Below are 64924 nucleotides of genomic sequence, written 5' to 3'. Positions count from 1 at the left end.
GTGACTTGCTGGCTGGCTGCCTGACTGTACAGCTTACTAATTGGCTGGTGTCCTGGCTAGCAGATAGATGGAGTGCCTATATGAAGCTTGTTTACATGCGAGACAAAGTAGAGTACTGTGATAATCATGGCCCGAGCGATACTGGGTTTTTGAGGGTCATTGTTTTAACATAGACCCATAAAATATATATTTTTTTTAAGGTGACCAAGATACAAATTGAGCAGGACATTGAACATACAACAGTTAGCAAACAACTTCTCAGTGCTCTCTGGTGCTCTAGTTTGGCTTTCTAAATTTCAGCTCCAAGTACTGCCTCGCTTTTTCTTCATCATTCTCATGTTTAAAAGCAGCATGTTTCTTTCTAAACATTGCTTTCAGAGATTTTGCAATATTCGTTGTTATAGGATACAATCTAACTCTAACCGAGTGGGTATAACTGACACCTCACAAAATGAAATGTAACTAAATACAACAACGGCAACGCACAGCAAGATTTGGAGCGTTGTAAGAATCACGTCTGGAGATAAAAGATCAGCGGATGAGAGCAGTGATATAATCTTGGTTAAATGTTACTGTTGAACCAAACGGGATTTATTTACCTGCGACTCAAAAGACAGTTAAGAGACGAGGATGTACCTAAACTACCAAACAGACCAATAATGCAAGTGTTGTGTCTTGGAGGGGTAATTATAATGATCTCTGATTTGTCATTCAATTGCAAGAAACTGTTGGACATCCAGTTCTTAATTTCAGCATGGCAAGACATAATACAGGACGCATATTTGGGATCGGGATTTGTCCTGACATACAGTTGTATGTCGTCTGCATACTTCTTCACAATGGTAGTGAAATTCAATGTTTTTCTTCCATCAGCAGACCTTAATTACTGTTTCTATTTCAAGTAATAACAGGGAGAAGATTGTTGTTTCCTTTTTTAACTGCTAAAGAGAAAGTGAAGTTTGTATGACAGCACTCAATGATCATTTGGAGGTAACAATTCAGCCAGCCCGACATCACAGATTCAAATCTTGGGTTCTTTGTTCATTTTCCACACTACTAATTTCATTGTCCAGCGCCATACATAAACCCCAAGTTCCTTTTTAATTTGACTTAAAAACCAACATAAGAGAGAGTCCGCTTTATAATAACAATGGAAAATGACTTCCTCAGACCCACAGTACCCATTACAAAAACAGACCAGAGCCAGGATCAGCAGTCACATTTTCATGGGTGCCCTTCTCTTTGACTTGAGTTTCCTGGCTATGGATTGCAGTGTCAGCTAAAAAAAAAATAAAAAAACCAAACCCTCGCTATTCTCCAGTAAAGTCTGCCCACCCAGTTCTCTCTTGTCCAAGCCCCCCCATCCCTCCCTCAGTGCCGTCTGGGGAGAGAAGAGTGAGCGGAGACGCCACACTGGCCCAGATGGCTGGCGGCTAACCAACTGCAGCCAAAGGTAATCGGAAGCAGATGGGAAACCTTTTGGTGACGAGAGCAGGGGGAACAAGTTGCCTCCTGAAAAGAGGAGGAAAAAGAACGAGCGCAAAGCCCGAGGGGAATGAAAGAGAGACAGCAGAGTGTAAGCTTCTTTGAGCCAGCTGGGAGAGCCATTCTTGAGTGTTAATACCCTGAACTGAGTGTGCAGGAATGAGTTGAAAAGAGCCCTAATGTGGCTCTTAAATCATTTCAAACGGCAATGGAAAGGTACAGTAAAAGGAAAGCTTGCATGAAAAACACTAAGGGGTCGTAGTACTGTGGCAGCTTCCCTTATACGTGGAACAACTGAAAGTCTTTCTCTCTTCCCCTCCCTCAGGCTTTTTCCCAGTCATTTCCTGCAAGTCAAACTCCCCTCCATTTTCATTACTTCTTCTGCTCCCGCTCTCGATTTATTGTGGGGTTATTAAACCTGTAGCTTGATATCAAGTGCTTTTCATTACCACTAACTCCCCTTTTGTTTATTTAAACAAGAGAAAGGGGGGGGGGGGGGGCGGACCCCCCAGTGCTGTCCCTTGGTGCTTTTTAAGCACAACTGCTTAAAAGGATTTGTAGACAGCCTTCAAAAGATCCCCACAACAACATGCATGCGCTGCTTTCTTGGTAAATTATTGCTCCATTATAAACCGCACAGAAATGCAGTTAAATTAAGGAGAAGAGCTGGGGTGACTGTGTCGTACATCTTCCGTGGGCTGCATCACTTTTGAGTGAAATAAAAAAAAAAAATTATGTTTTGTCAGCAGGACCAAGCAAGCACATACGCCTGACCCTCTCCTTGGTAGTTTTGCTTGGATTAGCTACGAATATCAAGCATATAGCTGCAATCACGGCCGACAGAGAAAGTGGTCTGAGCTGCAGACAGGCCACGCAATTTCCAACGCAATCACAATTTGCAAAAGAGAAAAGAGGGAGGGGAGAAGAAAGGGGTTGTTGTTAACAGGAGAGAGAAAAGTTGGACTGCTCGGGATAATTAGGTGGGAATTTAATGGTGGGCCAAATTTGCATTGTAATCAAGCCAGTGGATCCAGTTTTGACACATCATTTTTTCGTCTTGTCATCCACTATTAAACGGTGTGTTTAATGTAGTGTAACAGATGTACAGTGAGTCGTTTTTTTTTCTTTTTTGAGAAGACTAGAGCTAACTATGCTGTCCTTGTCTTTAACTGTTGCCAGGGAGAGTGGAGCTATCCGAAAACTAGCACACTAATCAAAGCCATATGACCGGCTCAAAGTAAAGTCTGTGTGGAGCGAACAGATGCTAAGTGTCCCTCAGCTTAGCTTCAAGTCTAGCACTCCCCCCCCCCATTCACTCACACTCACACACACTTACACACACACACTTTCCACTTTGATCAGGGAGAAGCTCATGAATCAGCTTTAAGTTCACTTTATTATTTCATTAAACTGGCGGTGCGGCTTCTCTTTTCTAATAAGACCATGAAGTTGTGGGATCAAATGAGACGAATGTCACCAGTCAGATGCAGCGTTACAGTCGGCTTCGGCAGCAATTACTCCCTCTAGAAGTCCAGCTTCACACAGATCTCCACGTGGAACCCTGAACAGGTGATAGAAATAATACAAAGAACTGGGGGATATTTCTAGACTAAACTCTCATTCTCTCTGTCTGGTATAAAGGCAGAACGAGAAAAGGGCAGGCATTCCTTTCTCAATTTCCCCAAATAAACAGTGTGCAGATGAAAAGTGGGAACATAAACAGGCCAGAGAACCTCGGATGTGCTCCCCTAACTCTGAAAATGTGCCTCTTGAGTCTGAAACAATATTTAGTGAGAGCAAGAGCTGACTCGACACAAAGTGAGTCAGCCAGCAGCACTGGGAACACAGCACATGTGGTAGTGGAAGGTTTTCTCTTTCTGTCTTCTATCATATTGATTTCTGCACAATTTGTATCTTCTTTATGACTCCCAAAAGCCCGAAACACCACAGATATACTCAGCCTACTGTCGTGCAAGACAAAGAAAAGCAGAAAATCCTTGCATTTGTGAAGATGAACCATGAATGCATCAAATTCATTTGCTGAAAAAAATGTCTTAAATCAATGTCAAAATAGCTGTTAATTAGTTTTCAACTAATTGCTTCAGCTCTTGTGTTCTTTATCTGTTCCATCAATACATTGATGTAGATCAAAAGAAGGCTAGTAAATGTGTGTGTGTGATGGTGAAAAGGTGTGGATTACGGATGCAACGATCCAATATGGGGTAATATGACCAAGGTTACAGACTGTATTAAAGGTAGCAGCCATAATGATGTAACCGATATTACTGTTACTACTATCAGTTGTCAGCATTCGTGGTTGGTTGCCAACTCAAGTTGTTGGTGCCACATTACTGCCTGGCCTCATCTTGCCTTACATAAAGATTATCCCAATGAGTTCCACACATATGTCACAGAAGTTAAATTGGGGGGGGGGGGGGGGGGGGGGGGGGGGACACACACATGGTATTGTATCCTTTAGTTAAAGCATCGGAGGAAAAACTTGGATCGTGCATCTCTAGTGTGCATGTATGTGTGTGTTTGCATATGCAAACTAAAATACATACAACTATAGTATTTTAAATAGTTAATTCTACCCCCAAAAAATGAATGATGCTGCACAAAGATCAACAAAGCTACTACGATGACAAATGGACATTTACCTGCAGATTTCTGCAAAGTCAGCTGATCAAATGACTCATTTCTGCTGTTCACTGAGGGACCACAGATTTGCATCCATGTGTAAATCATGCATGTAGCCTGATTACGTTACATTTATCTGTTACATCAGATAATCTAAAAGTGAGCTTGGACATTTTTTAAGGTATAATTCATCAATCCCTATGAAATGTTTCATACATTACAGATTATAGTCCAAAACTTTGCTGCAGAATTACTGCTGTGTTTTCCATTGGGAAGCTACATGCCCCCCACCCCCCTCCCCCTCCCCCCCCTCCAGCCGGTGGGCGACACAAGGCCCCCCTTCACTCATGTCGGCTACCTGGAGATTACAATGAAAACGCTTTAAGACTCAAGAGCGACATTCAAACTCTGCAGAAACAGTTATGGCGAAATGAGCGTATCTAGAGTTGAGAGGAGCCTGCTGCCAGCATCATGTCATGACCGCTTTCCTCCAGAGTTGTGCATGTAAACGCAAAGAGTGCGGCCGGGCTCGCTGACTTACCTTCCCCGTGTCCCCTTGCACAAGTGTCCGCAGTGAGTCTGTCCTCTGTCCTCCGCAGCGGAGCAGAGAAGAGGCAGCGCCGGCGGGTGACTGAGGAGACTCAACTTTTTCCACCTCCAGAACCAGAGAGCCACAGCTTGATGTCGACTAACCCAAACTGTGATTATTTGACTTCCGGTTACAACTTGCAAAAATAAAAGTCGTATCTCCGAGGGGTTTTGGGTAAAATAATGAATTTAACTGCGTTTAGAGTCAGGTTTATTGATATGACTTGATTAAGACCTCTATGGAATCATGAAATACATTCCAACCCTGGTAATTCATCTCTGTTTTGCTGCCCAACTTTGCATGTTTAGCATTACATGTATCTACTTGGTCTATTTAAAAACCTCCATGTGTGTGTCATTGACGTAGACAAAACAAAAACACAGATTAGGAATATGTGTAACACAGCTCTATTTCTAAATTGAACTATCCTGTATCCTCAATTAACAAACTGCGCCATCCGCCATCCGATTGGTTTGGATTATTTTTATTTTCTCCTTGCACGTGCCAGGCCCACCCCCATGCTGGGTCTAGGTGGTAGTCAATGAAGATACAGAATATCTGCAATACTGACCACAGTGTGTATTAGTGATTGATGTTACCAACATGTTTGTGTTAAGTGTGATATTATTTTTCTGAAATAACTTTAAACACTACTGCTTTTATTTTGAAGGTACACTTCTTCCTGTCCGGTGTTCTTTCGTCTGTTGCTGTCAGACTTGATTTAGAGGGAACCTGCTGATTGGCTGCCGGATCCACGACTCCAAGGAAGCAGCTGCAGACTGTGGGGTGGGGGTCTTGAGAGTGTGAGGGTCTTGGGGTTTGGGGGGGGGGTTACTCATAGTATCTCTGCTATTAATACTGTGGTTGTTGCACAGGTGTTGGAGTAGTCTGTGGACGTGGCATAATGGTTATTCTGTGATGAAAAGTACAACACAACATATTTAAAGTAATAGTTTTACATTTGATTTAGGGAAATACACATATTATATATTCACATCAGGATTTGAAGAGCTCAAAAGAAGAACTTGATAGGTGACTGAATTCAGAGGTTTGTGCATCTGTGTGTGTGTGTGTGTGTGTGTGTGTGTGTGTGTGTGTGCACGTCTGTATGTGTGTCATTGTCTCTAACCCCCACATCTTCACAGCGCCTACCTACACTGCTGTCAGATCAACAGATATATCTTTGTCTCTAAAGCAACAACATCGCTCTACTTAGTGGTGAAGCAGTGAAACGTACTGTAAGTAGGTTTTATGTTATATCTGATTTAACAGCAGCCGTGTTTTGTATTTGTACAGATTGTTGTGTTAAAAACAATAAGATGATACAGAAGGTGATAGTTTCCTAAAGTTAAGCCTAGGCCTGAGGCAAAGTTGTATTGAAATAATGCAATATTTCAACAAAAACCTAAAGTACGGGATGATGTACAGGTTGTTAATTATCTTTATTTTTCTCTATTAACTGCCACATACTTGAAACTACACCTTTCAGTATACAGTAGTTTAATAGCAGCAGTTGACTGTAACCAAAGTAACTCACAGTAATTTAATCCAAATTGAGTCTGTAAACCTACAATAATCTGTGATATTTATATTCTTATTTCTCCTTTGAATTTAACCAAAGAAACTGTTTAAATGGGTGTTTTTGTATTTCCACAGCTGTGTCGTAAAAACGAATTGAGGATTGAGGCATTGTTGCGCTGGTTTACAAAAGTTAAGATTATGTGCAAAAATATAAATAGCTGCTTTCATTGTGCCTTGAAATAGAAAACCAAAAATGGGTAAGGAGGTCTGTGCGTGTGTATTTTATCGCCTGTAACTTTTCTTGAAATACTGGATGTATTTTGGGTTCCTGGGCTGAAGCATATCTGCAAAATGTTCCAGCCGCAGTCTGACGATATTGGTCTGGACAGCAGAAAGAGGGATTTCTGCACAAAATGTGCTTGTGAATTAACAGTGTAAGTGTGAGAGAGTTTACAGACAATTTAAACGTAACATTTAGTTTTAGATTTAAAGGGCCTCATTATAATGAGGTCTCATTAGCAGCTTGCTGCAGTGGTTTTGTGTATTGTTTTTGATTAACAGAAATGGAACAACTGTTCGGGTGCTTGTGTATGTAAGATCAATTTAGATTTTAAAATGTTTTTAAAAAATGGCACTTTTCTCAACGATTTAAATTTCAACAGGCTAATTTTAATCATGGCAAAATAACCCATCCAAACTGTTTATTTGAATGTTATTTTCTTTCCATTAATGCAGGAAGTAATGCTTCACTTTGGAGCATTTCGGCCCCTGATCTGTTACGCAGATGAGCCTCTTATCCAAGTCAGCCCACGTCTTTAGCGAGATAATCATCATCGAAACAAAGGGCCGTTGGGGGGAAATCTGTTGATGTATGAGGTTTTAAAGGGCACACTATCTGTATGTGGAGGATGCCTACACAGTCTCAAAGGCTGATGTATGTCAGGAGGAATGCTGTGAGTAACATAAGAACAAGCTTACTTCCTGATAACACAACCAAAAATAATCAGAAACTAAAATTAGTTTAATAGCTGAATCGGTATCACTGGAATGCTCTTGATTCAATATGAACCACGTCATCTACCAAAAAAAAGGCTTTTAGTGGTTAGAAGCAAATTAAATCACTGACGCCATGGTGGTATATACATGTGTGATTAACGAGAGTAAAAGAGTTGAAATGTCTCCGCACGAATGAGCTGCTGAGTCTTGACGCTGTTGGGAGGCTTTGCTTTTTGTGTTTTTAGTCTTTTCAAGCCGACATAAAGGGGTCACTATTTACATGACCCCAGCTTGATCCTGTAACGGCAACGTTAGCGTGCGACTGAAGTCTTGACATTTCTGAGAGGTTTGGGTGTCATGTTACACTGAAAGACAGTGGCGTCATATTCTCTGTAATATTTATAATTGGATGTGGTTAATGATCCTTTACATACATGCCAGACATGTTGTTTTGTAAGGCTGTTTCTGGCATTAGAGGTCATGCTAGCGGCTCTATTGAGGCCAATGTCTGCTGGTCAGTCAGTCCACTATGATTGCCACGAGATTCTGTGCAGACATTTATGATCCCCAGAGGATGAATCCTGTTGACTTTTGGGGATCCCCTGATTTTTCTTCTAGCGCTACCAGCAGGTCAGAGGTTTCAATTATTATCAGTGAAATATCTCTACATCTACATGAGAGATTGGCATCTATTTTGGCTCACACATTCACGTTTCCTTTAGGATGAACTGTGTCACAAGTTTGCCTGAAATTTCCGCTAGCAACAATATTTTATTGTTTAGGACACCTGCAACACTAACGACGTTCTCATCGACCTCAGCTGACGTTTGTGTTTAGTGCTTATTATCAAATGTTTTTCAAACGAACTAAACTAACATGGTAAACATCAACATGTTAGCATTTTGACTGTGAGCATGTTGGCGTGATGATGTTAGCGTTTAGCTCGAAACACAGCTCTGCACCAAAGGGCAGTCTCTCAGAGCTGCTAGCATGGATGTAGAGTTATGGTCTTGTTATACTTTAAGTACATTTAGTTGCTAATACTTTACTTGTAGTTATGTTTACTTGAGTACAAGTTTAAGGTGCTGGACACCCCAATTTTAGCTGAGTTTTATCATAATAACTATTTTACAATGTAAGAAAACTGTGTGCCTGAGCTTTTCATCAAGATTGACCTGGAACAGTCTCAACTTCTCTACAAAAACGGATAAGTTTGACTCGATGACTTTTGGTTGGTTGGTTTTTGTTTTGTATTTAATTATATTTAATCACATTTACTTTGTGAGGGGTCTCAGATTACCTCAAACATGCCAGGAAAACAAACACTGGGGCCTGTAGATTTTGGCGTGTCACTTATCCTCTGCTTGTTGAAAACAGAGTGACTCACATAACTTTTTCCACTGCTCACTGGGTCACCATCTGCTCACTCTGCAACACCTCATTTACAAAAGTATGTTTTTATGCACAATAAAGTTTGTTTTACATTGCATTTAGCTAGTTTCTGTCATTTTAAGCATCTTTTGAGCCGAAACAAAAAGAAAAGATACGACGCAACACTGTCATGTGTCATCTCATCTCTCTCCAACCGTTGCTTTTGTGGTTCATGGTATACAAGTTAAATAGAAAAGCCATAAAAATGACATTTTGAAAAGAACACGGGCTGAGGAAAGACTCGGCTGCTGTCATAAGTGGAAGTTATCTTGTTGGAAAACGATCAATGTTTTGGTTAGTTTGGTCGCGTCGTTTTACAGCAGTGTGGATAATGTTCCTGTCACGTTGTGTGTCGGGGTGGTGTGTTGGTTTTTGTAATTAGATTAACTTTCTCTTTCAGTTTAAGTTTGTTCAGGTAATATTACTGAAGTCTGTGATGAATTTAGAAATTGTATCACTGCTATCGATCTTGCTCAGTGTTAATATAGGTTATATATAAAAAAAGAAGATGGAAAACAGAGTTAAAGAGTATTATTTCCATCTATCTTGGCTGATGTGCCAATCTCAAAATGTAAAATATTGTACAGGATAACACAGTAGACAACAGTAAATATCTTGGAAGTACAGCACAATATGACCTTAACATAACAATGAGTCACCGAAACTGAACTACATTGATTGAAAAATCCTAAAGAAACAAAAAAGGTAATGAGGCACTCGTGCATTCTTGTGATATCCCAGTTTGTCTGGAGACGTTTGGAGTATTCTTTTGTCCACATCGTCGGGTCTGGAGGTCTTTGTTGTGGTGGGTCCTATATGTCTTGCGGCAACTATGTGTTTCTGCTTGGTTGTCCACTGTGGATGTGGGCAGCAACACTGCTTTGTAGCCAGGAAGCTGAGGTTTTACTCTCTTACTTTTTTTTTTCTCTTTACGACTTTAGATAGTGAGACAAAGTCAGGTGTACATAACTCTTTCACTCATCATTTCAGCGCAACAGGAAATATGTTGGACTTTTAACCAAGAAGAAATCCCCCATTAACGCATTTTCCATTCACACCAAGACTGGAAACTGAGAGAGATTGGAAAATCTAACAAAGTCAAATTGGTATAATTGACTGATACATTTCCAACACACTGTGGTAGAAATGGTTTTAGTTTTTATTTGTAGTTGTCTGTATATTTAGATGGTCTCCTCTCTGCGTGGTGTGAGCTGACGTCGAGTTTTGAACTGACAGAGATTGTTGAATTTTCCACCTGCTATCACATAACTGTTCTACACTGCAATCAAAACCACTTGATTTTAATCTTTTCTTGATGTCTTCCCATCTGCTGAAGCCTTATATAAGATTCCTAACAGACACACCATGTTGTAGTTGTTTTAAAGATGTAGGTGGGTTACATTCACCCCATGAAGTTTTCCTCCCATGAAGGAAAACTTACAAACTTGTGTCTCTAAAGCAGAAGGAATCATCTAGAAGCAAAAAGCACCTGTTCAACGGAAGAACAAGATGCTGGAGAAAGGAGGCTGTGAGGGCGGACTGCAACTTCCTGTTGTGGCTTTTGTCACCAGTTTGTTCGTCTGCAACTTTGATGCAGTATCGTAACGTGTGGGTGCTTCTTGCTAAATATCATCCAGATACATGACACCTCACAGCTCGTCTGTGCAGAGCTGAAAGTCCTGACAAAGAGAAAGAAAAGAAGAGGTTCACAGCATGATGATGTTTTTCGCTTTCTGGAAAAACTCTTTGAATGTTGTCCTTTTTCAAACTGTATTTCCATGTCGATCCTATTTTGTAATTTGGTAGATGAGAAATTGTGGTTGCTTTAGCAGACAGTGGAGGGGAGGTTGGGGCTAAAAAGCTGAAAGGTCAGAGGTCACACGCTGTGAGTGTACTGGGCACACATTGTGCTACTGAACCAGCATATAAAACCTTTCAGCTTTTTTGCAATGTGGGTGTTGCTGAACTGCTTTCCCTTTCTATCTCTCTAATTCATTTCCATCGTCTACCTCCAGCTCATCTCGCCCAGGTTTCACCATGTCCATCGACCCGGCGGCCGATCTGCCTTTCTACTACGGCAGCATCAGTCGCTCAGACGCCGAGCAGCACCTGAAGCTGGCCGGGATGGCCGATGGGATCTTCTTGCTGCGACAGTGTCTCCGCAGTCTGGGAGGCTACGTCCTGTCTGTCGTGTGGAACCTGGAGTTTCACCATTACCCCGTGGAAAAGCAGCTCAACGGGACTTACTGCTTTACAGGAGGGAAGCCTCACTGTGGGCCCGCAGAGCTCTGCGAGTTTTACAGCAAAGATGCCGACGGGCTGGTGTGTGCCCTGAAGAAACCCTGTCTGCGCTCCCCGGATACAATGATGCGTCCCGGTGTGTTCGACAGCCTGAGAGAAAACATGCTGAGGGAGTACGTGAAGCTGACCTGGAGCCTGGAGGTGAGGCTCTGCTGAGGCCGATGGGTTTGCAGTCTCTAGGAATTCAAATAAGTGCAGCCATAATCAATAAATGCAAGACATGCATTTAGTAATTAAAGGGACAGTTCTAGTGGTGTAACGTAACTAATTAGATTTTCTCAATTACTATGCTGACTTAAAAGTTTGAATATAAGTTACTTTGTTATGTGTAGTCCACTACAATTCAGAGGGAAATATTGTGGCCTACTTTTTACTCCACTTCATTCATTTGACAGCTATAGTTACTGTGCAAAATAAGATTTTCCATAAAACACATACATATGCTAAACTTTTAAAGTAAAACACATTAAATTAAGTTAAAACCATTTTTCTTTTTCCCAGCCATTTGGCTTGTGACCTCTTACAAAAAGGGCATTTGGGGCCCCTTGTCGTATTTCAGATGAATAATAGTAAATAGAAGTTCCACCAAAGACACATTTCCCCTCTAAATGCCTCACAAAGTTACTATTTAAATGAAGAAAGAGTGAGAAAAAGTCAAAAAATTGTTATCTTATTTATTAATGAATTCATTTTGTTCTTCTTTCCTCTGGCAGCACACTGTTTAACTTGCAAAAATACTTTAATTTGTGACGTTTTGGCGCTAGAGCTTCATCAGACAAAATGCAAGTTAGACAGTGTGCTGAGTTTGTCTGCTACTTTTGATCTACTCGTCCCTCTCCTATACGCACCTGAAGGAGCGTGTTCGTCTGGTTCTTCTTTCCTCTCCTATTAATCATCTCATGACCCCCTCAGATACATCTGGTGACCACTTGGAAGGACCCGTTGGGAACCACTGTACTAAACTACCTGTACTGTAATTAAAGAAGTTCAAACTAGCTCCACTGATAAAGACATATAATATTAAATGGGTCACAGTTCACAGTTTACTGCATAATGACTACTTTTACTTTTACAGAAGTATGATTTTAATGCAGGACTTGTGCTTGTGAAGGAGTATTTTTACATTGTGGTATTAATTCTAATATTAAGTGAAGTATCTGAGTAGTTCTTCCACCGCAGGTCAGTTCACCCAAATATCAGAATATACACACACACACACACACACACAATAGGAAAGAATCTCCAGGTGATTTTGGAAATTGCGCCTTTTGTTTAGTGTTATTGTTTACTCAGTTTGAGGTCTGGCTCTATGAAGTCCAACTTCAATTCAAAATCCTGTAGTTTTAGTATTTGTCTCCTGCTGCAGACAGTCACACACTGAGACCAGTAGCCTTTTATCACTGGTGGGCTTCTGCTTAACAGCCAAACCGGCTCCAGATGTATGTGGACTCCCAGCAGCGATCAAGAGGAGCCAGGGAAATCTTAGTCGTCTCTGTAGTAAGAGCAGTGGTGGAAAGTAACTAAGTAGATTTACTCATGTACTTTTGAGGTTCTTTACTTCTGTTGAACTACAGTTCAAAAGGACTACTTTCTACTCTACAAGTTACTTTGGAAGTTACATTTCTCAAAACCTTTTCTTAAAACTTTTAAAATAGTATTATTTAATTTAAATAACCACAAAAGGTAAAATTATCCAATATTTTACAAAAGATAGAAAGAAGCAAAGTCAGGTTTCTTTTGTGACCCACTGGAGGATGGTTAAACACAAGGTTACCACTGGAGAAAACTATAAAGTAGTAAAAACATACAAATCTACCATTGAACTTATGTCACTTTTATGACTGTCATGGTGCTTCTCCTCCCTCGTAAAATGCTCTTTATGCATCAAAGCATCAGTACTAACGATGTAATTTATCATAGTTCACAGGGGCTATTTCTCTACATACTTACTTTTAGTACATTTTGCTTTAGTACATCTTACATGATGTCTGTGCACCTCTTTAATAGTAAAATATATCTCTGCAGGATATCAGGTGTTCAGAGGCAAACACTTTTACAGCCTTTGCTGAATGGATTTGTGCATATCGGGGTCTTGAACCATGCAGAGTAACTGTCTATTAGTCTCAGTTTGTGAATTTGTCTGTTTCTTTTGCTGGTTTTTGTTCTGCTCAGGGAGAAGCCATGGAGCAGGCCATCATCAGTCAAGCTCCTCAGCTGGAGAAACTGATCGCCACCACGGCCCACGAGAAGATGCCCTGGTATCACGGTAAAGTCACCCGGCAGGAAGGTGAAAGGCGGCTTTACTCTAGAGCACAACCGGACGGCAAGTTTCTGTAAGTTGCTCAAGGTGATGTTTTTGCATCTCTCGTCTTTTTTTCTTTTTTTTGTCAAAGGTCTTTGTGCAGTTTTTAAGCAACACTGTTTTTGCTTTCTCAGAGTGAGAGACAGAGATGAGTCGGGTAGTTTTGCTCTCTCCGTGGTGTACGGGAAAACAGTGTACCATTACCAGATCCTCCAAGACAAATCAGGGAAATACTCCATGCCAGAGGGAACAAAGTTTGACACAGTCTGGCAGGTCGGCCCTCCATCTTCTTCTCTTCTTGCGTTATCTAGTGATTATGTTGAAACTGAAGGAAGGCATTTTTTTTTCTCCTAAAATGTAATGTTATCTCAATCTCTCTAGCTGGTTGAGTACCTGAAGATGAAAGCTGATGGCCTGGTGACTGTTCTTGGGGAGGCGTGTGTTAACGGAAAAAATGCTGAAAGTACTGAACATCTTATTTCTTTTTCTCCGGCATAGCAACATTATGTACTTGCTGCAAAACTCACTGAGTTTCCAGTTCATGTTTCTGCGTTATTTATAACATTCAACCGAGTTGATCATTACACCTATGACTGGAATAGTTTGTAAATGTCTCTTTTTATAATCTTTCAGAGACACCCAGCCTTCCTGCAACGGTGAGTACTGACAACATCCTGCTTTGTTTAAGTCAGAACATTTTTTTTTCTCTGAGATTAATTTGAACGTTTCTCTTTCAGAGGCGGACAAATGGATACACACCGCCACCTCAAGGTCAGACACCGGAAGTACAACCAGCTTATCTCTCACATAGCTGCTCTGTTATATGTACTTGCAGCGAAAATAACTTTAATTTTACAGATGAAGTATATGAACCAATACCACATACCACAGATTGTATAGAACAAGCAAGTGTGCAATGCCTGTCCCTAGATTTGTCTTTAATACACACAAAACTGAACAAGAAAGTACATAACTAAATTATACAATCGGTGGGGGATGAAGTATTCAGATCTTTTACTTAACTAAAAGTAGCAATACAACAGTTTAAAAATACTCAATGACAAGTAGAAGGCCTACATTCAAAATCGTACTCAAGTTAAAGTACAAAAGTCTTAAGTAATTAAAACTACTTATAATTAAGAAGTATACTACTATCGGCAAAAAGTACTTGAAGTGTCAAAAGTAAAAGTACATTATATTATAGCATATTAATACAAAATTATTATTACGCTTGTATGCATGAGCAGCATTTTAATGTTGTAGCTGTTGGTGAAGCTGATTTTAAAGCACTTTATATATTGTTGGCTCGTTCGTAACAATGCAGCGTATTTTGTATACTGTGCGTCAGATTCATGTATTAAAAAAGTATCAAGTAACATAAAATGGAAATGTTCAAGTAAACTACAAAAACCTAAAAACTGTAATCAAGTACTTTACACCACTGTCTGCAATCATTTTACAGTTACTGCAGCAACATTTCCAAACACACTCAAGTACTCACAAGCCTTTGAAAGCAGTGTTTCAAAGAAAACAAAATAAAATCTGTTAAATAATTGAAAAAGAAATCCTATTGTCTACTGAAAACCATGCTGAAAAAGCTGCCAGCTAATAGCATGTATAGCACATACAAACCTGTCAAAGTTGCATTTTACTCTATGTGGTTTGCACCTTCACTTGTCAGCTGTTGCAGCGGCCTCAATGCCGGTCAACACTGTGCCTGAAAACCGCGAGCTTCTGCCAATGGACTGCAATGGATTCAACCCGTACCACAACCCGAATGAAGTGAGGAGGTTTAACATCAAGAGGAGTAACCTGCTGATCGATGAAGTGGAACTCGGCTCTGGGAACTTTGGCTGCGTCAAGAAAGGAGTCCTGAAGACTGAGTCGTGAGGACTGAAACATTATGAAACATAAACTGTACAGAGGTTCTACTAAAGAAGCCTGTGGCCTCCAGCTGCCACATGGTCTTGTTCATTCCAAATGTTTTTTGTTTGTTTTCTCTCAGGGGCCAGATTGATGTGGCCATCAAAGTCCTGAAGAATGACAACGAGAAGCTGGTGAAGGAAGAGATGATGAGGGAGGCAGAGATCATGCACCAGCTGAGCAACCCCTTCATCGTCCGCATGCTGGGTCTGTGCAACGCTGAGAATCTGATGCTGGTCATGGAGATGGCCTCCGCCGGACCTCTCAACAAGTTCCTCTCCTCCAATAAGTGAGTTACCGCCTCTGATGATTTAGAAATAGTCATTAGTATACATTTTGGTACAGATGTTCCTCTTACTTTATCTCATACTTAGTATAGTTTTCATTTGAAGTATTTGTGGATGCTTCATGTGTTGATAGTATCCAGTGTTTCACAAGACAAAATGAAACATGTTTTTATGATGTTAATATTCTTCTTTCGCATCTCTTTAATCATTTTGTGACTCCTCAGATTTATGTAGGACCCCAAGGTTGGGAACACTATCTATCGTCAGACCCTTGATTTCAAACAGCAAAAGTAAAATTTCCAATAGGCAGAGAGAACATATCCTTCACCGTGGTCTGATAAATGTAACGATCTGTGTTTTTGACCCCATAGGGATACTGTAACTGTGGAGAACATTGTCAACCTGATGCACCAAGTGTCGATGGGCATGAAGTATCTGGAGGAGAAGAACTTTGTGCACAGAGACTTAGCAGCTCGTAACGTCCTGCTGGTCAAGCAACAGTTCGCCAAAATCAGTGACTTTGGGCTCTCCAAGGCCCTCGGAGCAGAAGACAACTATTACAAGGTATGTACAGCAGATTTTCTTCAAGTTGTTGTCCTGCAAGACAAAGTGACGCAACCACTAAAGGACGGGGGTGTAGGGATTATCAGCGTTGCAGCTAACGCAAACATGTAAAGCATGTCTTAAATTGATTGCTTTTCGGGTAATTACTGAACTCCCCTGCTCACATACGAACCCAAAGGTGTTACCGGCTCTGTGCAAACTAAAGTAAACACTCAGCGGATTTCCTTTTTACGGGTTTCTTGATCTACATCTGGAGGGAGTGTCGGGATCAGAAAGTCCCAGGAATTCTAGACTCCAAGGAAATAATATACAACTGAACACTACACTGTATCATTTAAAAAGACTTTCATTGTCTGAGAGCTATTCGCTTTGCAGACCCATCCCCCACAATGTCCCCCTCCACCGAACATAAACTTGTGACGTATATTAACTAACAGTTCAGATCAGTATTAAGTGAAATAATATAAGCCTGTTGTCAATCCAAAAAAGAGAGAGGTTTTAGGTGCTTTTGCAGTATGGATCTACAGATAAATATTGAACTTGTTCAAAGTTGTACATCCAATTTGGTATGCTATTTGGCTTAGGTGTTTTTCAAAAGTAAAATTAGCTCACATATAGTGATTACAATATGTATTGCTTATTTCCCCTGTTTCGATATATTTTAAAATGTTATATGTAATAAAATGTAGCTAAGGTAAACACATTTTTTTAATGTGGAGAAGAGATGCATGGAAATTATGGAAATGAACAAATCTTGCAGCATCCTTTGCCCATCCTTTGAAGCACCCTTCCCCCTTTAAATACAGTATGTCGGCTCTAATTATCAATACTGAAGTGGGCTGACATGTTGCTTGTTGTCATACATGTTGTGTTGTACAGGCTCGTACTGCAGGCAAATGGCCTCTGAAGTGGTACGCTCCAGAATGTATCAATTTCCACAAATTCTCCAGTAAAAGTGACGTGTGGAGTTTTGGTGTCACCATGTGGGAGGCCTTTACCTACGGAGGGAAACCTTACAAGGTACCAAGTGTTTCTGCAGAGCACCATCAAAGTCATCTATCAGTTGTACATATTAGCTTGAATTGCAGCTCTTTTTGTGTCCCAATTTTGTCTAGAAAATGAAAGGACCGGAGGTGATGCGCTTCATTGACGGTGGGAACCGCATGGAGTGTCCAACAGCATGTCCAGAGCGAATGTATACAGTGATGAAAGAGTGCTGGACATACAAGTAAGAAACTGATCATCTGACTCTGTTGTAGATTCCTTTCAAAGGCAGACCTGAGTACAAATTACATAAATATAAGATACAACAACAGAATTCAGTCACACAAAGCAGTCATCACACACATACACTCATGAAAACAGTCACAGGTATTATTAAATATATGACACAGTAGACCCTCAAAGTCCCTCAGAAGAATTAATGTCTATAACTTCAGCATAATACTGGAAAACAGTATTGCCCAGTTCAGGAAATGTAACTAATGCATCCTGTGATCTGGTGTCATGGTTATCTGAGGATATACTGTATATTGCTTTTTTGTTTTAAAAAGTGAAACATGCTCTGTTCTGGTACAAGAATCCAGTTTAAATGTTTTTGTTAGTGAGTAAGGTAAGACAATCTGCTATCTACAAATTCCTAAGTACTTACAATGCTGTGTTGTATCTAATAGATTTCCATTAAGGCTATGGCTCAGAACAATAAAGCTCTGTTCTCTTCTATAATGCACACATTATTTTTTTCATTACTCTTTTGAAGATTAATAACAGAGGTTTGGAGGTTGTTAAAAGACTGTAACCTGAAGAAGATTTACATGTTATCGTCAGCATAAGAATGACAACGTAATTCCTAGCTGGAAAATAAATTGTTGATTTGAGTTGATTTGAAAACAGTCTGAAATCTACCAGAGAGATACGATTTGAACCATGGATGGTAAGATTTTTATTGAACCAAAATATTATGATCAGCAGTATAAGAAGGCTTGGGGCAGATCTGATCACGCGAGTTAACAGTGTCAAGCACAACAGCTTGAGCAGCAGCTATCATGTCTGGAGAACATAATTTCCCTCAGTCAGAGATACAGAGATACAGACAAATCACCATGTAATATGTTACAGTTGAGATTCTGTCAGTGTCTGTGACTTCTTAAGATTTTTTGGGATTGCCTTCCTTTAATCATAACCGTTCAAACGACCCTCCTCTCTCTCACCAGGCACGAGGAGCGTCCTGACTTCAAGAAGGTTGAGGAGTCCATGAGGTCTTACCATTACTCCATATCGAACAAGGCCAAGCCTGAGGGAGCTGCAGCCACCAGCGAGCCTATCAAGTAGACAGAAACAAAGCACATTCTGTCCCAGTGCTTCACAAAGCATCCTTTCAACTGCCCATTAAACAACCAAAACAAAGAGCTTTTTATGAACGGCACACACTGACAAGCTTTGACTACAGTTCTCATACAGCTAAACAGGCCTCACTGACAATAAATGTGCATTTGTAAATTGGACTTAAGTGTGTGTGCAATGTAAGGAGGATCTCAATCTGTCTGTCTGTCTGTGGTGGTTTAAATGTTAAGAGTCAACCTCCCTATAATGGGAGTATGTGGTACATGTCAACGATTTTTTTCACTTCACTTCATTGTTTTCATGCCAAACCAATATAAGTAGAAATAAACTGATAACTGTAAACTTTAACTGTGTTCTTTTAACATTCCTTGTGAAGTCAGTGATCAAAGGTAAGATTTTGGTTTACTTCAGCACAAAGTTGACCTGCAACAAGCAGGTTATAAGTTGAGTTCATAATCAGGTAATACTAGTTATTATAGTTATTTATATTTTAGACACCTCGGAGTAAAAACAACAACCCATGTATAATAATGTAACGATATAATCATTACTCTTATTGTTTACAGAGGGATGACCCACACATTTTAAAAGGCCTCAAGATGAATAGATAAAACCAAATCTGTAACTGTATTAATCATGTAAAAGAATATAGGGAATAACCTCCTAGATACACGCCTTGTGTACATGTGCAGAACGCTCCATCTAGACAACCAGCATTGGAAAAGTACAGGGCAGATTTGATGTACTTACTTAAAATATTCTCCCAAAATAAAGGGCACAAGTGGAAAAGTTGACTACATTTTAAGAAGAAATATATCCATTTAAGATGATTTTGTGTAAAACAAATCTGCTGAGTCATTCCAAACAGACTAAAGGAGATCTAAACAGATCACGCCTCCCCTTCTCTGAACTCTTTTAAATAAGCTTTTTCAAGAATGTTTCTGTAGCATATAAAGCCATGACGCTTGTATTTAATGGTGGTGCAACGGTTCAACAAGCAATGTAGGCTTTAACATTAAGGATTTTTGGTGTGTAATGTGTATAGTAGGGTCACTCTGGCTGTGAGACTCTTTATCCTCACCCTCCATATATATACATAGGGTGGATGTTTTCTTTCCTATATAGCTAATGTGGACTACAAACTATATTTTGTTGTGCAACCCTATCGTACAATGACAAATAAAAACCTTGTAACCTTTTTGTAACAAGAAATGAATATTAAATAACAAAACATCAAAAAACAGTACATGCAAAAACATGTATTACTTAAATAATTTACCATGAGGGCTGAAGGGGTGTTGATTGAAGTCTTTCATGATTATTGGCACGGCCTTTCTAAATTGATTATGTTACTTTTTTTCTGAACACTATCACTACATCTATATATTTTCATACAAACGACCACTGTACTATAACATGTTTGATCAAAATGTTTTCGCATGAAACTTCAAAATACTTACCAAGGAGGAACTGCTCCCACCAAAAGGTCTCGCATCATCATTGGCCTCATCAGCTTTGAAGGAGCCCTTGACCCCTGAAGTGCTCTATATCAGTGGTTCTCAACTGGTGTGACTGCGGGACTCACCATCACCCCTTCATGACAATCCGCGACCCAAATCGAGGAACATTTTCAACGTCTCAAATTTATTTAATGAAAATAACCTGTTCTATGCTGTGAAATAGTGGGTGTATATCAGCATTACAAGGCATTAACGCCAAATACTGTTAAGGAGTGTGAATAGACAGCACTCCGCTGCATAAAAAATCCCCTTCAAAATAAAGGCAGCAGACTTTCTTTTTTTGTTCTTTTTTTTTATTTCAGGCAAAGGGAGGGAGGGGGAGAGGGAGGGAGGGAGGGGGAGAGGGAGGGGGGAGAGGGAGGGAGGGAGGGAAGGGGAGAGGGAGGGAGGGAGGGAGGGGGGGAGAGAGAGAGAGAGGGGGGAGAGACAGAGAGAGAGAGAGGGGGGAGAGAGAGAGAGAGAGAGGGGGAGAGAGAGGGGGTGAGAGAGGGGGAGAGAGAGAGAGAGGGGGGGAGGGAGGGAGGGAGGGAAGGGGAGAGGGAGGGAGGGGGGGAGAGAGGGGGGGAGAGAGAGAGAGAGGGGGGGAGAGACAGAGAGACAGAGAGAGAGAGAGAGAGAGAGGGGGAGAGAGAGGGGGTGAGAGAGGGGGGAGAGAGAGAGAGGGGGGGAGAGAGGGGGGAGAGAGAGAGAGAGGGGGGGGAGAGAGAGAGAGAGAGAGGGGGGGAGAGAGAGAGAGAGAGGGGGAGAGAGAGGGGGTGAGAGAGGGGGAGAGAGAGAGAGAGGGGGGAGAGAGGGGGAGAGAGGGGGAGAGAGAGGGGGTGAGAGAGGGGGAGAGAGAGAGAGAGAGGGGAGAGAGAGAGAGAGAGAGGGGGAGAGAGAGAGAGAGGGGGAGAGGGGGAGAGGGGGAGAGGGAGGGAAGGAGAAGGGGGAGACAGACAAAAATACATAACACACATGTGACAACACATTGGTGGGCATCACCAATAACATGTTATCTTTGTCCCCGGAGTACCCGGAGGACTAAAACCTGTTGAAGTTTCTTTTAGGAATTTAGGGAGAGGACTTGTTCTTGGAGGACGTCTTGTTGTCTGCGGTTGTCATCCCTCTTCACCGTCATCGCCTGACATTCTTCCTTCAGAGCCTTTTCTTTGTCCACTTTTTTATTCAGCTTCTGGAGTTCTTTACGAAGGGCGTTTTTCTGACGTTTGAAAGTGTTTTTCTCCGTTCTCAGGGAGTCGCAGATGTCGGTCAACACTTTCTCACCCTGGAGTGTGTTGCTGAGCTCCTCGGCCTTAAGCTGAAGAGTGCTGTTTTCTTGGCTCAGGGCTTCATTCTCTGACATTATCGCAGCGTTTTTGTCCTTGTAGATTTGTTGTTGTGTGAATTTTTTCTCCAGCTGCGCAAGTTCTTTTTTCAGAGAGACATTCTGTCGGGTTAGATACTTTTTCTCTGCCTTCCTTTCAATATAATCTGCCTTAATGGCATCCATAACGACGAGGTTGTTGATTAAACCGCAGATTGTTTCTGTCCATTCATTGTTCTGACTCTTCAAGGCGTCAGTCTGTTCCTTCAGCACGTCATACTTTGTCTTCCAGTTTTCTTCTTTCAGAAGCGTGTTGAAGACCTCAAAGTGGGATTTGATCAGGTCTTTGTTTTGTGCAACCAGGACTTTCTCCTCAGCTTCCAGTTCAACGAGATTGGCCTTGAAAGTTTTTAAGACCGTGAGCTCCTCATTGACGACCTGGATTTGCTGCTTCAAACCGTGGTTTTCTTTCTCCACAGCGTCCATGCGGCCCTGTGTTTCGTTGCACCTGTCACTCCAGACCATCACCACGTCATGTTCTTGGTTAAGGTGCTGGAGTTCCTGCTGCAGGGCCTCATTTTGACAGCTGAGGTCTTCAATTGAGGGTTGCATTGCCTCGTTTGTTACCTGTAAAGCTTTTCCAAACTCGACCTGTTTGTATAACTCTTTGATCTCATGTTGCAGAGCGTCGTTGTTCTGGCTGATCACCTCTTTCTGAGCTTTTACGACTTTGCATGATTCAACCAAGGCTTCGACATGCTGCTGTGTGTCCTTGATCTTCAGGAGTTCCTTTTGCAGCACGTCGTTTTGATCGCTGACAACTTTGTGCAAAGCTGCCTCGTCCTGTAGCTTCATGTGCAACTCCTGAATTTCAGACTGCAGAGTGTCGTTCTCCTGGCTGATCGCCTCTTTCTGAGCTTCTGTGTCGTTGAAGGATTTCTCCAAAGCTCTGACATGCTGGTTCCTATCTTTGAGCAGCTGGAGTTCTTGTCTCATGGCCTTGTTTTCCAGGTTCAATGCATCAGTCTTCTCTTTCAGTGCGGTGCACGCTTCCTCCGAAGTGGTCGCATCTTGCAGTTCTTTCTCCATATCCATAATTTCTTTCTTGAAATTCAGGTTCTCTTGTCTTACGACTTCATAGGCTGCCTTCACATCATCCACTCCCTTCAGCTTTTGCTTCTGGTTCTTCAGTTTTCGTCGCAGACTTTCCTGTTGGAGGGCCAGTGTTGTGTTTGATGCTTTTGCCTCTTCATACATTGCATCAATAGTGCTGTGATTTTGGACCTTGTCGATAAGCACCTTCACCTTTCCTTGTAGATTATCGATATTTTTCCTTGCAGCACTTCTTTCTAAATTGAATTGCTGACATTTCTGATGTTTAGTCTGCAAAGATTCCCAGTCTGCAATCTCTACCTGGCTGCGGTGAATTTTCAGCCGCATGATGCCAAGCACTTCAGAGATTTCCTTTAGGTTCATATTTACCTCTTCATAGTTTTCAAGTGAAGAGGAACTTGAAGGTGTTGCACTTTGTGCCTGGTTGCAATTTATTTGAGCCATGGGGTCGTTTTCAGAGGACTTGATAAAAGGAATGTTGTCTGCTTGCTTGGGAATTATTTCTGTTGAAGCGCGTCGATTCAAATACTTATGTGTTTTACGACAGAAATACAAAATCGAGTTGTATCGTCAGAAACCAAGATATGTAGAACCAATAGGCACCAGAGTGTGTGATGAGTGTGTGTCTATAGAGGTTATAAGATACTGATCAAAGCCAGTGACATCACTTCCTGTTATAAAACACAATCTCTGTGTTGTGTGTAAACAAGTCGTCCGTTGCCTTGGCAACAATGAACTGAGCTGCATTATGGGTAATGTAGGACGGATATCACATATGCATATTTGTTTGGATTATTGCACTTTTTTAAGTGGATATTTTTCTACTTTCATTTTGAGGTACTTCTTAAGAGAAACAAAGAATAAATGTCAGATGTATTTAAGTCTTTCTTTTTTACATTTTTTATTTTGTTTAAGCTGTGTTGCACAGTAGCACCATTGTTTAACCAACCTTTCATCTCATTTAATGGATATAGATATATGATGTGAAATAATTTTGGGGAAAGAAAAGCAGTGAATTCGTTGCTTTGAACACATTTTGCTTGATCATATAATTTCAGTTTGGTGCGTACTAATTATAACTGAATACATGTTGCATTACATTACGCTGGTCAAAGGGGTACCTTATTTTGAAGGTTCCGACCGGAAGTTGACACAAGCATCTCTAACTCGACACTGGTGTACTTTTCGTTTGGTAGGGAGGAGTCAGACGATAGTTTCTTTATTAAAGTGACATGTTTATTAAATTGCCAGTAATTATACAACATGTATCGCTCCACGTGTCCATAATGTAGTCTATGCATGTTGTTGACGTAAAGCTATTGTTTGGTAATCAGATCATTTTTGCCTAAAAAAGAGAAACTGACGGAACAGGAAGGCGGAACAAGTAAGTTCGTGAAAGTGTCTTTCAACCGTTTCATCGTCCGTCTGAGATAGTGAATGATTTTACACGGTTTTTATGTACGATGGGAATTACGTATAAATAACGCGGGTTGCTCCCGTCTGGTTTGTGTTGTTAGCTTCTTTGCAAAGCAACAAGTCCGACGGAGCTAGCTTGTCACGTAACAAATAAACTTAGTACAGTCGTCATGTGCCCTGCTGTTTAATCTCTCGGCTTTTACGTCCCTTAAAGTGTGCTAAACACGACGTAAAGTCCGCAATGTTGGGACGATAAGAGCGCCGATATTTAGATAAAGGTACAAACAAACCCACCGATGCCCTGTTGCATTGGCGGCAGACGGGTTGACTTGGTTTTTATTGTCATTCCGCAGATTCTTGGTTTCACGGCGGAGTTAGAAGGTGAAATAGGAAATGACTCATGTTCACTTTGAGTTGATGTTTCATCTGTGATGCCGCTGTCACTGTTCAGACTTGTTCTTCGTGATGCTCAAGCAAAAGCTCAGTTCACGTTGCCATTAATGAATTTGGCCTTTTCTCACCATGTAGATAATGAGATAGTAACATGTGCTGCATTTAGTGATAATCACCTTTTTATTTATGTTCTTGTACCATACATGTATGGCTTCATCTCTTAGGATTGTAATGGTTTATATTTTAACAGAAGTTAGGTGAGGGGTTTATACATCTCTACAAGCAATTTAAGCTGATGAAAAAAACTGGGACACAGATGCTATTGTTGTGTAATTTCCCATCCAGCTCTGATGTATTACATGTTTAATTAGATCGTAACAGAGCTGAAAGGATGACTTGATACATTTATTATTAGTTCATCTCAACTTTTTTTTTTATCATCAATTAATCAGTTAAGTCATTTTTAAAGTTTAAATGCCAAATATTACCTAGTTGAGACAGATTCACTGCTTTTGTTTAGGTGTTGGACTAGTTATCTCTATTTACTGTCATCTGATAGAACAAATGATTACTTGATAAGATAATCAGAAGACTAATAAATGATGAGAATAGTAGGGATGCACCGATACCAATATCAGCTAATTGGATCCGATATCATTGACAACACTGATAATCTATTTAGATCAATTTATGTTTCTGTGCTATAGACATTAATCATATACGGGGATTTATATTCCCGTTTAAGTTTTGACCGATTGGTCGCTGCATTAAAAAGATTACACTTGAATTGTAATTCTTGTTCAAGTTGCTGAGCACCATTGATTATTTTGATAATCGATAACAATATTTATGTATTCATTTGTTACATTTTGTTTTATAAAGTCAGGAAAGCACTGTTTAAGTTAGGCCTGATGTTGCTTTACACGTAAAATAATGACCACAGTCTCGTCCATATAGTGAGGCATACAGCTTATCAATGTAACACTGGTGTCGGTGTGGGCCGATACCCGAAAAACCCAAAACCCAGGTGTTGTATCAGTACTGAAAGAGTTGGATGGGTGCATTCCTAGAAGCCGTAGATTGTTTGGTAAAACATAAAGAATAAGTTGGTACCCTAAAATCAGGCTTGACAGAAAGTATACACTTAAGAGAAAACATTTTTTTATTAATCAAACTGTCCCTTTCTTTCTCTCCCCTCCTTTCATCATATGCAGCATCACAGACTGAGTCGAAGCAAAGACCAAAAGAGTGTCCATAACACAATTTCTGCACTGGTTGTTTACACAACCTCTTGACTGCTTCTATTCCAACTGTAAATAATTCACCAAAAGCATTCAAACAAATTGCCGGGCGCCACCACGTGCAACCATGTCCATGGCCCTGAAACAAGTCTTCAACAAAGACAGGACATTCCGGCCCAAGCGCAAGTTTGAGCCGGGGACGCAGCGCTTCGACCTCCACAAGAAGGCACAGGCGTCTCTGAACGCGGGGCTGGACCTGAAGCAGGCCGTGTCGCTGCCCCACGGCGAGGACCTCAACGACTGGGTGGCCGTCCACGTCGTCGACTTCTTCAACCGCATCAACCTCATCTACGGCACCATCAGCGACTCCTGCACCGACCAAACCTGCCCCGTCATGTCCGGTGGGCCCAAGTACGAATACCGCTGGCAGGACGAGTACAAGTACAAGAGGCCGACGGCACTGCCGGCCCCCAAGTACATGAGCCTGCTCATGGATTGGATTGAGGTACAAATCAACAATGAGAACATCTTCCCCACCAACGTAGGTAAGTGTCGAGATTAGCTTCGGATGGTGCGTTAAGAATCCGGAATTTTCTAGGTTTTGTGGGTCTTCTAAAAGAGAAGCTGTATCTTAGTTGTCAACTTCCAAAAAATCCTACTGTGAAGGAGGGGTTGGTTCAAATCAGGTGGTGAACTCTGCATTTATAATGTCCACACAAACGTCACAAACACAGCAGTGGAGCGGCCATTACCGTCATTGTTCAATTAAGCTATTTCAGTTCATTATCTGCTCCATAAAATGTCACCATATAATCGCCGTCCATCACAAAAGCTCAATGTCGAGTCCACTTTTTTTATGTAGCACATTTCATACATTATAACATGCAACACAATGTTGCTGATTAACCTGAGTCGAACCCCACAGCGGTGTTCAATTACTAATGATTCAGATTGAGACTGTTGAGATTCTGTAATCCAGTGGTTCCCAACCTGGGTTACAAGGTGATTAAACAAAATAGGAAAGCTGGAAAGAACATATTTATGCCACACAGTTATGCCTATTTGTTTTAGATGTCCTTTTAATGCTTGCTTTTTGTCATGCAAAATACTGAATTATTTAGATTTCCTTCAATGGACGAATCATGTCAGTCACACAAAAACAAAAGCCACTTAAATGAATAACGTGTACGTAAAACAAAGGAAAATGAGTGACGGCATTTCAAATCTGAAGAGAGAAAACAGAAAAAACGTTTTAGATTTAATCTGCGAGGCCACATTCATGAGATTACCGACATTGTTGCACATTACAAACGCTACCAGTTAATCTTCCGATGCCGTGGCATTCTCTCCGTCTCATTATCTTAGTCGGGAGCTCTGTGCATGTGGCCTCGGCATCCGACTAACTGCAGAAACATCCAAGCAATGGGTTTAGAAACGGGTCACACGACGTACAGGAGGCTATGAATAGAAACGACCTCTGCTGCGTGTGTCCTCCGGAACAGATTCCTGAAATGTTATTGAATTAGTCAAAGCAAAACGACTTAATGAATCACTTGGTGAGACCAGAGGCTTATCCCCCAGACCAAGTTGTGTTGGTTTTCCATTCATGTATGAAGTAACACTGGCTGGGTCCTTCTTAGCGTGCTGGCATCAGAGGACAAAGAAACACACAAAGTTAATCTCTGTTCAAATGTTCTGTAGCCGTTGCATGAAATGTATCATTATTTCAAATGTGTTCCTTTCTGTGAAGCAATTGTCATCGGGTCTTCCTGGATTGACCGCGGTGTACTCCCGTCTCCATCTGTTTGACTCGCAGGTACTCCCTTCCCTAAGACCTTCATGCAGGTGGCTAAGAAGATTTTGTCTCGTCTGTTCCGGGTGTTCGTCCACGTCTACATCCACCATTTTGACCGCGTGAGCCAGATGGGGGCCGAGGCTCATGTCAATACCTGCTACAAGCATTTCTATTACTTTGTCACTGAGTTCAACCTCACGGACCACAAAGAGCTGGAGCCTCTGGTGAGTCAAAAGAGGGGAGGGGGATCTAACATGGAGCTGAATGCAGAAAAAAAAAAGTTTTTTAAAAGCTTTGATATGTTTTGAAATAATGGAATTTGAAATGCTCGACCAAAAACTAGTTAAACTATGTGGACGAGTCGTTTTCTCAAAGCAATACAAGGTGTTGGATCTTTTTTTATGAAGAAATAAGTGTCAGACATGCATTAAAGTGCTGAATACAAAAAAATAGATTCTTAATGGGACTATTGAAATGTGAGTGTTTAAAAATCTCAATTGAACCCATTTGTTATGTTGTTGTTTTTTACACACAACACAAAACTTAGCGGTACATCTAACAGTTGATAAATAAACTTGTCAGTATCTTCTGATGGACAAACAATGTGATTGAGACACCGTTTCAAAATGAGTCACCGACCAACATATATGCCAATACTGACACACTCCTGATGAGCTAATATTAGTCTCACATAGCTTCATCTCCTCAGCGCTAAAGAAAGGTCTAGCTCCACACATGATCGTTCTGCTATAGGAGGAAAAAACAACACACCCTGGCTTGTTTTGTTTTTCTTTAAACCAATCACAATCATCTTGTGTGGCGCTAAGCAGCATGAGATAGATGACCAACGGCAGACTTATACTTACAGCCGGTGAGGCAGTCTTAAGTTTATACAGACAGTAAAGTAGTAATACTGGGTAAAGCTCTGTCTTACGTTTAAGTTTACATTTAATAATTTCCTCTCGCATTCATTTTAAGACTTTTATCTCTGATCCAAACCAACACTGGACTTGTGAACCATGCAGGAGCTCTGTAACGGGACCCTGACTGAGGACCTTTTGGTTCAGAGATACAGTTATGTTTGTTTACCAAATGTTACCTATTTAAACAACCCCAATTGTTTTCAGGATCTCTAGAAATCGTTATTTTTACAATAAGCTTTAAATGAGCTTACGAATGCTTAATTACCCTGCTCACTGTGTGTTGACATTTGGAGGAGCTCTAACTCCTCGTTGTGTGCTCATTGTGTCTGCAGAAAGAGATGACCTCTCGAATGTGTCACTGAGGGAACACAACTGGCCGGTCGACACGCGCCAGACGAACGCATCCGTCCACCTAGAAGACTGCAGAACTAAGAGAACAAACAAATTCAAAAAAAAAAAGAGTCTATTTTTATATTTAAGTACTGTAATCTATTTTAGCCACATACTGTAGGTTTTAACCTCATCAGATGAGGCATTCTGTTCCTTTTAAGAAAAGTTTTCAAACATTGTATCACAGTATTAAGACGTGTATGTTTGTGTTGATGTTTTTCTATTTTATTTGAATCTCAATCATTCCAGGATGCTTTTGTCTGAAATTATCTGAAATTAGTATGATTCTTTCTTACTGTCCTTCTAAAAAAAAAATCACTATGTTGTTATTTCAAAATGATCCTCCACTCTGTTATAAATTGAATTTGACAATCAGTATTTAAATGAACTCTGAATGGTTTTCCTTTCTGAAGCTAACAGTACGGGGCTACTGCCCACCTAATCTCTTGATTCTTTGTCCCAGGTTTTACTGACAAACATCTGAACAATCAATGCAGTCTTTTTGTATTTGTATCAGGCAGAGAAAGTATTATGTACAAATGTTACAGTAAGAAAAATACATTTTTTTTCTGTTTCTGTGAGTATTTCTTTTGGAGACTATTTCATAAATTTAAATAAATGTGGGGCTTGGCACCATTCATATAAAAGTTATACACACGTTTATAAATGAACTCAGAGTAGAGTGATGGCCTTCTGGTGACTCAAGACATTATCAAGTCTGAATCATTGCACATGTTGGGCCTCTGGCCACCAGGACGGGTCTCGGATGACAAACCTGCAGGTGTTTGCTGCAGATACTCTCTGCAGCTGAAGGTCACACGAGACTCAAACCTCACACGCCAAAGCTCTGGTGGCAGCACATGTTTAGAAGACTAAATGTTAAACTGTCCACTGGGTGGCGTCAGACACCAAAACCCATTTGTGCTGAGGCAATGACTAGTCCTACAGTTTAATGTCGTAAGCTTTATGCAATCTGCCCAATGCCCCAGTTATTGTCATGAACAGGACAAGTGATTCGAGTTAATCATTCGATTAAACTGGTTGTGCAAGAAACAGGCCAGACTGTACTGTGGTGAATACACAGAGACCTTTTGTTTTGAATGAGCCTGGCTCTGCATGGTTACGTCAACAGTCATGAATATGCTCGAGAACAACATTGTTGTTATAAGCAGTTATCGGTCATAATGGTTTGGATTATGTAAATAAGGTTCAGCAAGAAACACATGTGTAAAAAGTATTCTGACCAAAATAATAATAATAGTCCATTACAAGTAAAAGTCCTGCATTCAAAATACTTGAGTAAAAGGTACAGAAGTATGATCAACAAAATGTACTTAAAGTATTAAAAGTACTCATGGTCTCTTTCAGAGTGCTATATTTCTTTATTCCAACAGCTTTCAGTGACAATACTTACTTTATCACTGAGTTGACTTCATGATTTGGAGCAAATTTTAGTTACTTAAGTTTTTTGATTTACATTTGGAAGACACATTTGATTATTTATATTTGTTATAAAGTGGAAACTGGATTTCTGATGTGACCCAGCCTAACTGACGCATAACAATAGAAGAAGAACTACGCAACTTTTTTACTTCAGTAAATGTACAACAGTGTAAAAATACTAAGTAGAAGTCCTGCATTCAAATATTTATTTGAGCAGATAAGTCGTCGCAGCAAAATGTACTTGAAATACCAAAAGAAGTACTCATGTTGCAGAATAATTTACATCATTATTGAATTATTATCATTAGTGCTTTGATGTATTCATCACTTCAGTGTTGCAGAAGGTGGAGCTCCTTTTAAATACGTTTACTTTGTATGCTGTTTAATCTATGATAATACACCAGAAATTATATATTGATAATACTTTGTATTTATAATCTGAATCTGCAAATTAACTAGTACTTAAGCTTGTCAAATACAAATGAGATGTATTGGGGTAGAAGTATAAATTAGTATAAAAATGGAACTAGTCAAGGGAATTACAAGAACCTCACAATTGTACATAAGAACATATAAATGTATTTAGTTATATCCCATCACTGTCAGTAAATTCACAATGATATTTGACACGTTAATACAAATCTCTATGAACCAACATGATGTGACTATCTGCCCCAATAACATCAACCGCTGAAATGACCTCATTGCCCGCTGAAACCTGATCCTCTTACAGGATTGTCCCTCCTCTCTACATCCTCTCAGAGGAGTCACTTCCTCCGAAACTCCCCCCTCCCTCCCCGCTCCCTCTGCTGTGTTTTTCCTCTTCTGGAATGTACCAGACTGTTCCAGAAGGGGCTGCAAGACAAGAAGGAAAGTAATGAAAAGAGGCCAAGTACAAAGGGGAGGGGTTCCAGGCTGCAGCCAATCGGACGGGAGCTTCTCCAACTCTGTCAGGGTTCACACAGTAATGTCTGCCTGTTGTTTTGATGGTGCAGTGTGATCATTTACACGTAGAGAAAAGGGTTTGGGAGATAATGTGAGTCAGCAGACGTTGGAATGGGCAACACACCCTTAACGGTTTCGTGGCTTGTGAGTCCGTTGCCTCGTGTAGAGGTGCAGCTAGTATGAGGAGGAAGAGTCATCGTGATTCTAGGGGCCCACTGCTGAAGAGGACGCTCAAAAGTCACATTAAGATGAGGACTTATTCAAGTGGGGGACCAGTGGAAAGTATTGGTCCAACCTAAGCCCGTGCCCTCTTTAAATAATTCATCATTAATATAGTTTTCTCATGCAGAAATGCCAAACATTTGCTTATTCCAGCGCTCCATGAATCTGCTGATTTTCTTTGTCTTAAGCTAAATTCAAAATCTGTCATGCACAAAACAAACTAATTAAAGGTGTCAGCTACTGTCTGATGTCTTACAGGCCAAATGACTTTATTGAGTAGAAATAATTAGCAGATTAACAAACACTGAAAAATAACTGTTTAGCTGCAGCTCTGAGTGTCACAGTCCTCCATTAGGCTATAGGGCAATAACATCAACGTGTAACATGATGAAAGCCCCCTCTCTCCCTCTGTAGAGATATTTTTACATGACCATAACATTTCCATCCCTTATGTGTAACTTTAGTTTCTAAAACAGAGTGCACCAGTGATGATTTATTACATATTACATAAACACTAAAACGTTGTGTTAGTTATTCAGAACGCTACAGCCCAGCCTGAGAGGTTCATAGGAATGACCAAACATCTCAGCTGTGTGCGGACTAGAAACAGATTTCAGTTAAAAACATTATTCATTTCAAAATGCTGTGTTTTGTATGGTTACGCAACAAGAGCGCAGTTAAAAAAAAAGGACAAAAGGTTCTCCAGAGCACCACTGGAACAAAGTCGGAATAAAACAAAGGCTGTTGTAAAATCCTTGGTCACTCCTTCTGTGTTAAAGAAGTTATGCTGAATAACGGGTTCATGTCAGTGCTCGTTGTCTTTCTACTGTAATACTTAAAGCAAATACATTTTCACTAGGGGTTAAGTTTAAGTGTTTTCCAGACTGGAGGCTACTTGTTTCTAAGAATTTTGTCCTAGGAATGGTTCCTAGAACAGGTTCGCCTCAGCGCCTTGCGGTGCTGCAGCTTACTGCAGACAACGATGCACCTTATTGTACGCGTATAAGACGGTTGGCTGCTTGTAGCACACTTACCTTTTCGGTCTTTGGGACAGTTTAATTTGGACGGGGCAGACATGTGCCTTTCATGAATACATTCGCAGTTAAGACAACATTCTTCTTCACATGCACAGATGCATGTCGCGTGTATAGCACTGTACTGTTTACAATAGATATACAGGAATGTTTTTTGCAACAAATCCTGCTGGTTCAGGCTGAAGTCCATTTCATCAACACATCAAGCAAAAATGATTTCCAGCCATTAAAGCATGTTTGGTGTAGCTTTTTATGACATGGTCATATAGCTGTAGGTGTCGACTATCACCTTAAACTTATAGTGTTCTACTACTTAATAAGTAGCTTCAAGGTTTCTGACAGTATCACATATATTCTCTAGCTAAAGCTACATGACGATTACGCTGAGAGAAGTATTCAAACGCAAGACTCTTTATTTGTTATGGCTGCACCATTGTATTCAAATGTGAATATTGTACAGTACTTTTTTCATTCATGATTTAGTATCTGAGGAACATTTGGGACCTCAGCTGTAGAGTTTTAAATTATTTGAACAATGTTTGTATGCACCGCATGAACTTATGCTGACTGGCCCAAAGAGGATTGCATGGTGAAACATTTGCAGAGCAATTTTGAAATGTGTTGCATTCAGTTGCAGTACTGTACTGGAATGTGAAACACTAACTGTATGAGAATGCTATTCATAAAACACAGTGGAAATGACTCAGATGCACACATTCACTGAGACAGATAACAACAACACAATAAATTGGTTGAACAAATGTATCTGAGGTTGTTGCCACCTGAAGTTGTTTATGATGGCCTTTCCCTCTTCCTTTTGACCGATAATGACACAGGCCCGCCCCTTGCACTTCGATGTGGGATCTTGTTTTCCTACCAAAGCGACTACACCATGTGCTCCTAGCTGGGGATAGTCAGCCAACAACTTGCGTAATGTTTGCTACCACTGGGCTTATATGTTTTAGGGGTAGAAGGTGAAAGGAGGAGGAGAGGCAGAAAGCCTCCGGTCACAAGACAGTTGAGTCCTGAAAACAACCCGTACATGGTTTTAACTTGGAACACCTTTGATAAACAAAACATCACCGCTATACAGAGCAGGTATAACAGGACAAGGGATTATGTGCAGTGATAAATAGTTAACAATCAAATCAGAGAGAACATGCTGTACAGTTTGACAACAAATCACGTGGTACAATAAAGCATTTACACTTCTTGGTGTGCAACATGTAGTCATTTTCTGATATATGTATCTGGACTTAATTGAGGGGATTCTTGGAAAATAATTATCTAATTAATAAGAGATAACAAAGGGTTTTGCCATCTTACTACAGTGCTTCTGTCAAGTTACCATTGCCTTTTAATCTCTGAAAATACTGTATGGATTTGTCATGTCTGTGGCAATATTGCATTGGCATCTCACAATTAGCCGATGGGTGAAGAGAGCACACGTTTCTCCATCATCAGAGTTCTTGGATTTCTTTCATTATCATAACCATGTGACAACGTCTTCACCCTCGTCTGAACAGCCTCCCCGTGGCTCCAAAACGTGCTTTGTCTGCCTTGTAACTCTTCACAAAAGGTGTGTTTATTGCGCAAATAGATTTAAAATCTATCAAAGTTAGTCTGACATATATAAATATCCAAATATTGGAGATTAATTTCCAGTTGCATCCAATGGTGGAAAGTAATTAATGCACTTGAGAACAGTTTTTAGGTACTTCATTGTTTCACTACATTTCAGAGGGAAATATTGTTCTTTTTACTCCACTACATTTATTTGACAGCTGTAGTTACTGATTATTTTGTATATATTTGTAGGTATAACATAGAAAACAGATGATGATCCTACCAAATCTGATGGTCATCAAACTACCCCACAATATGTAACCCTATAAATGTAACTTCACTTCAAGCAGCCCAAAGAAAAATGCTGCATTCACAGTGATCAGTACAATCCAGTATTATAATATAATTGACAGGATTCATTCTCCCTGCATTGTGAGAACTTTTGATACTGGTTCATGCTACTGGTTCATGCTACCTCATAAAAATGTATAGTGCAAGACTTTTACTTGTAGAGACGTATTTTTCATTGTTTATATATTTAACGCAACAAAAAGCTGTTCTTTCATCATACTAGTTAACGTTAACTTTAGCTCCTATTTAACGTGGCCTTGACGTCCAGTGACAGCAGCACAAAGTTATTATGACTCAATTTAAACTGGTGGAACTGGTCTGTCTCTCTCCACCTTTATTGAGACCTCTGTAGTCGGTACAGCCGTGGGTGCTGATCGTGTTTATGTACACGTACACGCCGTTTCTTTCCTTCCTATGCTGAGGCCCCCAGAACGGAACAGAGCTCACTGGCTGGGTACCATTTCGTGTGTATTACCACCTTTGTTTCCCAGACCTTTTCCTGATTTACGGTCAGATATTCACCCGAGTTGATATTAAACTATTTAAATGACCTACTTCATGAAGTTATTTCTTATTGTATGACTTATGTACCAAGTCGAGCAGCTATTTATGCTTCTTACCTCGAGAATAGGTACAATTATTACAAAAAAACGAAATAGAACGCAGCCGCCATATCCGTTTCCAGTAAGCACGCGATGCTGACAGTCTGTTGATGCGGTCCTGCGGAGGGAGGAGACTAGGAGGAGTCAGCAGGGAGGTTATAAAAACACCTCCGTTGTTGCTTCTTCACCACCTTCCACGCACTCACTATCAGGCCTATCCCCCCTCGACCGTCCTCTGCGGCTTGTGAAGCAGCGGGTCAAACAACGACGCTAACACTGGAGCTATAAAATTAACAACGGGGTGAGAAAACCAAAAATATTTTTGTACAGCAGTTATTGATTGTGTCACTTGTTTTTAAAAATGTCAAATATAACCGTAACAATACAGTGACCTCACAGTATTAATGGTCGCTAACACTTGTTAACTGACGTTCAAGTTAAATCTGTCACTACTTGGCAGTGTCGCGAGCTTGTTAATGTTATCTTAACGGCTGTAGCGCTGCAGCGGCCTTCCTGCGGCTGTTGAAGCAGATGCTACCGTCATTGTTACACTAAAATCAGCGTGGCTTTCCGATATATTTGCTTATCTTACCCACACTGTAGTATTATAATGAGTTGTGTGTTACATCTTCTCAACTTGGCTTATTTAAATGTCTGTAACCAGTTTAACGGTTACGCTAAACATGGGTTGCACTGTAATGGTAGCTAGCTGTTGCTGTTATGCACTCTAATTGTTTGAGTTGTTTTTATTGTGAATATCAGCTGACGTTTGTTTGCCGTGTTCAGGTTTATTATGTTAAGCATGTGTTTAAACTCTTTAAACTCTGTTATCCGAGTGCTCTGTTCTGGCGATGTGGTTGTAACGATGCGGTGTGTTTGTGTGTATCGTCCTCAGGGCTCCCGTATAAAACGCCGCAGCAACCGGACCAGACAGCGCAGTGTGACCACTTGCGACTCTCTCTCTCTACCCTTCTGAAACGACTTTCTGTTTTTGGAGAAGCGTAAATTGGTATAACCAAAAAAACCACTGCCGCTGCATATCTACCAAAAAACACCCCCCCCATCCAAAATCGAAGCAAATATGGTGCAAAATAAGATCGCCGAAGTCACTGGATTCCACCGCTCTTTCAAGGTGAGTTTGAGAATAGTTGAGGATGAAAACGCAGAGCTGCTATCATCTTGCCTTTTGGGAAGTCTCTATAATCGGAGCACATTTGTCAGCATGTATGAGAGGACCTCACCTTGCTATATATAAACTCATCTGATATCTTATGGCCGATGAATATGCTGTGTGGCCTGGTCACATGTTCAGTAAAGTGTGAAATCACTTGGCAATAATAAATAAAACGTTTCGCCTCTTTTCCTGTTTTGAGTCAACTTCCATTTTATGGTTTACGGATGAGAGATAACAAAGGCTCTTATCAGTTATGACTAACGATTGATACGTTTGCGTACTTTAACATGCACATATTTTTGTCATTCTTCTCTAGGGCCAAAATCCCTTTGAATCTGACGACTTCACCAAAAATGGATCCAATCTTATGGATTCATTTAATTTTGATCCAAGACATGGTGAGCATTTTAACTTAAGTGTTTTGTTATCTGTAGCTTGTCTTTTCTTTGAAGAGTGTCAATGTTATATAGACAGTGCTCTAGTTGCAATAATTACCCTGCGCATTCATTGTCTCCTTTTACTTTCAACAGTTACATTTTGTTTTCCCTTTTGGTGCTTTCTTTGAGTCTTTATGTTTGGGTTGTTTTTCACTAGCACATGATAATTTAGGCACTCCTATTTCGACAGACATGCCCTCCAGCCAGCCTATCGACATCCCCGATGCCAAGAAGAGAAACAAGAAGAAAAAGCGTTGCAGGGCAACGGACAGTTTCTCTGGACGATTTGAGGGTAAAAGCTTTTATTTCCAGTATCATTATGCAGAAAAAAACTCTTCATAAAACATTGTATGGCATACATTGAGAGATTCTAATCAGTATTTTCCTAACATGTGACACTCTGCTACAGATGTCTACAGGCTGCATGAAGAGTTACTAGGAGAGGGGGCTTATGCCAGAGTGCAAACATGCTTCAACCTCATCACCAACAAAGAGTATGCTGTCAAGGTAAGAAAGCAGTCATTCTAACACACTTAAATGCATGACCGTGTTGTATTTGAAAAACATTAGCATGATTCATGCCTGCAAGTCGGTGCTTCTGTCTCACGAGTCTGTGAATGTCGTCGTTGCCACATAGCACTCGCCTGTTGTGTGTAAGGGGGTACCATGGCTAGTGATCAATATAGGGACGTTACATTTCTAAGACTGTGCTTGGTTAAATTTGTGACGAGAGTAGAAAGAAGTGCTAAGTGTAGTAAAACCCTACTGCGGGATGCGTGTCATTGTGTCCGGCTACTTGTTTTCTCTGGTCATTCTTTAGAAGTCTTGTTGAGGGTTTGGATATTTGTTTTCCTTCTTTTTTTTTTCTTAGTTCAGCTTTCTAAAGTGGATGTCTGCAGGCTCTCGTCTGTGTTGTGCTACTGCTGCTCTTTCTTTTCTTTTTTTTCCTGACTAGCTGCTGTTAGACACGTCCCCTCAATGTTTTTACAGATGGCCAGCCTATCACAGAGCTGGCAGGGATACACCCACCCCTTTTTTCTCTTTATTCGATTGCCTACAGAGGCCGCTCGTTGTGAGAACATAATGTACTGGTTACTGTGCAAAAACAAAACCCACATAGAGCGGAAGGAGGGGCGCTGAGTGAGGGCTGTGACCCAGGGTGTTTACACGGCTTTGTTCTTTTTGCTCAGTACAGTTTTTTTGCGTCCAAATGGGCTGTGAACTTGTGAATACACGACTTGACTCCTGCGGACTTCCTCTTTTACTGCTCATTTCCTCATTTTTAGGATCAAAACATTGTGAAAGTTTTCTTTGCTGAAAGTAGAACTCTGGCTTGATTTTCATTTGGAAATTCTTGGCCCCTAACCCACTAATCCCAAGCTTTGTTTTTTTTTTTCTTGAAACTTCAAATGAATTCCTATTTGCAGTTAAATTCAGTTGGTTTGAGAAGAGGTGTTGACAGGTCAAGGCTGGTTCCCCATAGGACAAGTGTCCATGTCATACCAATTAATATTTCAGAGGAATCGGAGCGCAGGTTCTGTCATGTGACTATGATCCGTTAGTGTTGTTTACCCGGGGATGGTTTGGTACATCCCTTGGGACTTTGCAGTTCTGGGGGAGGAGGCAGTTATTGGAGGTCATTTAGGAGTCTGAGGGGGCTGCTGCCAGATGTCCCGTCTCTCCCCTCCCCCTCCAGACTGGGGTGAGTTGTATGTGTGGGCTCCCTGTGTTGCAATTGCAACAAAAGCCTCGGAGCACCAAGGGTGAGCCGAGGCCTGTGCAGTGCGTGCCTATCTGAAGCTCTTTTTCGCCCACAAATCCTTCACCTTAAAGGCATTAGTTCCCAACCCTTGGTTGATGATTGAACATGCAGCATGACTTAGTGGGGCCTTGGTTTGCAGCAGCTTGTTGTTGTTCTGATCTTTTATTTGGAAGAACAGCCATAAATCTAGTACTTCTCTAATAACTGACTACCCACTTATCATGTTGATAATTGCATTTGTCAGCTATGTTGTGCAGTTTCTTCTTTATCTGCATGCCATTATCAGCGAGCTGATTGGGGGGGCCGTTTGTGCTGCTGACTCAGACTGGAACAGTGCAGAGGCTTTGGGCAGCTCACAGGCCCCTCGTCTGTCTATTAATCCTAGACACACACACTGCAACTCTGGCCCCACTGGGCTTCAATAGCAGCTGTAATCCAGCTACCAGGAAGAGAAACATGCACAGACTCCCAAGCAGACAATAACCAACTAGGGCTGGAAAATTCAGGCTTTTGCTTTGGTGTCAGCAGTCTATCTTTCTGTGTCTCTTGGCAGGGCATCGTGCAGCTGGTGGCCCCATGGTGGTTTAGTTCAAGGCAGCACAAAGTTATATTTAGTGATCATTTGTTTATCGTAAACAGTTTTGGATTAGCCTATCAGATGTTTCAAAGAACACGCGTGGCTCCTTAAGAGCACTTAAGATTTAAATGTAGGTCACAGATGAAGGGCTAAATATAGAGATGCCGTGGCTTGTTAACGTTCTCATTCTGTTGTCTCTGCTTTGGCAAAGCAGTACTGGAAGTAGGTTAAACTATCTTTAGGACTGTGTCACAGGTTAGGATGAAGGTAGGAAAGCAGTGAAGTGCTGGTGTGGAAGGAAACTAGCTCCAGAGCTCGGTATATGAAATGTATACCCTGTGCTATACAGTAAACACAACCACGGGTCGGGTTTTGTAGTGCAGCACGAGTGGATGGCCTTCACCCAAACACTAACACTCACCGATGGGCTCCGTTTTTAGCCAGCAGAGCATATTTCTAGGGACGCATTGGACTCATTTTTTTCCATGTAGTATATTTGGATAAAATGACTGAACTTATGTTCTGTTACAGATCATAGAGAAGAGACCGGGTCACAGCCGCAGCCGTGTCTTCCGTGAGGTTGAGATGCTCTATCAGTGCCAGGGCCACAGGTAATGTCCTTTAGTCATGACCAGCTAAAGTAATGCCAACTGAATGTATGGAGACAGTACCATGGACCCAATTTGAGCTGAGTCTTATTCAGTTGAAGCCCCGTAGCCCTCTTACTCCATAGTGTCTAAATCAACTTAAATGCTGTCTAGATGGCTGTTGACATTGGCTCATAGTGCGCTCTTCTTTTCTGTAGCAATATCCTGGAGCTGGTGGAGTTCTTTGAAGAGGAAGACAAATTCTACCTGGTGTTTGAAAAGCTTCGAGGAGGTTTGTGAATTCTAGCTGCTGCAGGATGCCTGCATCTGATCTTTGTTCATTTCTAAACATCACCTTAATGCACGTGTCAGTCTCTAGTCTGTAGACGGTTGTTTGTGTGGAAAAGCATTCATTCTATCTTTTTTACTTGCAAACAGAGCTGATATGCTCACTTTATTTTGCCTCCATCAGGGTCGATCTTGGCACATATTCACAGGAGACGACACTTCAGTGAGCAGGAATCCAGTGTGGTTGTGCAGGACATCGCCAGCGCTCTAGATTTCCTGCATAACAAGGGTAAGACCACTTGTACAAAATGGCAAGACTGGTTATTGCCCCTCATGATCACCAAAAAAAGGCTCAACATTCATGAAAACTGGTTTTTAATACTGTAGTTACAGAACATTTTCACATTGTTTTTGTTCCGACTATGGGACACAAGGCCTCATTTGTTGGCATTGGAAAAAAAGCTTGCTTGTTTTAAAACTGGCTTCCCTATCTTTTTTTTTTTAGGAATGGCACATAGAGACCTGAAACCTGAGAACATTCTCTGTAAGAGTGCAGACAAGGTGAGTTTACTGTAAACATGTTGGAGCCTAATTAGTTCAAAAGGCAACTAATAAGATAACTACATAAGTAAGGTGCTCTAAAATGATGATGATATGAGCCCTGGTAAAGATCAATGGCAGTACAGAGCTTTGGCCCCACAAGTAGATATTCTACACAAAATGCAGTGAATTTATCAAAATGTAGATTAAACGTAATGATTCTGAACTTGTATCTCTCTGTCAGATTTCCCCAGTCAAGATCTGTGACTTTGACCTGGGCAGTGGGATCAAGCTGAACAGCGACAGCTCACCCATCTCCACCCCCGAGCTGCTCACTCCAGTAAGTCCACCTGCTTATTGTGCTGGTTTTGTTTGCCAAACCGGTTGGTGCACTTTTATAAATGGGAATAGGACGGTGCCATGGAAGACATGCCAACAATGTAAAAGTACAGCTAAGACGGTAGATCCGGGTTGTAAAACAATGCTTTTATAATGTCCTACTGGCTGCTTGCCTATTGGACAATCCTCAATGGCATCAACTGCAAAGCAGCTCACTGATTGGGAGAGAGAAAGTGTTGTGTTGTGAGGTTACAGTAGTTTAGTGTTGGGCGCTTTATCTGAATTGTGATGGATTGCCTCCTGATTGTCCCAATCTGGCAGCTTTTACCTTCAGCTTACTTCCCTTATCATGCCAAGTATCAGCAACACTGGGGTAGATATCCCTCAGTTAAACGTCAACATCCTATTGCTTATCATTTGCAAATATTGATGCTCATGAGTTTAGGTGGTATGATTGTTGAGCTCTTCCTGCTGTCGTCGCAAAGCAAACACTGCCCAGAAAAGTTGGGACCCTTGCATACTCTGAGGGGAATGGGGAAGTTGAACTTGCAACTTTTCTATGTGTCAACACATATTCTGGCTGTCTGGGTGGGGGGGCTGGATAGATAGATAGATAGATAGATTGACCAGAGCAGGTGAAGGATAGCAGTTTAGCCTGCAGGAATGTACGATTGGGTGGGGGGTTTTCTACACTGGTAACTTGATCGTCCTATAGCAGAACTAATGGATAGAGCCCGTCCCTGGACTATTTGATGGGGAGATAGTTTTGGAGCCCATGAGGCTTCATGTGTTCAGTCTACACAGACTTCGATGTTGGGCCTGAATGATCTTGTGTGTTTAGTGCAGAAGGGTGCACCTATTTATTTGATGTGGATTGCTTCTTTACTATTTTATCCTTCAGTTTTGTTGAACATAACCACAGGACTTGATCTAATGAAAATATTTCAGTGGGAGAAAAGTTGATGTCTGAGGACAGAGCACTATGTGATAGCCTTGAAGGCTGCAGGAAACGCATTGTGACTCTTACAAGGCCGTGTCCTGTGGTATGAAGTTGCAATGAAACCAAAACACACTCAACTCTCCCTGTGGTATGAGAGAAAAACATCCACCCTCGCTTTCTGCTTAGTCTCCGCCCAGTGGCCCCAACCACGCTTGTGCTTGTCTGCGCTTTCTTTATGGTCTTTATACAAAGGCTGTGCATAAGGCATGTTCTAGAAACATTAGTCTTTCCCCCTATACCTAGCAACTGAGATGTGATTGGCTAGACCAGTGGGAGGGGGAGGGTAACTGGGAGGGACAAATGCTAGTCTGCTCATGCGCTCTGGCTTGTTTTCTATGCCCTGATCACAGGAACAATGTTATCTGATTTTCATCTCACTATTGCCACATTCCTACAGTTGCTGTTGCACAACATAATGTGCTTTTTCATTTATTGCTAATGTTCCTGATCAAAGTGAATGTGTTAAATCAACTGTATCCAGCGTCTGTTTTTTTTAAAAAAAACGTAGCCGTTTAATCTGGATGTGTGCCATCTAGTACAATGACGACACTGGAAAGAAAAGAGGGATCTTTCTAGGAAAATGCTAATTTTAGTTTACTGGGAACTCTGCACAAGTGACTGCCTGCCCATCTGCAAGAAATCAATCTGACTGTACAAATGCCAATGCTCATGTGCAGCAGTAGGGAAATGGGCTGGCCTGCAACATGAAGACGCTACACACACAAGCTGCTTAGAGAGTTAAAAGATATCAAGGGACTGCCTCTGTTGTCACAGATTTAGGTGCAGCTGCATGACGACAGAACGGGTCTTTTTCCTGTAAGCTTCATCAGATAATCCTGTAGTTTACAAACAGCTGAGGCGCGTGTCATCAGTGGTGTCGGTATGGCCTGACTAGTCACATGGTTTTTGGAAAGCCCCAGGTTGCGATGCCAACGAAACCTGTGGTGGCGGCAGCAGCTGATGAGCAGCTATCTGCATGCAAGTTCAGAAGGTGCTTGCACAGGAAGGACAAATGTTAGATTGCTGTTATTGCCCCTGCTTCAGCTCTTATAATTGGCTGTCTTTACCTTTTTATCACTTCTATTTTTATCTGACTTGTTTATTTGATTTGGATGGCTTTGAAACTAGATTAGCCACGATTGCTGTTTTTCTTTGTTTAGCACAGCTATCACATTGCCTTTCAGTTGTGGGGCACCTTGGTAGGCAAAACTATTCTTTTGTGTCTTTTTATTTCTGTGGCAGCTGCATTTGGCCTGAATCTTGGGGTCTTGTCTGTGGGGGCAGTCGCCCCAGACATGATGTTGATGGTGGAAACGTGGGGGTTGTTTTTTCTCTCACAGAAGCAGCAGCTTTGTCTGAGACGAGATTCCCGTGCAGCAAATTTCATTACATAAGGGTCCAGAGAGGTGGAGGAGGAGTTAAGAGACAGCTGGGATATGGTAGTGGGACACAATAGATGCCTGCTCACCCACAGAGGGAAGGACGGATATAGGCCAGGATGAAAACAAAGGATTAGCAGGTTCTCAGAATTTATACTAGGAGTTCTCTATATTTAAGACATCCTCTAGAAATCTCAAAGAATCCAAGCTCTTGACATAAGACATCTTTGAATGAATATAAATGTGATCGTTGGTAGATGGTTAATATAAGGCAACAAGGAGATATGCATCCTGCTCAACTAGAGACCTGTTCCCTTTTTTTTCTATTCCTAAAGTATTAAAACGGCATTTGGTGTTTGTCTCTAAGTTACGTAACTGGCGAGGGCTCAGTCCCAATCCTCTTTGCCCTGCTCAGTGTTTGGCCTAATTTCTTTCTTAGCTACATAACAAGGTACCGCCAGAGTTGAGCCAACCCTTGCCCTCAGGCTATTCTGCCTGGCTTGTGTACAGCTGGATGGTCAAAGCAGTGAGTCGCTGCTGCCTGTGCACACTAACCTGCTTCGCTGTAGCGTAGCCCTCCCTTCCTCTACTCTCGATATGTAACTGTACACGATGTTCCTGCTCAGGTGTCCTTTAACACATTGAGAAAAGCTGTATAGTACAATTTAAATGAATCCACTACTTCGCATAAGCATGTGACTGTCACATAGGCGGCCCCCTCCCACCACACAGCCCAAGAGAAGGCCCAAAGCTTTGACACTTGCACCACGAGGTATCAGCTGAACGAAGGAATGTGGGCTGCAGGCCCTGCTATAGTTGCAGCTTTTTGCCATCCCTGTGGCTAACGAACTTGTCTCTTGTTTTTGTTTCACAGTGTGGCTCAGCAGAGTACATGGCGCCTGAGGTGGTGGAGGCCTTCAGTGAGGAGGCCACAATTTACGACAAGCGCTGTGACCTGTGGAGCCTTGGAGTCATCCTCTACATCATGCTCAGTGGCTATCCACCCTTTGTGGGCCGCTGTGGAGGAGGCTGTGGCTGGGAACTAGGAGAGCCCTGCCACACCTGCCAGGTAAGAACTTGACACAATAATTCAGCCCTCAGTTTTCCGACGTGCTTTTATCGGACAATAGCGTAACTTAAACGCATCTTCTCCATCCAGGTTAAAGTAACTGATGGTACATGTTTTAATGTCCATTTCTAGAACACACTGTTCGAGAGTATCCAGGAAGGAAAATATGAGTTTCCAGCGAAAGACTGGGCTCACATCTCCCCAAGTGCCAAAGACCTAATATCCAAACTTCTGGTTCGGGATGCCAAAAACCGCCTGAGTGCCAGCCAGGTGCTGCAGCACCCGTGGGTCCAGGGGGTAAGTCGAAAATCATCTTCTGCATGTCTCTCACAGACACGTTTTGTTTAGGGTTAGTAGGCACTGATTTAACTTTTTGTTTTATTTTATTCAGGGTGCATTTGACACTTTATCAACATCCATCTTGCATCAAAGGTGAGAAAGCGTTGGTTACAGCTGCAACAGACTGTATTCCCTTTTATATGCTTGACCTAAAATATTTTAACCCGTGTCATTTTAATAACCAATTTTGTGTCTGATCTTCCATTAGAACCAGCCATGCCAGGGATCTGACATTCTTTGCTGACAAGGCCATGGCTGTGAACCGGCAGCTGGCTGAACAAGACGACATAGAAGACCAGCAGCAGCAGGACGTCCCGTTTGTTGTCACCACTTCTGGCTCTATGCGCCTCTCTGTCCCTTCCAACTCCAAGCTGGCCAGGCGCAGGCAGCAACACAGCCAGCTCAAGGAAGGGCCCGTCTCCGCTGCAGAGCTCCGTCAGCTCTTGGCCCCTCTCGTTATTGTGGGAGACTGTGCCTGAAGTTCCTCAACCGTGACCTCCGACCTTCCGTTAAGATTCAGATCCAGATCTAAGACTACCCTGAGACTCTTTCTCCCCAATCCTGGCCCCCCTCTCTAACTCTAGCTGGCCTTGGTTCCTCTGCCATTCAGGCTCTCTTGCCTCGCTGTAAAGGGAGATGCTGCTTGCAGCCCTTCTTCTAAATGCCTTCTGCCCTTCTGCAGCACTTCTGAAGCACATCAGCCCAGGGCCTGCCACACACACACACACACACACACACACACACACACACACACACACACACACACACACACACACACACACACACACACACACACACACACACACACACACACACACACACACACACACACACACACACGTTGGTGAGGAGGGCCAGTTCATGATTTGGGAGAGAGAAGAGTTTAAGTTATGTTCGTTTTTTGTTTTTTTTCATAAAACTCAGTTCAGAAGAAAGCAGGAGACTTATCTTCGTAACTAAGCTCAGACACCAAAGGACAACCTGTTGTGCTGCTCCCACGTTACAACTGGATCCACTGTGAATTACATTATCTGGAATGTTTTCTTTGCCTGTATGTGTATGCAATGTCCCATCTGCACATAGGTACAAGCTTATATGCAATATGCCGAGATGAAGGCTGTTCCTGTCTCGAAAGGGATTCAGTATAAGGGGTTGGGAGGGGCTGTAAGCCAATGCTGTCCGTGCCTGGTGCGGTCCATTAACATGGCTGGGGACTTCAAAGCTTTCTGTCTCAGTTTAAGATAAATTCCTCAACACTGAGCCTCCTCTTTAAATATCTGATATAACACGCACTCATCTAGCTTGGTGGCCACGCACTTAATGCTCCGAGAGCAAAGAATGTCTGTACCCAGCCATGGCTTACTTTTGGACCCGTTCATACGGTTTAAAAACATGAACATACAGGCCAAATAATCTGTGGCTACATCTTTCAGTGTTTGAGACATCAGTCAAGTTCAATGGTATTGAATGAAGCTATTTTACTTGTGTTGCGCTGCATGGCCACCCCCAAAACTAGACTTCTGAGCTAGCTCTGAAGTATATCTGCTATGTTGGTACAAGTTTGATGTTTAATGGCTTGGCAAGTGAAATTGGGTCTGTTCATTGTAAAGAGTTCATGAAATGTCCCCCTTGCCACCACCAGAAGTTTTTTTTTGTTCAAATTTTTGTTTCTACAAATCAATTGATGCATTAGATTTAACTTTGCATATTTTTGACAGTAAAGGTTAGAACTCCTTTCGGGGGTTTGAAAAGCTCATTTTGGCCAATGTGACTCGTGTCATTTCTTGACCATTATCCCCCCCCCCCCCCCCCCCAAAGGCTCACCAGTCTCTTCTTTTTTTTTAAACACCTTTCATTTATGAGATTTTTCGAAAAAGGAAAAACATTCCACAAAAAGAAAAACAAACAAAAAAAAGTCTTCCAGACGTGTAGCTGTATTAAGTTTACTTTATTTTTCAGGTTTGAAAACTCCATGTCATTGTGCCACACTGATTTTATTATATATTTTTTTTTGTATGGCTGTTAAGCTCTTATTTTCTATGATGATTTTCATGCAGGTTCAGGTGAAACACCGGATGTTTTCCTTGTTTCTAAACTTTCAGAGTATGAGGTGATATGGAAAGAGTTTGTTAAGTTGATCTGGAGCGTTCATGCCCAGTGAAGGCAAGTTTTTAAGTTTCTTTTTTTTTTTTTATGTGCAAGAGTTGGCAATAACCTTAAATTCAGTTAAAGCTCATTCTGTAATGGACTGGTGATGAGGTCTCAGCACTGTAGCCATTTCACCAAAGAGTGTTAGTCATGATGTTGAACATGTGATCGTCACCTGGCAGTGAGAAGTGGAGACCTCTGATTGTCCATGTCCTCTTACCAGCAATGCAGCGACGGTACTCTGGAAACTGCTCTCTTGGTGTCAATATGCTGATAATGGGACACTGTAATAGTTCTAAAAACCTTTCTACAGATGCATTGATATGGGGGTTTTATGTCTTATAATAAGACTTACTTGAATTTGTGTATGCAGCTGTTTCTTCTCCATTTGGGAAACTACTTTGCTATCAGTAATCTGAAAGCATTAAGCTGGTGATCAAGGTAATCTTTGGGTTTTGAAAATACCTATACAGTTCAGTATTCTGCCTTTTTCTCCCTGTTGAGCATCACACACACACGACCCTACTTTTTTGATAGGGTTGGATACTCAAACGCACAGATTTTGACCATACTCTGTAATATCCTGAATGGTATATCAGTTTTCTTGGTCATGACCATTTCTACGTTTGTTGAACGGCAGTAGCTTTTTGGACTGCCTTTTATTGGGGGGGGGGGGGGGGGGACAAAGTTATATCCTCAAGCCTCGCAATTTTTATATTGTACGTTTTGAAGTAAGGAAGTGTTAAAACCCAGTCATTCATTCAAATGGACAGTCCATCATCCACCTCCCCACGATTTGAATGTAGCCAACAGGCAAAAGCATTTACAATCCAGCAACATTGATCAAATGTTTTCTAAGTGGTTCACTTCATGCACATGGTGTGGGGTCACTCTGGCAATTCTTTATTTTTAATGAAGTGGAGATTTTAACACTGTCCGAATCACCCCAAGCCCGTTGTGTTCATGGGAAGAAATTTAAAATACATACATCCTTTTTTAAATACAAAAAATATTTTTGATTTAAAATAAGCACTTTACTGTACCATGTGAATGATTGCAGTTCACTCAAGGCAACATTTATGACAGTTGCTACAGAATTTTGTATTGTTTTTCTAAAAAAAAAAAAATTGCAATAAAATGCTTTAAACGAAACTTTGTTGTACTGTGTCTTTTTAAAAGGGCTGAAGTGAAGACTTTGTCTGAGCTCTCTCTCCTCTATCACTAGTTTCATATTAACAGTCTTATCTAGTGGCCAAGGTTAAGGCCGTTTCATCTGATTCTGGGCTGTAAATCTCCTAATCGGGAACACTCCCTGATATGAGCCGACTATGTCAAACATGTCCTTGGCTGTTGGTAAACATGAGCTCAGTTGTCTCCTCACACACTCTGAAATGTGAAGGTGGTTTCACCTAGTTAGTCATGAGCTGAGCTGCTGGGGGGAGGAGAGAGAGAGGGGGGGAGGGGAGGAGAGAGAGAGGGGGGGAGGGGGGAGGGGGGGGAGGAGAGGGGGGGAGGAGAGAGGGGGAGGGGGGGGGGGTGCGGGGGGCAGAGCTATTCACAGCTGCACAGGCCTGATCTGATGAGACTGATGCAACCTGCTGCAAGAGCTGCAGCGCCAGTGTGCCACCTCATGATCTGCCGGGAAATACACAACGACTTCTGCTGAATTGGCTAAAATCCCAGTGTGTCGTTTCAAGTCAGGATTTGCTTTCCTGTGGTTAAAATTCAGCTGTATCAACTAAAATGTTCTTTTAAGTAGATAAACAAGGGTTTGATTGGTCGACGTTTAAGTAAATGAAAAGCATAAAAAATTTTTTAAAAAAAGATCAGGAGAGCAATCACCAATATGTGTTCTTGATCATCAATAAGGGTTCTTTTCATTAGTTATACTGTATGTCTATTAGTGATTTATCAATTCAATCTAAAACAACTCAGAAATATGCACTTTAAAATTAAATGAAAACATAGCAAACCCTCACATTCGGCATTCGTTCGATTAAATGATGTAACAATTAATTTATTATCAAAACAATACTTTCAGTTCAACTATGTGTATTTTACCACAGGGAACGCGTTGATATTTTAGGTGTCATTACATATTTATTTTGCTGCACTTAATCTAAAGACACAGATAAAACACCCTGTCTATTGCGTAACTTCTATTTCAACATTGCAAACGTCAGAAGGCAGGAGGAAATGAAATGATGCAACTGTAGAGGAGTTTCTGTACAAGCACCAGAGGACGCGAGCGATGGCTGAGTGACTTCACGTGAGTTTGTCTCCCTCCAGCGGACACTTCTCACAGATGCGCCACACCGCAAAGAGAACAATTCAAAGAACATTCTTTGGTGTTTGGTTATAATTAACTATTTTATGTGAGATTCAATTCTCTGATCTGAAGATTATTTATGCACTGAGTGTATGAAGAAAGTTATTTATAAAATAGAGCTCTTCACTGACTTAGTGCCGTTTACAAATCATTCTTGTATAATTTGATACATATCGTGATGTGATTGTTTTTAACTCCATTTGCTTTTACTGCTGATCTCCTTTTTAAGTTATCACTGATGTAAGAAAAGTGCTAAACCAAATTAGTTAATATTATTAGATATACTAATGCAATCCCAGTAACAGGAAAAGTTAAAGTTCGCACAAAGAAAGTCAAGCTGGACCCTAGTATTACTTTAATTTAGTCTCGGTTTTTAGCTAAATATGACCAAATATTTTTCAGGAATAGTTGACAGTTGAGCAGCTGCTTCATTGTCAGAGAGGATGCTTTGCTCAACGTGTACTGATGCCTCAGGTAGAACGGTCAGTGTGAGTTTACAGTCTCAGCGGTAGCTTTAATGAGGCCACACCGTCTGGTCTGCATCTCAATTCAGAAATGACAAGAACAGCGTGAAGTAATTAAGCGGTGCAGTTTACCTGGTTTTCCTTTTCACCTCGTCATGCCTGAGAGAAACAGTGTTCATGCACTGAGGTTGATTACGATAAACAGTGTTTAATATAAGCGTCATTAGGCTGCTACCATGCCGGCAACAGGATGTTCTCACAGCAGACACAGCAGGAAAGACACAGGTGTCACTAACGATGGTTCCCTTATATTCAAGTGTGCCAGTAAGCTAAGTGACTGTGAGCCGGCCTGAAGTCTCATTAATTATATAATTTACACCTGTGGTTTTCCTAATGTGTGACATGTCAACGTTAGAAGATGTTTAATTCAATGAACCCTGTGTTTTAATTAATGGATTGCCAATGTTTTCTGTTTTCTTATTATTCTGTCTGCTTCAACATTTGAGATTGAAACTTCCAACAGTACAACGTTCAGCTAAATGTGCAGATGTATTCAGATTTTTAAACATTTGACACTAAATTCTCTTTTTATTTATTTTTCATAATAGGCTACTTCCTACAAATGAAACGGTAATATCAGAAGTTGGGCTGAACAATCAAAAAAGATCTTATTGAAATTATTTTGACTGATAGTCATATTTGAGGGAGTGATAATTCCCCAGGACATCTCTGCAGCGAGAGAATTTACTTTAACAAATATTGTCTATATGTAATGTAATCTAATGTATAAATTGCAGTAAAGGCCATATTGCTACTTTGATAAAAAAAAGTGATTAATTGTGCAGCACTAATCAAAAGTATTGATGTTCTATTGTAGAAAAGGACCCGAATCAATGTACAAACCGCTAACATAAATCAAGCTCTACTAAATTTAAAAAATGTAATTACTGCACTAATAGCAACAAAAAAAAAGCAGGGATACACCACTATTATCCAAAAGACCAAACTTATACATCCGAGGTTTATAAAAAAGATAGTTATGAGTGCAATAATTTGAGATATTTGTTATTTATAAACAAGTTGTAAATAGCAATATGTGGTATACCATTCAGTACATCTTTGTGTAAATGTGTCTCCATTAAAAGATGAACATTTCACTATCCAATTGATGCTCTCATACTAAATAAAACTTCCCTGAGGTGTTTGTGAAGTTGACTTTTGAAGACAAGAGTTCACTGGCTGAGAGAGGGCCAATCATTACATCACTGATTACCTGCACACCTGAGAGTCATGATGATCAGGACGGGGGTCTAATAGAGCGCATGGTCTGTAATGCTCAAAAAGCCTGATCATGTGTTAGTCTGAAGTTTGGGAGTCGAGCTGGAGGTAGGTATCGTGGAGCATTGTAGGGTTTAAATGTTGTTGTTTTCTAACTACCTGTCAGGACATCTGTTATTTTCATCACAGGCAACAAAGGAGATAAGTCTTGTTGCCTGGAGAAATACAAAAGTGGTGAGGTTTTAGTCTTTTTCACTATTAACGGTTTGTTTACTGAAGGTCAGCTAGTTTTAAGATGTGCTTGTTTCAAGTTATAGCAGTTAAGGAAATAATGTGTCCTTCACGTTAGCTAGGAGTAGTTTGACGTTTTAGGAATTTGATTTTATTTGCAGCTGTATTTAGCTAGTTGAAGCAAAAACGTAAATGTTTTTAAATTCTCAGTAATAAAGGGCATATCAGTTAATGTTTTTTTTGTTTTTTTTTAAATGGACCTTTTCCACGGCAGACATTTTGACTTGTTGTAGGAGGAAAAGCACAGGTCTAATAATTTTTTTTTTTTTTTTGTATTATTGATTGTAATATCACTATTTTAGTTGTAACATTTTTACCGAGATTTCAACATGACCGTTTTGTCTCATTGCTGCTCTGCATGTTTGTCAGGAATGTATATAATCAGTATTGCATGCCTACATGTACTGTTGTAGTCTTTGATGCTGTCTTTTTAATGTCTGTCTTCTGTCGGTTTCAGCCATCACCTCATTGGTTATGAAACGTCTTAATTACAGTTGCAAATTGGGCCATCTGGTGTACAGTGAGATGTTAATTATGTCCTTTTAAAAAAAATAAAGGACACATTAACGTGGGCCTCGCTTAACTACAACGCAGCCTCATAATGTTAATAAAAACACATTTTCCTACTGACATGTCATAAATGTTTGCTGTGAGAACGGTCCAGTCCTGTTGTCAACATATGCAAGTTCTTCATCTGTTCAGACTGTTTGACTCGACAACTACGAGACCAACCCCTTCCATGGATTCCTGGGAAATAAAATGTTGAAAAACCTGTGTCTTATTTTGCAAAGCTGGCTGAGCCTTGACTTTTAGAACTAGTTTCACAATGTGTTGCCCACACGTTTCTGGTAATGTGAACACTGAGCTCATAGTTAGTAGAAGGTCAGCAAGGGAGCTCTGAATAAAGTGAAGCGAGGCAATTACATCTTCAGGGATTAGCTATGAAGAACAGCCACATCGCATTAGGAGTTAATGTTTGAAAGTAGCAATATTACATTTATTTAGCTAACTACTGGGCGGTCTGGGATCCAATTGAGTAAACTCTAACGTTACGTCTTTATATGGGACATTTACGATCTGTGACGTCGAGGAGCGCGACACGTGTGAAATCTCGCGAGATTTCACATCTCCAACCAATCCAACATGGCGCCGTAGACGTTGTTATTGTTCCGTCGCTTCTTCAACCAAGCTCCTGCTGTACGACGAAAACTACGACGAAAGCGGCCGATCGTGTTCATGCGGGCATGAGAGCAACGCCTGGGGACAATGCTGAGATCCACCGGCTTCTTCCGAGGGATCGACTGCCCGTTTTACCCGGAAAACGGCGAGGGTAAAGGAAGCAGAAATGGGTGTAACAGACCGTACTGCCACTTCAGGCACAGCCAGCAGAGACGGGCGTCCTACGGAGGACCAGCAGATGTTAAAAAGCAAAGAGACCTTCACTCCGCGAAGAAAGGTGCCGAGTATTCTTCAAATGACTCCTGAATTCACTTGAATACTTTATCTCCGCTCTTGCTGTCGGCAGTCAGGACGTGTGTGTGTGTGTGTGTGTGTGGATTGTTGTGAAGTTCATTTGTGGACAGAAAAACACACAATTGATGCTGTATTTTACATGTTCTCCCCACGGTTGCTTCAGGTTCATCAGGGTAGTACAAGATGTATTGAGCCCACACAAAGAAATGTCAAAGCAACAGATATTAAGAATTACTACCTATTACTATATACATTATGAACATCTGCTAACGTTAGATACTACACGTGCCATGAACAACAGAAAGCACCAGATAATGTATACACCAACATATATGATAGTGTGTTGACACACTTTGACACAGACACACAGTGAAGTGTCCTGGGCCTACAGGTCGGGTAGCAAAAAAAAGGGTTATTGCACCAAAGTGCTTTGAAGAATAGCATTCTACTTGTTAATTTGTGATGGGCCCCAGAAATGTCTTTAGCGTTCACAAGTTAACTGAGAGAATCCTTTCTATCGGATTGAGCCGTGGACCATCTGAGCTTGTTATAGTTGCATATTGTCATATATGTTTTTAAGATTTGAGTGCTGAAAATGAAGGATGCCTCAATCTAAACACATTTTCCAAAAGCTAAAATCTGTTTAATGGCAGAGATTGAAATTGAGTGAGTGGCCTTCTGTCACTGAATGAATGTAACTTAAAGCAGAAACACAGAATTCTATTGTTCCAGTGACAAAGCGACTGTTGTAATGTGCTTGAAAATGTCAATATTGGGACAGACCGGACTGGAGCGCCCCTAGTTGAAAGCTCCCAAAAAGCTAGTAAGTGAACCTTTTTTTTTTATCATTTCATTGGTACATTTTGCTCAGACTTTTTGTCGTGTATTCCCGCAGAACAAGGTTATGATCCCTTCAACCCAGAAGTCGTGAGACCCCAGGAGCAGGAGAATGGAAAGCCTGCTGCCTCGGGAGACCTCAGCGGCGCTCTGGACCTGGTCAACAAGGCCATCGAGGAGGTGCGCAGCGAGGTGGAGAGGGAGAAGAGGAAGCTCTCTCGGATTGGGGATGAACCATACAATCCCAGCAAGAGTAAAAAAGTGTCTTCATCCGTTGCTGTTAAACGTAAAGCCCCACCTTCACACATGGCTTATGACCCTGGGAGTTATCAGATGACATCTGGAGGTTATAACCCCCCCCCCGGCTGCAGTAAGTATACCTTGGATTCAGACAACAAGGGGAACAATAGTAGCTCCATGGAATACGTTCCTACTTCAGTGAGAAAGCCTTTATCTCGGACACACGCGCATCAACTCCCCTCTCCTCCCCGCAGTCCAAAGTACTCAAACAGCACATCCTCCTCCAAGTGCAAATACACGGTGGACAATTCAAAACCATCTACAGATATGGAGTACGATCCGCTGTCCAACTACTCGGCAGGAATCGCAGCGAAAAGCAAGAAGGGCCGGGGTGCGCAAGCTGTTAAGACGGAACGGAGAAAGACGCACAAAATATCGGACGTGTCAGACGAGGAGTATGTTGTCGCGTTGACAAAAACGCGGCAGCAGAGTGTAGACTCAAAAAAGTACACTTTCTCTGACTCTGATGGGGAGAGCTCTGGAACAGAGTATCGACCCGCCTTGCTTAGCAGTCTCCAGCAGAGAAAAGGCAACAGTGGGTCACTGTGGGATGCCGTGGGGAAGGAGAGAGAAAAGAGAACTGAAAGTAAGCTAAATGCACTGACACAGAGGAATAAAGAGGACTTGGCCGGGGACTCGGACGTCCAGGAAGAGATGAAGGAAAAGGACAGTTTAGATAAAAAGAAGGTGGCTAGTAAAACTAGTCAGGAGAAAAGTGGCAAATCTGAGAAAGTGCATAAACTTGGAAAGGAAGCGAACAAAACGACTGGCGGTAAAAGTAGCAGCAGCAGCAGTAAAGACAAAGGGTCAATTAAGAACTCAAACCAGGACTATGCAAAGAAGGAGAACAAGAGTCATGGAAAAAGAGACGATAGGAAAAACAATGTTACGGCTAAGACGCTTGATAAAGTTCAGGGGGAAGGCAGAGACAAAAAGAGAAGTGATGGTAAGTTGAAAGCTGTGGAAAAAGTAAAAATAGACTCAAGTAAACGAGAGAAAGTTACAGAAAATGGTGCAGGGGAAAGCAAGAAACCCAAGATAATCGAGAAGCAAAAGGAACAAAGCAAGTACAAGGACCGCCAACACAAAAATGGTAAACTTTATAGCAGTAAACGAGAAAAGGATGCAAAGATAATTAATAAAAGCAGTTCAAGTGGCAGGAGCAGCAGTAGTAACATTAAAGGGAGTTCTGCAAACAGTAAAGACAAGGTGAAGCAAAACATGAGCTCATCAAATGGGAAAAGACGAGAGGGGAAACGGCGAGGTCTGACTCTCAGCCATGCTGATCTGTTTGGAGATGAGAGCCCGGAGGAGGTGGAACCGATAGTGGTGGACGACGACGACGACGACGACGATGAAGAAGAAGAAGAAGAAGAAGTGCTGGTGAGAAAGTCTGCCGACGCTTTAAAGAGGGGCCGTCTGAACAAGAGGAAAGCGTCCGAGCTGACGCCGTCGTCCTCTGACGATGAGGGTGACCGCGGCGTGGTCGACGCGGTCGACGATGTCGCGATCGACTTCTCTAGTTTCCAGGACGATCTGGACTTTGACTCGGATCCCATGGAGGAGTGTTTGCGGATCTTCAACGAATCCAAGGACGTGAAGACAGAAGACAAGGGAAGGCAAACGAAACAGGTATTTCTGTCTTGCCACAGTGTTTCACTTAAGTTGTCTCGATCATTTACCACACACGTTTTTTTTGTTATTTGTCATATTTTGCTAATGCCAGTTAAACACGCTATGTTGTGCCCTTTTTTTAGCCCCCTAGACATTCAGAGGAGGAGAGAAGCACAGAGAGCACTTTAACCACTCTCTTTCCCGGCCAAAAGAAGAGAGTCTCCCATTTGGTTGCCAAAGGAAGTGTAAGTTCGTCACCTTTTTAACATCACCTGGTCTTTCTCTGTCCTTCAATGAGGCAGCTTAAGTCGGTCAGGAGGGGGCTGAGCACACGATATCCCTTTTATCACAGGATACAGCGATCAATAACATCACTTTAAACAGTTTGCGTACAGAACGGTAATCGTTTAAAGGAGTAGAAACTTCACAGGGGAATGTACTAAGTTAAACTTAACTTAATCAATCTATAAAAGCTTTGTTGTTGTTCAGCCTCGATGACTTTGTGTTGAAAACTCACTTCCTGTCTTTGCGAGCGTGCACGTATGAGCTAGAGCAGCAAAGAAAAATAAACTCCTCTAGTCACTACAAGAACCTGTTGACCCTGTTTTATTTAATCACACGTAGTACTGGTGGTGATTTATGAAGCCTGCACAGTTGCATTAACACAAACAAGGAAGTAAACACCAAAAGAGCAATATGAAAATGTTGGCGCAGCGAGGATGTGGTTGGGGATTTCCATACATGAATAGTACACTCTGTACTATTGACATAGACCATCTGGTGTGACGGTAAGCAATCGCCTGTGCTTCCTGAACAATCAGCTGAGATATTTGGCGGTCTGATTATCTTTTATAAGGATTCTTTTGATGACACGCGTGGCCTTTCTGGACTTCCTGTCTATGGCAGCTTCATTGAAGGCCAAGTTTGTTTTTTAGTTTTTCGCCATGTCATTTTGAGGTATATTCACAAGAGTTCGGGTTATGTATAGAACACCAGTATTCTGTGTGTTTCATAACTGAGCATAAATTTGTTGGTAATTATTGCAAATATAACCTGGTCCTTCCACAGACTTCATTTCTAGTGCCAGAAGCCAAAGAATAACTGGACTTAATCCTCCAGCCTCACACTTTCTGTATTCAGAACAAAGCGGCCACTCTCTGATTTAACGCGCTTATGTTTTTATCAGGCTGACTGTACGACTGTGGTGCGACAGGACAAGAGACTCTCTGCTCAGGAGGTCTGCTACAAGCGAATGCAGATGTCTCAGCAGCAAGCTGCTCAGATTTCTGCTTCAGTCAAAGTGGCCACGCAGAGCTCCAGCGCCTTTTCAGGAGAGAAGAAGAGAATAGCTCACCGTTCCACCCCACAGACACCATCCTCCAAAACAAGTATGAGTGTCTCCACTGTTCTACATTGTGGCAGGATTCAGCTTTTGTTTCTGTTTTTTACCAAAGGATACCATTGCTTTCCCGAGATTTTGACTGTTTAAGTAGAAAGTCATATGTGTGTGTGTGTGTGTGTGTGTGTGTGTGTGTGTGTGTGTCTGATCAGGTCCTGCAGATGTTAAACCAGCTGCCAGTCGAGTTTTATCCCCCAGCCAGACCCAGCAGACGGTCAAAGCCCAAACCATCGCTGGCATCTTGCCCAAGACTATGTCCACAGTCATGCAGAGGAGGGTGGCACACACACCCACCATGAAGGTATCCTCAGGGCACATAATGTAACGCTGCCGCCGGTTGTTTTTCTAAATATTTGCTCTGTGTTGTGCGGAGGTAAGCCGCCTCTCTAAAGATACATGTTTGCTTGAGTTGGAGGTGGTTTACCTTCTCATTCACCCAGTGTTCTCTTTCTGTTTTGACCTTTTCAGAGTAGTTCAATTAAGCGCCCCATCATCCCGATGGAGTTTGGGGCCAAAGTTCCCAACAATGTCCGCCAGCGCTACCTCAACACTTTCATAGATGAATGTGTCAAATTTTGCCCATCAAATGACGATGCCTTCCAAATGGTAAGATTAACACCCAGTTCACCCAGAGTTGGATGTTTTTTTTTTTTCTTCTGTCCCGTCGTACCTAACACCTGGCCTAGCTTACAAACCTTGTATAGTAGCAGTTTTGAAAATGCTTCTTTATGCAGAGAACGCTGCAGGCTCCAATCCCACCCAGTCTTGAATGCAGGAGGACGTTCAATAATCAGAAGCTTTACTGTTTCAGGCACTTGACGAGGAGAAGCTGGTGTATGAGCGCAGTAGCAGTAAGAACATCTACCTCAACGTAGCGGTCAACGCTCTGAAGAAGCTCCGGAGCAAGAGCAGCTCCTGTCCATCGCCTGTCACCAGTATGCCCCCCTCAGTCCCTGTGCAGTACAACACATAGTATTTTGTCTTAGTCAACATGTATACTTTTGTGTCGTTTTATGTATTCGTTGTGTTCGGTGGTAACGTGTTTGCTCGTGTGTGTTTCTCTGCAGAGGACCCGGCGTCAGTTTCCAACAAGAGGGCTCAGTCCCACGAAGAAGTTCTCGGAGGTCGTCATGCTGCTACAACCAGCTTCACGGTCAACAGGATGGGAAAACAGCTGGAGGAGAAACTCACTGGTTAGTTAGATTTGTCTCTCTTAGTCAAGATGACAAGATGAATCATCTTTTCACTGTTTTCAGTTCTCTTTGTCTGGAACTGTTATGAGCATGTTTTTATGTCTTTCATTCTGTTTTTCTTCAGTCACCTGATAAAATCAAAATAGAAGAAACTGAAAGAGCCTTTGTTGCATGTGGAGACAGTGAACAGTGTAACTGTTCAAATAACCATGTGACAATCTCCAGGTCCTGTTTACAGACGCAAACTCCCCACGACCCTCACTTCAGAGGGAACATGTTTACAAGACTGTAGGATTCACATTTTAATTATTATTATTATTATTAATCAAAACCTACAGATGATACGATAAATCGATTTGTCAACTGAAAATGATCAGCATTATCGATAATTATATTCGATGGATAATACAAATATTCCTTAATTGCAGCCGTATTGAAAACATCTGGTTCAAACAGTGCTTTAAACGTCAATATCTTCACAACTACACTAAATCACTTTAGTAATTAATCAACTGAGTATTTATAGATTAAATACATTATGAAAGGAATCCTTAGTTGCAGCGCTAGATTATTGTAGTTAAATGTAGACCACAACATCTTACCAGGCCGTGTCTAAAGCTTCTTGTAACATACGTATGTCTCGCCACGTGTTCATAAGTACTCTTTCTGTTTGTCACCGCCACCTGTTTACATCCTCTGTGTGTGTGTGTGTGTGTGTGTGTGTCTTCACATGTTCAGTGTCAGTTTTAACGCCTCATTGAGACAAGGATGACTTCATGTTAACTTGCTGCTGTGTCTCACTGTAGGAGCCACACTGTACAGGAAGCTGCAGGCGTACTTGTTGACGGAGGAGCAGCTCCAGGAGAACGGATACCCGAGAACAAACCCCGAGGCCACCGGCAAAGCCATCATATACAACCTCCCAGAGAAAAAGGCCGTCACAGACCGTGAGCAACTACATGACCCCACAGCTCTCTCTCGCCCATCTCTTAATGACCAATACCAAATGATATTAACGTATATGTGATCTAGTATTCATTTGACTCTCAACTGACACGACGTCATGTGTTTCCAGCGTTAAACAAGGTATGCTGTCGATGTGGAGCCGAGTATAAGATCAACGTCAATGGCAACTGTATACGGAAAGAGGAATGTAGCTTCCACTGGGGACGGTTGCGCAAAAATAAAGGTACGGTTGTTTTGCATTTGTGATGATATTATGAAGGCAAATTTAGTTTTTTCTCATCTTGTAGTTCATACTGCCATATTTAACTCTCCACCCCTTTTCTCCTGTTTTATTTCCCTCAATCTGTCCGCCTGGTTCTCTCCTGTTTTTTCCCTGTCAGGCGTTGGAGGCTGGGAGACCAACTACAGCTGCTGTGCTGCGGCTGTCGGTGTTCCAGGTTGCCAAGTTTGCAAGGTATCATTATTTTCAAGCCAACAGCTTTTAGTTCACCTTCTTTACATGTTAGGAAGCCAGATATACTGTATGGGCTGTCACGGCTTAGTGGGCTAATGTAGACAACATGCAATTTCCATCACACAGTAAAGACCTGTTTGGTGAAGCTCATGACGTTTGGTTTGTTTTTGAAACCATCAGAGATGTTAATTCATCTTTGTTTAGCTTTTCCCCTTCAAGGATATATGATTTTCTCTGTGATACGTTTACAACAATTGTTGTGTTGAATTCAGTGTTTTGTGTAACTTTCAATGATTAGCTTTGTCTTTTTTACTGGAGACAACTTTATGTGAAACTTCAAATCAAGCACCTCCAGGATACCTACAATAAAACAGCTGCTTACTTGTTTTCAAGGAATCTTTCTTTTAAAACATCCCCAGACTTAAGAAATGTCTTATTCCCACAGCAACATGTTCAGGACGGGCGTAAAGAGTCATTCATTGGCTACGTCACAACGTTTAGTAAAGCTCTACCACCAGATGGCAATGGACAGGTGTTTGCTTTGGACTGTGAGATGGTGAGTCAGACGGGGCTTTATATCTGCTGAATGCAGCTCTGGCCTTAAAATGCCACCTTGTATGTGTATGTGATTTGAGAATTGATTTATTATAGGCCAGTGTAATACGAATGAGACTGGAGAAACTCAGCGCTAAATCTTTTGTTACAGCATGAGTAAAATGTAAGACTAAATTAATAATGTGTCACTTTTTGTCACAACTTTTATTACATTTTGTACTCGCAGTCACGTGAACGTGTTCTTTCTCTCCTCTGAAACAGTGTTACACAAAGCAGGGCCTGGAGCTGACCAGGGTGACCGTCATCGACTCCGAGTTGAAAGTCATCTACGATACGTTTGTAAAACCTGAAAGCAAAGTGGTCGATTACAACACGCGGTGAGTTTGTGTCCTTATCTCCATGCTGCACGGCTCGCGTCCGCTATTGAATTGAACTGCTCATGAACGTAGTTGTCAGTTGTACCCCTGTCCTACATGTGTCTTTGAAACGGTCACCGTGTTTTAAACGCAGTATATACTGTTTATCTCAAATGTAATTTGCAGATTTTCGGGTGTGACGGAGGAGGACTTGGAGAGCGCCACCATCACTCTGCGAGATGTTCAGGCCGTGCTGCTTAGTATGTTCAGTGCTGAGTCCATCCTCCTCGGACACAGTCTGGAGAGCGATCTCCTCGCTCTGAAGGTACCGTGGCTCCTCGTTCATCTGCAAGACTTTTTTTATTTAAGTGATTCATTCAATGGCGGCTTTTCCGACAATTCCGTTTTTGTTCCTCTCTGCTGCCTTTTACTGCTCTGGTGACGAACAAAGAAGTTTCCTGCTGTCAGTCAGTTTGCACCACACCTTTGTTTTTCTCTTTACTTCACAAAAAAAACAATGAATTGTTTAAATTGATTAGGTATAGGCATGATTCATACTTAAACATGTGTTAGGCTAGTTTTTGTTATTGTAAAAATATAGATTATAGACACGATTCAACTTAATTGTCATTGCACGGTGTACAAGTACTGAGACAACAAAAATGCAGTTTAGCACCTGTACAAAACGCAGTAAATTTGTACATATGTACATATGTATAGTGGTAGTACTAGGACCATACAGTAAGGGATGGATATGAATACGCTAATATATAAGTATACAGTTTGAACATGTGAAGCTGTTACAGTAGGCAAAATATATACTGCAGGTATAAGTACAAGTAATCGTAGGAAAATGTATACAGAATAATCTAGCTGGAGGTATAATATGAAGTCTATACTGTAGGTGTATTATACTTATTTACTTTTGCTGTTAGCCCAAAAAGTATTTAGCAGATTAAATATTTACTCAAACTACAGTACCCCAACAAATAGTACGATCTTACTGAACTGATGAACATGATGGAGTCGACCGACAACAGCGTTTCAATTTTAAAACACAAAAGTTGTAATAGTTGCCTTTCCCTCCATCTCCTTAACAAGTGTGGTTTCAATATGTTTAGTAACTAAACTAAAAAGGCAGATATGGACGATACTGTTGTCTATACTAAAATGTCTAGGCTTTACTTAATTCTTTATTAAATCAGCCAAAATAATACACGACTTTAACAAATACTCATTCAGTAACGTTTGTGGACTATTTGTAATGGAAGGAAGTCTTCACCTGTTTTTCTCACGATCAGAAGGTGACGAGAACATTCTCGTTTTCAAAGGGAGAAAAGTGTGTTTGTTTTGGTTACGTGTCTACGCTGAGACGCTGCGTTTCTGCCGCTGAGTGCGGGCTGAAATAAAAGAAACCCTCTTGATGTAAACTTCTCTCTCGCCTCCAGCTGATCCACAGTTCGGTCGTAGACACAGCCATTGTGTTCCCTCACCGCCTCGGCTTGCCCTACAAACGTGCCTTGAGGAACCTGATGGCCGAGCACCTCAAACGCATCATCCAGGACAACGGTGGGAAAGTCACACAGAGCTAGCAGCTCTTGTTTTGTTGCTTTTATAGACATGTTTTATTATCCATTAGCTTTTGTGTTGGCATATGAGTTAGTCTACTTCAAATAATACGTGTTACTTCATATTTTGTTATCAACGCTAATGTGGATCGAAATATTTCATGAATTATAAAAAATTGTAGGATTCAAATAAGTGGGAAATCTAAGACATTTGAGTCCCAATACTGTGTAGAGATGTTGTTGGTTGTTTTGTGGCTAAAAGTCTGCATTTCATCCACATTACACTCATCATACATAATCCCCTGTCACATAAACATGGCCCCAGTTACACAGACAGCGTCATCGCATAATCTCCATTTGTAATCGACTCGTGTCAGATTGCATGCAAACAACAAAAGATTAACTGATCAGTCAACATCAGTACATCTTTAATGGTTGAGCTCATTTCATTGAAGCATAGTCCAGAGATTCAGACCTGCCTAGTTAACATAAATTATGTTTTCAAAAGATTAGAGTCAAATGAACGTCAGGTTTACAATTGCTTCAAAGAGCCACAGCAGATTCCAAAGCTCTATCTCCCAAAACAAAAATATCGAAGAAACCTTCAGAGAGTGAATTCAAAGAGAGAGAGAGAGAGAGAGCTCCTCGTTTGAGTGGTTGGGGCTACAATGGGTGCTCTAAGTGAGGAAATGGCGATGGAAAGTTGTGACAGTAAGTAGAAATACAAAATACAACAGTAGGATTCTCACAGGTCAGTAATGGTAATGTAGTAAATCCTGTACAAATACGTCCAGTAATACAAGTTGAAGGAATGGGTCCAGTTAAGTGAGCCGCTATATCGCTTTAACGTTGCAGCTGGTAAAGGTGGAGCTCATTTTGATTACTTTATATGCTCAGCAGCTTGTAAATATCGCCAAAAGATAAATAAAGTCTTCTCTCAATCTATAATAACACATCATCAGTTTATCTGTTGATTTATACTTTGTTTTAATAATCACGATCTGCAAAGTAACTAGTAACAAAAACTACTAAACTACTAAAAAGTACAATATTTGTATCTGAATCGTAGTGTAGAGTAGAAGTATAAAGTAGCAGAAAATGGAAATACTTAAGTACTTCAAAATTGTACTTAAGTACAGTTCTTGCGTGTACTTGGTATCTTTCGACTACTGTCTGCATCTTGTACATTTGTCTTACGTCAGCTGACATTACTGCAGTGAAGTCCACTAAAGTTTGACTGCACTGCCTCCTAGTCACCAGCAGATGTCACTCATGCGTCAACAGTGTGAAAACCCAGTTTATCGTCCAATTTGCTGAAATGTCTCAAAGGTTTTAGAAAGTCTTGTTTCTCCGTCACTACTCCTGATGTGTTCCTGAGATATTAAGGTCTGTTTAGCACTAATGAAAACCGTTTCAGAGTCAAAGATTCCTGCAGCAGCAGCAGCAGCAGCAGCAGCAGCAGCAGCAGCAGTCTCTTTGGAAAACTAACCCGTGTTGCCAATCCTCCCTCATTTCTTCCTCTGCTTATCCTTCAGCCTGAGCTGTGCCACAAGTTGTTCTATATAATCAGACAAAAAACGGTTTGGTCTGTCGGTTGGTCAGTCCACCATTTCAGACTGAAATATCTCAACAACTACTGAACGGATTACCACAAAACCTTCATGCATTTAAATGCTCCGGATGAGTTTAATGCAGAGGTCAAATTAAATGTATGTATGTGTCTGACGATTAAAATGTAGTTTACGTTCATGTCCCCCTCGAGATTAATTTTAATAACCTACAAAACAAATAACGTTCCCACCAGCCTCTGCTGTACTTCATGTTTACACGCTTAACATCAGCATGTTAGCATTGTCATGCTGACGTTAGCATTTAGCTCAAAGCACCACCTAAGTAGTAGTACTTCATGTTATCGTTTACCTTTTTTTATCTGCATTAATCATATGGACACTGTAATGCGACTGTAGCTTTTTACATGTTCAGCGCTGCGGTATTTCGGTACAAAAGTAATAATTGTCTTGCTGTGTTTCCAGTGGAGGGCCACGACTCGAGTGAGGATGCGTCTGCCTGCATGGAGCTGATGTTCTGGAAGCTCAAGGAGGACGCAAAGGTCAAAAGATGACCCCTTACCCCTCTGCTCCACTTCCCTCAGTTCAAGGGGGGACAGATGTTCAGGTGTTCAGGAGGCCCGTACCTGCTCTCAGAGAGCTACGGGCCTCCTGTACTGAACAGGAGAACTGCCAGTCCCTTCAAAGCAATAGGAGCCCAAATTAACAGTTTTCATTTGGTATTTCAGTTGTAAATAATGTTAGTTAATATGTATATCTGTTTATTTTGAGCAGTGTCTCTTTTAAAGCCTCAAAACAATTTATAAATAAACCCTTTCTATAGAAGAACTACATAAAATGCCGGGGTATTGTCCGCTGAACGATGGTGATTAATATCATACCAGGCTGTGTCTTCAGCCTAATTTGCACTATGGAAATGCTCGTGTTGTATAGGGCCCAGGTCTGGGCACCTCATCTGTACTCTAAAAGCATTCACTTCTAATAAATAACATGTTACCTGTTCTTCGTTCCACTTAAGTGCATTGATGTCTTAGTCTCTGGAACACTGCAACGTTAAGGCACTTGTGTTTTTCACATTGCACCTCGTTTTCGCCTCACTGATGCTCTGTTTATCCAGTTCATTTTGTTGGTTGGCTCTCAAACCTGACTAATCCTATAATACTTGATAATATAAAAGACACTCAGCAGAAATGTAAAGGCTCTGCTTACTACCTATTTGGTATAGTTGATGGAATATATCACTGTATTTTATAGCTCAGACAAAATAGTGATACAATATCCACCTCTGTGTCATGTGCACTGCATGAAATAAATCCACAGGAATCGTTGTGATGGCAGGTATGATATGTTATTCCTCCATTAAGACAAAATTATGTTGTTGAATTAGTCCAGGGTTATTAATTACAGACCATCATTTAGTGAGTACCGGCTAATCTCTGCCGTTCAATGTTGAAAATGACTGAAAAATACTTGAGTGCTGTAAATACTCCATGTTTCCTTTTGTATTTGTTCATTTTTGGTTGTTTATCTTTTTATATTAAAAGATATTAGTTAAAAGAAGATGTTTCTCTGTCTTTACATCACGGCAGTACGTAGATTTATTCAAGTACTGTACAAGTTTGAGATGTTTGTACTTCTCTTTAGTATTCACATGTTATTCTGCTGCACTACATGTATCCGACTGACAGTTATAGTTACTGGTCACTTGGCTCAGTAAGATTTTAACTACAAAATATTTGATCAGTGTATCAGTTACAGATTAATCTACCCGAGAGCATGTACATGTTAATACATTTTAAGATGGTTCAACTTAACGAAAGTTCCCCTGCGGCCTTAACGATGTGAGTTAACTGAGCTCAGGGTGAATAAGTAGTTCAAAGTTGTTAAAATGTAAAAGTAACTAACAACAAAAAGACTGGAGAATCTTAACCCTCAAACAATGCATGCTGGGAAGTCCTCTAATATGCTGATCATTTTTATTAGGACTTAATTTGAGGAGTT

The 64924-nt window shown here is 41.3% G+C and overlaps 4 protein-coding genes across 4 annotated transcripts; all 4 read left to right on the top strand.

Annotated features, from left to right (window-relative positions):
* The first annotated feature begins 5708 nt into the window (after positions 1-5708).
* Positions 5709-18705, top strand: zap70 (zeta chain of T cell receptor associated protein kinase 70). Its single transcript, XM_079158246.1, has 14 exons — positions 5709-5762; positions 5860-5952; positions 10678-11104; positions 13136-13296; positions 13400-13538; positions 13647-13728; positions 13899-13921; positions 14003-14036; positions 14947-15151; positions 15271-15477; positions 15847-16039; positions 16919-17059; positions 17155-17267; positions 18253-18705. The coding sequence occupies exons 3-14, from the start codon at positions 10700-10702 to the stop codon at positions 18368-18370; spliced, it is 1821 nt and encodes a 606-aa protein (XP_079014372.1). The 5' UTR covers positions 5709-5762; positions 5860-5952; positions 10678-10699; the 3' UTR covers positions 18371-18705.
* Positions 18706-23516: 4811 nt separating this feature from the next.
* On the top strand, positions 23517-29050 carry mob3a (MOB kinase activator 3A). The gene is made up of 4 exons (XM_079157243.1): positions 23517-23702; positions 25342-25913; positions 27185-27387; positions 28419-29050. Exons 2-4 carry the CDS (start codon positions 25496-25498, stop codon positions 28446-28448), a joined length of 651 nt encoding a protein of 216 aa, XP_079013369.1. The 5' UTR covers positions 23517-23702; positions 25342-25495; the 3' UTR covers positions 28449-29050.
* A 5784-nt stretch (positions 29051-34834) lies between these two features.
* On the top strand, positions 34835-47430 carry mknk2b (MAPK interacting serine/threonine kinase 2b). The gene is made up of 14 exons (XM_079158144.1): positions 34835-34940; positions 35535-35771; positions 36130-36211; positions 36441-36542; positions 36660-36757; positions 39121-39200; positions 39395-39468; positions 39649-39753; positions 39970-40025; positions 40249-40344; positions 43597-43791; positions 43924-44088; positions 44183-44223; positions 44339-47430. The coding sequence occupies exons 2-14, from the start codon at positions 35721-35723 to the stop codon at positions 44607-44609; spliced, it is 1416 nt and encodes a 471-aa protein (XP_079014270.1). The 5' UTR covers positions 34835-34940; positions 35535-35720; the 3' UTR covers positions 44610-47430.
* Positions 47431-51793: 4363 nt separating this feature from the next.
* Positions 51794-64710, top strand: rexo1 (REX1, RNA exonuclease 1 homolog). The gene is made up of 16 exons (XM_079157966.1): positions 51794-52096; positions 53009-54882; positions 55008-55109; positions 56051-56252; positions 56416-56564; positions 56732-56869; positions 57075-57198; positions 57331-57456; positions 58263-58403; positions 58532-58645; positions 58803-58876; positions 59322-59432; positions 59693-59808; positions 59974-60112; positions 61236-61356; positions 63389-64710. The coding sequence occupies exons 1-16, from the start codon at positions 51907-51909 to the stop codon at positions 63475-63477; spliced, it is 3810 nt and encodes a 1269-aa protein (XP_079014092.1). The 5' UTR covers positions 51794-51906; the 3' UTR covers positions 63478-64710.
* The last annotated feature ends 214 nt before the right edge of the window (positions 64711-64924 follow it).

The sequence above is a fragment of the Pholis gunnellus genome (assembly GCF_910591455.1).
Source record: "Pholis gunnellus genome assembly, chromosome: 4".
In the NCBI taxonomy this organism is placed as follows: domain Eukaryota; kingdom Metazoa; phylum Chordata; class Actinopteri; order Perciformes; family Pholidae; genus Pholis; species Pholis gunnellus.
The sequence above is the reverse complement of the archived record's forward strand: the minus strand, read 5'-3'. Positions and strand labels throughout refer to the sequence as shown.

Coding starts and splice junctions, on each gene's coding strand:
- zap70 (XM_079158246.1), top strand. CDS start 10,700: ATGTCCATCGACCCGGCGGCCGATCTGCCTTTCTACTACGGCAGCATC. Junction 14,037..14,946: donor ATACACACCGCCACCTCAAG/GTCAGACACCGG, acceptor TTCACTTGTCAG/CTGTTGCAGCGGCCTCAATG. Junction 15,152..15,270: donor GGAGTCCTGAAGACTGAGTC/GTGAGGACTGAA, acceptor GTTTTCTCTCAG/GGGCCAGATTGATGTGGCCA.
- mknk2b (XM_079158144.1), top strand. CDS start 35,721: ATGGTGCAAAATAAGATCGCCGAAGTCACTGGATTCCACCGCTCTTTC. Junction 36,212..36,440: donor TAATTTTGATCCAAGACATG/GTGAGCATTTTA, acceptor CTATTTCGACAG/ACATGCCCTCCAGCCAGCCT. Junction 40,026..40,248: donor TCTGTAAGAGTGCAGACAAG/GTGAGTTTACTG, acceptor TCTCTCTGTCAG/ATTTCCCCAGTCAAGATCTG.
- mob3a (XM_079157243.1), top strand. CDS start 25,496: ATGTCCATGGCCCTGAAACAAGTCTTCAACAAAGACAGGACATTCCGG. Junction 25,914..27,184: donor CATCTTCCCCACCAACGTAG/GTAAGTGTCGAG, acceptor TTTGACTCGCAG/GTACTCCCTTCCCTAAGACC. Junction 27,388..28,418: donor ACAAAGAGCTGGAGCCTCTG/GTGAGTCAAAAG, acceptor TTGTGTCTGCAG/AAAGAGATGACCTCTCGAAT.
- rexo1 (XM_079157966.1), top strand. CDS start 51,907: ATGCTGAGATCCACCGGCTTCTTCCGAGGGATCGACTGCCCGTTTTAC. Junction 56,565..56,731: donor CACACACACCCACCATGAAG/GTATCCTCAGGG, acceptor TGACCTTTTCAG/AGTAGTTCAATTAAGCGCCC. Junction 58,646..58,802: donor ACGGTTGCGCAAAAATAAAG/GTACGGTTGTTT, acceptor TTTCCCTGTCAG/GCGTTGGAGGCTGGGAGACC.